Consider the following 72,089-nt stretch of genomic DNA (forward strand, 5'->3'; position numbering starts at 1 on the left):
CCTGTGATATGTTTGGTGTAGAGTAGAGCACTTTAGAGTGGGCACCTTGACCACCCACATACAGTGTGGGTGTACTGTGACACTCTTTATCTGCTAGGCGGTTGTGTTTAGTCTAAGGTGATAATGCTTCGAATCATTGTTATACCAGCATAGTATAATACTGATAATACATGTATATGGATTACAGATGTCATTTTTCACTATTTTAGTACACCCCCAAACAATCTAAACAAAACATTGTCATACTGCTTTGCTGGCTTCTGATACCTCATCTGGACTGCTGCCAAAGCATATATCTATTAATCTTTGTAATCTATGTAACATGGCTTCTTTAAGTATTGGGTATCACCTGGCCAGCATTAAGCAGTGGCATGCAGCAGCAATCTTTGTGATATAAGGAGTTTGTGCTTTGTACCTACTTCTGTTGGCAAGGACAATGTGAGCTTACAAGCAAGACTAGACTTGAATGTTTTATTGCAGTCAGTTGATTGTGCCAGCACCCCACTCCCCAGAATGCCAATCCCACATGCCAAAATATCGATTATCATAATCTATTATTATTTAAAATGCAGTATGATCTGCAGGTCTTAATTTCATATGCAAAACATTGTCATGCTGCTTTGCTGGTTTCTGATACCTCATCTGGACTGTCTAGCAGTGTCTAGCAGAGGCAAGATGTGCTAGCCATGAGCAGAGCTAGGAGGTACTGTAGTTTGGCTCTTCAGTATCTACCAGTATCAGAATAAAAATAATTCTGAATTGTGCCAAAATAATTAAATTGAATCAAATTGTATTGAAATGTAAGATTTCATGATGCAATAAACTAAAAGAATCATAACTAAGCTAAACTAAAACTGGGTCACACATATACTGAAGCTCTGATAAATGTCTTCCTGCTTCTGGGCTCACGGATGCCCTGCTATCAGTTATTCAGTACTACTTCATTGTGCTGCCATTACATGAATTGTAGCAAGATGCATATGAGAAGTTGCCGTTCTCGGTCCATCTTGCTTGAATCATATTTCAGTGGCACTTTCAGATAAAGAAACATATGCAACGTAGTACTAAGGCACTGAGAAATGTTATGGTGAGGTAATTTCTGTTAATGTCCTTATTCGCCCATGCAGGTGAAGTTGGCTCCAGCAGGTTTTCCAAACTGCCTGTGCTCACTTCACGCACGAGAGTGACCAGGTCAGGACTGATGAGGCCTTCTCCGCCCACCATCACAATGTTGCCTCCACTCACCAAACCTGCTGGCCGAGAGCCACTCCGTGCCTTCAGGCCTGCCAAAGGTGAGCTCACTCTTTTGCTCTCCTGGAAATGGCATCCAAACCATTTGTTGCAGCAACTACAACAAAAAAAGTTAAATAAAAAAAGTATTAAAAAAGCAAAAACTGCTTTGAAAGCCCTATAGGGGAGACCGGGTATGGTTGTAACATGGGGAGAGTTGTAACACCATCAGTTCCACTGATCACGGATAAGATAGGAGTCATATGATCATTTCAGTATTTACCCAATTCCTCCCTGATCCCACATGGTGAATATCAAGGCTGTAAACAGGCACATGCCGATTCCATCGAGAAAAAACTGAATGTATTTCATGTTCCATTCTTTACTTTAGCTGTGATATGTTTGGTGTAGAGTAGAGCACTTTAGAGTGGGCACCTTGACAGCCCACATACAGTGTGGGTGTACTGTGACACTCGTTATCTGCTAGGCGGTTGTGTTTAGTCTAAGGCAGGGATGGGCAACTGGCGGGCCGCGGGCCGCACAAGGCCCTCATCCTCACTCAGTGCGGCCTGCAAATAGATCAATAATAATTTATTAATTAAAAGAAAAAAACGATAGAGCAGGACTTTTTTGTTCTTGTCACGTAGGGCTACGCCCCCCTCTCCCGTGTCGGTGTTGTTCCTTGCCCGGTTATCCCACCCTGCATGTCTGTTGCACTGGTTTCCCTCTGTCTGCCACGCACGTCATTGTGTTCAGTTGTGTCTAGTTTAGTCTTGTGTACTTGTATCTCTGTGTTTCGCCCGTTGTCGGTTATTTGTGGTTTGTTCGGTTTTGTGGATTATCTCTGTCATCGCTGTTCTGGTATTTTCCATCTCCGTTGTGTTTCTGTTACGACTCCTGCCTGTCCTGTTGACCTCTTGGACGGCTCTCCTGTTTTGACCTGTGCCTGTACAAACGACTTCGCCTATGGAATTCCCCTTATTAAATCTCGCTCTTCTCAGCGTTTGTGTTCGCCTCCTAGCTCCGCAGCGCGCTACGCGTTACACTTCTTTGATATGAAGTTCAAATTCAGTTCAAATTCCTTTTTGCACTTTTTTATTAAGCAAATGTTTTGTCTTTGTTGCTTATTAAGGACATGTTAATGCATTTATATGCAGAAAATAGATGTATGTTGGTGCAATAAACATACAGATCTGAATTCATTTAAAATGTGTTCTTATTGAGAATAATTTGTAGTGTCTTTCATATCCAATTATTTGAAGTGCGTGGTCATGTGGCCCTCCAATAATAGTGCTGAAAAAATTTTGGCCCTCTTTGTCATGGAAGTTGCCCATCCCTGGTCCAAGGTTATAATGCTTCGAATCATTGTTATACCAGCATAGTATAATACTGATAATACATGTATATGGATTACAGATGTCATTTATCACTATTTTAGTACACCCCCAAACAATATAAACAAAACATTGTCATGCTGCTTTGCTGGCTTCTGATACCTCATCTGGACTGCTGCCAAAGCATATATCTATTAATCTTTGTAATCTATGTAACATGGCTTCTTTAAGTATTGGGTATCACCTGGCCAGCGTTAAGCAGTGGTATGCAGCAGCAGTCTGTGTGATATAAGGAGTTTGTGCTTTGTACCTACTTCTGTTGGAAAGGACAATGTGAGCTTACGAGCAAGACTAGACTTGAATGTTTTATTGCAGTCAGTTGATTGTGCCAGCACCCCACTCCCCAGAATGCCAATCCCACATGCCAAAATATCGATTATCATAATCTATTATTATTTAAAATGCAGTATGATCTGCGGGTCTTAATTTCATATGCTGGTCTGAAGATTGAACGTGTCCTCTACAGTTCTGTCTGTGTTTCATGTCCAGGTTCAGTGGAGCCTCCCCAGCTCCACTCTCCAGGGTGGAGGAGAGAGAGAGTGGGGAGACTTCACCGGAGCGGCAGACATCTTCAACCCTTGCTCCCAGACATCTTCGAAGCAGCTAACCCCAGTGATGCTGGTAGAGGTGACTTATTGATGTTGGCTTTACTTTATATGTCATTGAAATACCTGTACAAAATGTAGAATTTATAATGTTGCATCATTTGTTTTGTGTTAAAATATTGCTAAATACGATATTTGGGAACAAGGAGATCAGTTAGTCAGAAACTTCACTCAGGTGTCAAGTGAGCGGAGCTAAACTCATGAGCATGGATGCCCTTTCCCACGCAGGTTTGCCCAAATCCAGCCGCTTGCTACCTGGGAACCCCCCCGGGTATTTCCTACTGCCCTCCTACCCTCTGGCCACTCTTCCGGGAGTGCAGCGAGACACAAGCCCTCGGCGCAGAGACCCGGGCCCGTGGAGGGACAGTACTGGTGAGTGCATGGCTACGTTGCTAAGAACGTGCTAGGCACACACAGTGAGGCATGGCTGGTTATTTGGGTGCCCGCTTAAGTTAAGTTGGTCTTGCACTAAGCTTGTCTTGCACTTGTTCCCACGTCAGTGGTAAATTGATGAGCAGATCTAATTTTGTGGTCATATATTCTATATGAATTTAATTTTAACCAACAAATGTGCATATACGTAGATCATTTATAGTCACCACTTGTCAAATGTACAAAATACTTAAATTCAAATTTGATGATCTTCATCTGACATGGTTTCACTCAGTAATGGAACAGTGTCTAGCAGAGGCGAGATGTGCTAGCCATTAGCAGAGCTAGGCTAATGTATCTACCAGTATCAGAATTAAAATAATTCGGAATTGTGCCAAAATAATTAAATTGAATCAAATTGTATTGAAATGTAAGATTTCATGATGCAGTAAACTAAAAGAATCACAACTAAGCTAAACTAAAACTGGGTCACACATACTGAAGCTCTGATAAATGTCTTCCTGCTTCTGGGCTCACGGATGCCCTGCTTTCAGTTATTCAGTACTACTTCATTGTGCTGCCATTACATGAATTGTAGCAAGATGCATATGAGAAGTTGCCGTTCTCGGTCCATCTTGCTTGAATCATATTTCAGTGGCACTTTCAGATAAAGAAACATATGCAACGTAGTACTAAGGCACTGAGAAATGTTATGGTGAGGTAATTTCTGCTAATGGCCTTATTCGCCCATGCAGGTGAAGTTGGCTCCAGCAGGTGTTCCAAACTGCCTGTGCTCACTTCACGCACGAGAGGGACCTTGTCAGGACTGATGAGACCTTCTCCGCCCACCTCCCCAGTGGAAGCCCTGCAGGAGGAGAAGCCTGGCAGGAACCTCCACCTGGACCTCGCCCTCATACATGACCCAGATGAGGAGCCAGTGGACAAGGAGGAGGTCAGTAGGAACATATATCATGTTGTACATAGTTGGAGTATCTCAGTCTCAGATGCATTAGTTTAACTAGTAAGTAAGTAAGTTTATTTATAAAGCACATTTTTTATGACGGAGTCAACCAAAGTGCTGTATAGAGGCTAAAAAGTACAATATATGCCCAACTCATAAAAAAAAAACATGTAGAATTTTACATAGCATAAAACATTTAAAATACATACAAATACACCAACTGATTACACCAACTGATACAACATAACTGATAGATTTCTTTGGTTGCTGCCTGCAAATGTTACTCAAGTGTTGTACTTTCTGGATTTTAATGCATAAACACAGCATTGGTCCTAATATAAGCTGACAAACCTAACGTCTGTGTCTACATAATAAAGGCCCTGTAGCATCCCAGTATTAAATCTGACCATGCATGCGATATGCTTTGCTTAGGTGTCCAAATATGATGAGATGATGTTTCCTTCTGCTGATGCTACATTTGCGTTTATCTCAGTTGTTAAGGATATCAACATAGTCCTAGCACTATGAGAGGGAGCATTGTCTGGTTGAGAGTATCCATCTCCCTTTGGGTATATGGTGGCTGTGAATAAATAAATGAACCTAGTTAAGATATGAAGAGTTTGGTTCCAAAATGCTATATCCATTTTGATCAATTTGAGTAAAAATGTGTTTTCTTTAAGTGGTAGGCTGAAAACCACAGTTTTTTGTTTCAAACTATCAAATACCATACTAAGGTTAAAAAAACTCAAACGAATTAAATCAAGATTTTAATATTTAAAGATTTATTTTTAAAAAACAATTCATTTTTTCACAAAACGCAATAAATCCATGGCATGTTTTTTTCAAAATGTCTTATATATCCTTTGTCATTAATAGAAATTTTTTTGACTGAAAATGTGCAAAATACAATAATAAATAACTGTAAATTATACATCTTAATATAATAGTTTGACCATTGGGCCTAAAAACACAAATTCATATAATATATAAATTTATATTATTATAATAACCCCGCTCCTAGCTTGGTTATGAACAACCCCCAGCAAACAGTGTTTGTACATGAGTCACAGAGCTAAATCTTTTCCACGTTTGATAATTTTGCGAGCTAAATGTGCGCACTTTAGCCAGTGCATTTCGCGGCGATGTAACGATTCTCGGTTAGGGGCTGGATAGTCTGCCGCTGATTGATATCCAGCCGACAGTGGGACTGGTCAGAATCTGGGCATTGATAAAATAAAATAAATATATCTCTTTTTTCAATAACTGCTATAAGAACAGGCTCCTCTATATCATCAAAACCGTTCATTTTTGCGGACTTTGAGAGTGAAAAACGAGACATATTTTAACAAAGTAAGCTACATGAAATGCCGGGCGGCTCAACAGGTCGCGTGCTATGATGTTTACATTCCGTATCTGGTGGTGCACTGTGATTGGATGAGTGGAGATGTGGCGTACTGCGGGAAATCAGGATTGGCGATTGTTGCATTTTGGAAGGAAAGAGAGAAAGCAGGGCAGTATTACACGGCGGATGTGGCGTTTTGATAAAAATTGAATATTGGCTTTTCAAGAGTGGTCACATACCATTCTGATTCTAACTCATTTTTTTTAAACTGCATTTATCGCGTTTCGGAACCAAACTCTTCATATATTCTGGCATCAAGGCATTGATATGTAGTTAATAATAATAGACCCAGTAAATGTCATTTACCTAACATACAGGGAGGATCCAGCTTTAAACTGGGCAAAATTTGTGTTTTTTTGGTCATTCAATACTTGTATAGTATTGTTGTATGTACTTGTACTTGACGGATATAGTGGGTATGGGCAGTTGCACTTGGGCTGACAGACTCTTTATTTTTCAGATGATGAACTCCCTACGCCTCTTGCGTAAAAGAGTGGCTAAGAAGCGGGCTAAGGTGAATGCGAGTGGCAGAGAAGCAATGTTGCCTCCACTCACCAAACCTGCTGGCCAAGAGCCACTCCGTGCCTTCAGGCCTGCCAAAGGTGAGCTCACTCTTTTGCTCTCCTGGAAATGGCATCCAAACCATTTGTTGCAGCAACAACAACAAAAAAAGTAAAAGAAAAAAGTATTAAAAAAGTAAAAACTGCTTTGAAAGCCCTATACTACAAACAAAAAGCCCCTGCTGATCCTCTTGTACATTGCTATACCTGCACCCATTAACATTGTTTTTCTGCACCATGAAGAAACCACTATGAAACCAGAAGTTATATTTGAGATTTTTGATAGAGTATGTGTTAATATGTATTGTGCTTTTCAGGATCTCAAGTGCAAAGCACCAGGGCGTCCCCTGCTGACGACATGTCTGAAGGAGTAATTGGCAGAGGTTGGAATTGGTTTGCTGTTAACACTGCATTACACAACACAATGTTTTAAATCTAGTTCTCCATGTTGAATAATGTTTTGCTGTCTTCAGGCTGATTTGAACCAAAGTTGAGCTGATAGCCCTAAAAGTCCTAGTCAGTTTGTTTGGGTTCTGGTAAAGTGTGAGTGTGAGTGTCTTTTGTTTTATGGTGTCTGGTAGTTGAGTGCCTGTCATGCATTTATAGCAGTTAACACTTATTGGGACACTTGTAAAGCTGCATGGGGCAACAACTGTTGTAAAAAGCGCTATATAAATACATTTTTATTGATTGATTGATTGGTATTCCTCTCTAGATGAACTCAAACCAGGAACTCCCCGGAAGGATCCCTACTCGCAGCAGACTTTACGGCCCTTCTCCAAACCAGACCTCGCTCTCGCTCAGAGCTTCAGTCTGCTTAGCTCTGATGACTGGTAAGTCACACCTGCAAAATTCTGAAGCATTTGGCTAGGGCAGGTTAAACAGCAAGTCATTTATGGTGTTCTGCATATATGGTAAGTATGCATGTATTTAGTGAAGTTTTTTCCTCTTTGTCCCTTTTCTTGTAGCATTTTTTCTTGCAGTAGCCGATGGTTACAGTGTGTGTCTATGTCCAATATCTTTATACAGGGAGAAGAAAATTGAAGGGTTGATGTTAATCCGTAGATTGGCTCAGCATCACTCTGATGTGCTTGGCAGCAGGCTTCATGAGGTCTGCATTGTTCTTATTCAAGAGGTAAGCCACTAGATTTGCTGACTGTGTATCGGTCTGAATTCTAAAATTGGCAGACACCATCAGCATGTACATATTACAGGTGATGTTGCTGACAAAGTCAAGTCAGAGTTAGCATAGCACTTTGAAATTCCTTTTTTATAAAAACATTTCTCATCTAATTGAAATTCAGATGGCATAGCTAACTGTAATTAGTGATTAAGGTATTTCCGCCTACATAACACATTGCAGTGGTGGATTATACTTATTACGATGGCGGTGGCAGTGTTGGATGTGGCTGAAACGAGCTGGAACGTTGTCTTTCCTGCAGGTGCTGCACCTGCGCTCTGCCGTGTCCCGCATGGCGGTGGTGTCCTTGAGGGAGTTGTACTCCAGCCTGCAGAAAGGGATGGACCAGGAAGTGGAGGCTACAGCTAAGGTCCTCCTCCACAAAGCAGCGGAGTCCAATGCCTTCATCAGGCAGGACGTGGACACAGCTCTGGACAGCATGGTGCAGAACTGCACCCCCATTCGGAGCATGAACGCCCTTCTCGCTGGAGGACTCTGGTCAGTTAGCCTGCAGTGAGCTTTAAACTGAGGCTTTCAGATAATTTTTACTTCTCCATTGTTCTTTCAAAATATTGCCCTGGCCTATATCAATCAGGGTGGCCGCGGGTCCTTAAAAAGTCTTAAATGGTATTAAGTTTAATTTTTGTCAAATAAGGCCTTGAAAAGTCTTATTTTGTCTTAAATTTTCAACCAAAATATCTTAAATTTGCGGAGCTAAATTTAGGGAGGAATAATTCCGTCAGCCATGTGTTGAAATTCGGGGGCGGATATCGGTAGATTCCAAATAAAATTAAATAAAATTCCAAATAAAATTAAAGCCAACTCGCAAGATCATACACGTTAAAATAAAGCACAAAAACTAATAATCAGTTAGTTTTTGTGCTTTATTTTAACGTGTATGTTCTTGCGAGTTGGTTTTAATTTTATTTGGAAAACAGTATTAAAAAGTCTTAAAATGTCTAAATTTTCACTTGGTCAAACCTGTAGACACCCTGTCAATATTTTTAGTTATTTATCCTCTTGTTTATTCTTTTTATTGTGTTCCATCTCCGCTCTGCTGATCCAAACTGCCCTTCACACCACTTAAAGAATAGGCTAGTTAGCTAGCTCACAGAGGACATGCAAACATTTTCTGTTTAAAAATTACAGATGTACAATAACTGGTGCAAACTAAGCCATCAAATAGAATATGATCATTTGGTTGTGCACTTAGATCATACATAAGGGTATTAAGTTTCTTTTTAGAAGCTAAAAGTTGTACTGTATACATTGATTGGATGGATTAATAGTTATTACCTTCTTTTTTTGAATGCCCTAATTGTTTTCCTTCTGTTTTCCTCAAAAGTCATCTGAATGCTGCAGTAAGAAAGTGTACTGCTCGGCACTTGGCTACTTTGGTAGAGAAGATTGGTGCAGAGCGAATTATTCCTGCAGTCTCCAAGTTGGCACAGGACTCTTCCCAAGAAACCAGGTTAGTACTGGGATCAGAACGAGGATTCTACAAGGCTTATTCAGTTTCCCAGATAGTAATAAATGGTCGGTATGCTGTGAGTCACGGGTCTCTCACTCACGGTTCTCTCCTGTTTTGGGGTCTGTTCTTCGTCTCAGGCGCTTGGGCCGGCGTATGCTGCTGTTCCTGTCCTCCCACCATGATTTTGATAAGATGGTGGAAAAGTACATCCCTGCCAAAGACCTGGCAACCATCAGGGACACTGTCCACACTCTGAAATCCAAGGTAGCGATTCATGTTTGGATACATGATGAGGATTTTTTATCCCATTCAGCCACTATGCCCCATGTTTACTCACTAAACAAAGCTTATTCACAAAACTTTTAGGTGAAACAGACTGCAATAAAAAAAAACCATCTAAACTGTGATGGTAGACATATATTGTAAACAAATAATAAAGTACAGGGCAGTGCGTGGCACCACACATTGTATTTACAGTAAGGCATGCACAGTGTAGTCCCAGACCCAGTAGTTAAAGGACAGAGCATAGTTCAAAATGAACCGGCTTGAAACCTTTGGGATAGAATCAAAGTATGAAGCAATATGTGGACTTCAATATCATCACTCCATGTTTTGTGGTGATTTGTACGTGTGTATTCCCAGGAGAGGACAAAGTTGTCTAGGATTCCAAGATACAAGATGTGTCTCCCTCGTCTGGAGCAGCAAGAAGCTCCAGCCGCACAGGTGGAGCATCAGAACACGCAGCGAATGAAGCGCAGTCTTAGACACACGGTGAGGGACGTGAGCCCAGACGACGCGGCACCTCTGAAAGGTAACGGCTGACTTCGGCGAATGCTCCCCTCCTGTTTCTTGAGAACCTTACATTACCGCTTACCCGTGAACCTCTTTCCCATCAGACCTGCAGCTGAACAGTAGTCTTCCAGCACAGACTAAGACCGGTGTCATCCTGGATGATTTGCCCTCAAGCTCCAGAAACGCACGCACCCCCAGAAGTCCCGTCAAAAGTTTGAGTCCTCCGCTTCATCCCAGCCCCCCCACGGCTGTCCCTACTAAAAACATGCTGCCACGACGCAGACGAGGTACCAGACTGATCAGAGCATGTCCGTCCCTTTCAAACAGTTCTGATGAGTGTTGCCTGCTCTTCAGCACTTCATGTGTGATCACTGCACTTGCATGTAAATTGCTTTGCTGTTAACACTGCATTACACAACAATGTTTTAAATCTAGTTCACCACATTGAATAATGTTTTGCTGTCAGCCTTCAAGCTGATTTGACCAAAGTTGAGCTGGTAGCCCTAAAAGTCCTAGTCAGTTTGTTTGGGTTCTGGTATTCTTCTCTAGATGAACTCAAACCAGGACCTCCCAGGAAGGATCCCCACGAGCAGCAGACTTTACGGACCTTCTCCGATCCAGACCTCGCTCTCGCTCAGAGCTTCAGTCTGCTTAGCTCTGATGACTGGTAAGTCACACCTGCAAAATTCTGAAGCATTTGGCTAGGGCAGGTTAAACAGCAAGTCATTTATGGTGTTCTGCATATATGGTAAGTATGCATGTATTTAGTGAAGTTTTTTCCTCTTTGTCCATTTTCTTGTAGCATTTTTTTCTTTCAGTATCCGATGGTTACAGTGTGTGTCTATGTTCAATATCTTCATACAGGGAGAAGAAAATTGAAGGGTTGCTGTTCATCCGTAGATTGGCTCAGCATCACTCTGATGTGCTTGGCAGCAGGCGTCATGATGTCTGCATTGTTCTTATTCAAGAGGTAAGCCACTAGATTTGCTGACTGTGTATCGGTCTGAATTCTAAAATTGGCAGACACCATCAGCATGTACATATTACAGGTGATGTTGCTGACAAAGTCAAGTCAGCGTTAGCAAAGTACTTTGAAATTCATTTTTTATAAAAACATTTCTCATCTAATTGAAATTCAGATGGCATATCTAACTGTAATTAGTGATTAAGGTATTTCCGCCTACATAACACATTGCAGTGGTGGATTATACTTATTACGATGGCGGTGGCAGTGTTGGATGTGACTGAAACGAGCTGGAACGTCGTCTTTCCTGCAGGTGCAGAACCTGCGCTCTGCCGTGTCCCGCATGGCGGTGGTGTCCTTGAGGGAGTTGTACTCCAGCCTGCAGAAAGGGATGGACCAGGAAGTGGAGGCTACAGCTAAGGTCCTCCTTCACAAAGCAGCGGAGTCCAATGCCTTCATCAGGCAGGACGTGGACACAGCTCTGGACAGCATGGTGCAGAACTGCACCCCCATTCGGAGCATGAACGCCCTTCTCGCTGGAGGACTCTGGTCAGTTAGCCTGCAGTGAGCTTTAAACTGTGGCTTTCAGATAGCAACAACAGTCACAAGAAGCTAACAAAGCACTGATTTTGGCTGCTGTTTTTACTTTTCCATTGTTATTTCAAAATATTGCCCTGGCCTATATCAATATTTTTAGTTATTTATCCTGTTAAATATTATTTTTATTGCATTCCACCTCCTCTCTTCTGATCCAAACTGCCCTTCACACCGCTTAAAGAATAGGCTAGTTAGCTAGCTTACAGAGGACATGCAAACATTTTCTGTTTAAAAAATACAGATGTACACTCACTGGTGCAAACTAAGCCATCGAATAGAATATGATAATTTGATTGTGCACTTAGATCATACATATGGGTATTAAGTTTCTTTATAGAAGCTAAAAGTTGTAGGCCTACTGTATTCATTGATTGGATGGATTAATAGTTATTACCTTCTTTTTTTGAATGCCCTAATTTTTTTCCTTCTGTTTTCCTCAAAAGTCATCTGAATGCTGCAGTAAGAAAGTGTACTGCTCTGCACTTGGCTACTTTGGTAGAGAAGATTGGCGCTGGCCGCTTATTGTCTGGGGCGAAAGACGTCATAGCGAGAATTATCCCTGCAGTCTCCAAGTTGGCACAGGACGCTTCCCAAGAAACCAGGTTAGTACTGGGATCAGAACGAGAATTCTACAAAGCTTATTCAGTTTCCCAGATACTAATCTTTTGCTGATTCTTTTAGTCTCCTAGTCTGATACTCTGAAGTCAGCAAATGCTGCTAAATTGTAGAGTAATAGAAGCACTATCATGTTTTCTACACACAGACGGCCTTGTAAAATTGTGACCTGGTAAGATAAATGGTCGGTGTGCTGTGAGTTACGGGTCTCTCACTCACGGTTCTCTCCTGTTTTGGGGTCTGTTCTTTGTCTCAGGCGCTTGGGCCGGCGTATGCTGCTGTTCCTGTCCTCCCACCATGACTTTGATAAGATGGTGGAAAAGTGCATCCCTGCCAAAGACCTGGCAACCATCAGGAACACTGTCCTCACTCTGAAATCCAAGGTAGCGATTCATGTTTGGATACATGATGAGGATTTTTTTTTTATGCCATTCAGCCACTATGCCCCATGTTTACTCACTAAACAAAGCTTATTCACAAAACTTTTAGGTGAAACAGACTGCAATAAAAAAACCATCTAAACTGTGATGGTAGACATATATTGTAAACAAATAATAAAGTACAGGGCAGTGCGTGGCACCACACAGTGTATTTACAGTAAGGCATGCACAGTGTAGTCCCAGACCCAGTAGTTAAAGGACAGAGCATGGTTCAAAATGAACCGGCTTGAAACCTTTGGGATAGAATCAAAGTATGAAGCAATATGTGGACTTCAATATCATCACTCCATGTTTTGTGGTGATTCGTACGTGTGTATTCCCAGGAGAGGACAAAGGTGTCTAGGAATGCGAAGATATAAGATGCGTCAGCCTCGTCTGGAGCAGCAAGAAGCTCCAGCCGCACAGGTGGAGCGTCAGAACACGCAACGAATGAAGCGTAGCCTTAGGCACACGGTGAGGGACGTGAGCCCAGACGACGCGGCACCTCTGAAAGGTAACTGCTGATTTCGGCGAACGCTCCCCTCTTGTATCTTGAGAACCTTACCGTACCGCTTACCCGTGAACTCTATCCCAGCTGTGGAGTCATGCGTACCTCCTCCTCAGTTTGCCAGCAGGTGAATATTTAAACAGTTAATCAAAACAACAACAACAAAAAAGTGCATCCTGATTGGAACTGTTTGCAATTTTTGATGGTGTTGATGTTGGTTTAATTTGATTGCAGCCTTGTTCATTTTCTGTTTGGACACTATAACCCAATCCTTGTGTTTTCTCTCTTGTGTGTGTTCAGCAAAGACAGCAGCAGAGCACACATCCACAGCATTGCAGACAAGACAGAGTACGTCAAGCATCTCAAGGCCCTGCTGGGTTCAAAAGACTTCAGCGAGCCCATCAAGGGCATTGATCAGCTGGTGGCCCACTGCGAGGACAACCCATATATGGTCGTGGGCAACATGTTCCTGGTAACACATTTGAACTGAATTGATTTTTAATGTTTTCAGTAGCTTTCAGAAGTGATCTGTATGGGGGGTCATACGTTGGAGAACATTAAATGCTGGCACATCTGAAGAAATGTCAAAAGCTCAGATGCTTCAGAGTAGAAAATATTACAACAATCAGTTTTAACTATTACAGTGGAGGGCAGTCGTGTCCATTGTTAGTGTGAGCTTGTTTTACAATGTATGTGAAGATTTCACCCAAGCGTATCCTTGAAATTGCATTAAACCAAAGAATCCAAGTGAATGACTTATGAAAAAATCAGTCGGTTGAAATGAAAGGGCTTGAAATCAAATCAGCTCCAGGGCTTAACGGCACTGATATGGTGAGTGCCTGATGAATGCATGGGCGGCTTGCTCTATACCTCTCTTCCTCTGCTACAGGTATTTGATGCTTTCAAAGCACGACTGCAAGGTTAACCTCTATGCCTTGGAGGCCTTACAGAAGATAATCACACTGCTCAGAGACAACCTGGTCCAAGTGGTCTACATCTTAGTCCCAGCTATAGTGGACAATCACCTCAACTCCAAGAATAACGCCATCTAAATGGCAACAATAGTTGCCATTCAAGCTCTCATCAATAACCTTGGTGGGTTATTTTCTCTCTTTACAAAACATCTTGAAGGACACATGCCACTGGGCTTTAGAAAAACAACAACAATGATTGTGTTCTGTTTTACCTTTGTATCTTTTGATGAAAGGTTGCTAGGTTGGGGAAAAGGTTCACACAAATCAGTAAAAGAATGTTCTTGCTCTTTGGCTAGATGTTTGTGGTGCAGATCAAATGGAAATCTCCTTTCATATTAAGGCACAGTCCAATATAAAGAAAAAAATATTTCTGTAAGACTGACAGGAGATCTTGCATTATCTGACAGCAGATAGTTAAATAATGGAGTTTACAGTGGATGTGCTTAGGCTCTTTTGTTCAATATACAGTGTCTAATCTTTTGTGGTTGTGTATACAGAAATATTCTACAAATTCAAATACATTATCAAAAAACAATTCTTTCAGAAAGTAATTCCACTGATATGCTAAGAGATGCCAGAGATAAAAAAAAGATAAAAGATATTTACCAGAAATACTATAATTCCTATATTAATTAATAATATTTATAATATTGATAATAATCATTCCAGAGAGTTACCATAGTTACCAAATACTGTCACTTTAGTTGAATTAAATCTTTCTAGGTTAAAAAAATGCTTCTGTAATAACCCAGTGCTGTCCAGGGTTGATTTATTTATCTTTGTTCCTTTTAAATATTCTTTTTATAGAGCTGGTTAGGGAACTCCTACCCCTGCAAGCCACAACTGGTTGAGCAGAAGGTGCTTCCTCTGCTCTGGTACCTCCTGGGGACCTCCAGCAACACTGGTACGGTCCACGGGAGGGGTAGAAGCGTGAGAGGGGCCACTGTCCACCTATGCCAAGCCCTTCATGCCCACATGGGTCCGGCGCTGCTGGACTGCGCTGCTTCCCAACCTTCCAATATCCGCAAGAGCCTAAGAGAGTTTGTGAAGAACCTCCCGATCAACTGAGAGCTGCAAGCCAGACCTCCAGACCAAAATAAAGCCCAACATGGATTCTACTTGAAGATGGAGATGTTTGTGTATTTCTTACTGTGCCTGCACTTTAAATGAAAGAGAGAGGAAGAAAGTCAAACGTTTTTAACATTTTGAATTAGCAGAAAGCTAAATCCTTAAACTCAGAATTCCTTTTAAATAAGGAGCACAGATTTTAGCGAATCACATCAGGTTTAACATGCCTAGGAGCTCTGCTCTTTTTGCACTTTGAAATACTAACACTTATCATGATAACTGTTGTCATGGTGACTATAGATATATATTGTTCTATGATTGTTATTTTCTGTTGACATATCCTGAGGTAACTGTGCAGAATGTAATTTATCACATGCACAAGGAACAAGGATCTATAGTCTTTTTGTTGTTTGGTATGTGTAATGTGACTTTTCAATGAGGAGTCTTAAAAAATGAAAAAGCTACGACTCACAAAATTACTTTTGTATTCTATAGCCAGGGCTTAATTTGAGCCGGATCCTGCCGGAACAGGATCCAGGAACTCTCATTTTGAAGGGTGTGTTCCGGGAACTGTCTGCCTCGATCCAGTAACTTTCAAGCCTACTAATTATAAGTTATGAAGAAATCTGTATGCACTTCTGCACTTAAACACTTATAAAACACATGTAAATAATTTAAAAGTAATTTATATATACAAATTGGCTTGTTATTTTAACATTTGTGTGCCTAAGCGTTTTGTGATCCGGTGACATTGTGATTTTGTTTTGCGATCCGGTGACATTGTTGGCCTCTGACCCCTTGTCTCATGCCGCTGTTTGCGTTCTGGCATCGTTTGATTTTCAAAGTAAGCACTGTGTATAGCTAATAAGTGTAATGGCACAGTATTAACTTAACTCATTCTGTCAATAAAAGCTTGTTACTCCTATGATTGCAATTATATTTTTGTATGTGATAAAAACAATTGACAAACACATATAAAAACCAGAGGGCAGCAGATCATGTGAAAATATAATATTTGTGTAATTCTCAACTTTTGGCCATGACTGTAGACCAGGATAATGACACTACAGAATTTCTTCACAGAGCCTCAGCCAGGTGGAGTCAAGTTTCAGGTGGAGTCAAGAGCACACCACCTGAAACAAAATTCAAGACAAAATGAGTCCCGCCTGTATATTTACAAAGTACGGTGATAAAGCTATTGAATCAGTTTCTTTAACATCCCCCCCCCCCCCCCATCAGACTCCACCATGTCAAGAGTAGAGGTGCACTTTTCTCGCCACAGACATTCAGAGCCCAGTGCAAAATCATCACAGGAGGAAACCTTCAGACTCCAGATTCAAGACTTAGTCAATCACGTACCTCATCCCCAGGATGCATGGACGATGTCCCCTGAAAGAGAAAACAATTGTCTTAGATTAACAGTCATGGCCTTTTATTCTGAATTGGTCTTATGCTTGTTTCCCGTGTTAGACATCTGTGACCACTGAATTCTGTAACCAGAGACCACCATGCATGTGTCGTCAAGAAATAAGGTAGGGTCAAATCCTGTTAACTGCACATGGGTACTCAATCGTTGATTGTAGTTTATAAGGAAATTAAAGCTCATTTCAAAATGAATTATTTATTTAGTGTGTATTTCTTGATTAAGATATGTGCTTGTATATACTTAGATATTTGTTAATGACATATTTGGCATTCTTAGCGAGGAGCAAAGTAAAATTTTCATTGTATCTAAGGAAACCTGTTCCCTCTGTGCATGACAAACTCTGAATTTGAAAAGATTAGGTAGGCCTAAATGACGTTTTCACGCATGCAGACAATTATGTTTTACGTTGCATGAAAAAAATCTGTTGATTCTAAAGCTTTTGGTTAAACGTCAGCTTATTCATTTCCTATTTTCTACTAACAAATGCCTAGGGTGGTTCGTACGATTGATAACATTTCTTTTCTGACAAGAAGCAGCACTATCCAACTCCAATATTTATGAGTCTCTTGAACAGAAGTTGATGGTCACCGATACCGGTGCATCACCAGTTAAGGATGCCCTCGCCGGAATACCGAAAGGGTTCGCCCTGAAATATTAATAATCCCCTCAGTCTCTGCCATGTCATTAGTAGAGACGCACTTTTGTCACAATGTACTTTTGGAGCCCAGTGCAAAACATCACGAGAAACTTTATTGGTATATGCACAGTAAAGAAACGTGTTGCTCTGTACAACGAAATAGTAATAAAGGATAAAATAAGCATGCAACATTATGATAAGTATTCATAAATGGAAATGTAAACTAAACAGAAATATAAACTGCTAAGAAGTTTATGTACATACAGTCATTGTGCAGTAGCGAGCTACATTGCTTGTTGTCAGACTGGTATGAAAACCCAATAGACTCAGCACACTTACAAATTGTCTAAACACACTTGGCACTGCCACATAATCTCCTTTCTGCATTTGCCACATGTGAACCTTTTACAAAAACCACAACGCTTAGTGGCACGGTTACTCTTGCAGCCACACTTAACCTGGCACAATGCCCTTTTCCCTGTGTCAGGTGTGGGTTGTTGCTGCTGAAACTCTACCTTGGACACCTCCTTGGCTTCCATATGAGACTGTGCAAGTTCTGTTGCAAGCTTCACCAAGAACTCGGACCGTCTCTCTTTTACCCCAGTGCATGCTTGAAAAAGCACATGTGCATTCAGGCATGAAATGTCAATCATGTTATAAAACACAGCGACTGGCCAACGCCGTGTTCCTGAACGTACACTGTACTTTCGCACCATTTGGTCCATGACATCCACACCACATTTTAGGCTGTTGTAGTCTGTGATTGTGTTTGGCTTTTTTTTTCGGGTGTCTCCAATCTCCACCGTACTGTGCATGCTACTGAGGATGCAGACAGTCTTTTTCCGTCTGGGCGCGTAAACGGTCAGCGTGGCACCAGAGGTTGAAAACACCTGTGTACTAAATTCCTCACGGCCCAAATTCTTTTTGACAGAGTCTGGAAGCTCACGACGAATCTTGTTTACTGTGCCAAGGAGGGTGGTCTTCCGGCCCAGCAACTGCCTTGCTAGTGACAGTGAGGTGAAAAAATTGTCTGTGGTAACAGTTCTTCCTTGGTCCATAAATGGTTCCATAAGCTTCATCACCACATTTTCCGATAGTCTTTCCCCCACGGGACGACTGGAGTCTTTGCCAAGATATGGAATGATGTTGCATACATACTTGGATTTCAGGTCACATGCCACCCAGAACTTTATCCCAAACTTGTCGGGTTTTGTTGCAATGTACTGAAGAAAAGAGCAACGGGTCTTAGTTGGAAAAAGTTGCTCATCTATGGTGATATGCCTTCCTGGGTTGTAACAAGTGATGCAATTGGCAGCGAAAGACCCCCAAACATTAGAGATTGCAGCAAACCGGTCAGTTGCAGCTCGTTCACTGCGTGTGTACTTGTCGTCAAAGTGAAGGTGCTGCATGATGTTCTGGAAGCGGTTTCGCGACATAATCTTGGTGATTAAGGGCACTCCCAGTGTTGTAGACCATGAGTCATGCACCGCTGGAAGGCGCACAACACCTCGCAGGATGAGGATTGCAATGAACGCCTTTAGCTCAGCGAGGGACATGAACCAGTTTTCTTGCTGTGTCTGGCGTGCATGCTGGACAGTCCACCCCTGTATGATCCGAAGCATTTCAATAGAAATGAAACAGAGGAAACTCTCTAAGCGACTCGATACTTTCCGTAGGGCAAAAGCAGTTGGCTCTCCATTCGTGGTATTGCATTTACTTGGGCTTGGATGCACTCAGTCATGTCTTCCGATCTGTTCTTCATGCCACACTGTGCCGCCTTTTGCAGTCTCTGTCAGCCGCCCGTGTGTCTCCACGCGACCCCTCTTTACTGGTGATGAAGTCTCCTCATCTACAGGACCATATGTTTGAGATTTGATTAGTGAAAGGTTGAAATAATGTGAAATTGACAAACATAATATTTGAAACGTAGCCGGCGATTGGCGGGTTCACACACAAATAGGTATTTTGGCCTTAATGGGGGGGGGGGGGGGGGGGGGTGTGCATAAATAAATTAATGTGCACAAAAAGATTCAATTGAGGCACTAAAGGCCCAAAACGATCAAAATGTGTATTGGGAAATTGAGTCAGATCAAAGAACTAAATCACATGCTGAGATCAGCAGTGTGTGTGTGTGTGTGTGTGGGGTCTTATGTATGTACTATTCAGTCAGTTCCAGTATTTGGCCAGTAAATGGAGCCCATGTAATACCATACTGATATTACAGTAATGAAATAAGACATTTTAGTGAAATAAAAGGTTCATTTCTGGTCAAGCAGTGCACCTTTTGTTATGAGATCTAATTGCAAAGTTATTTATCTCATTGATCTGACTCATACAAGACCCTTTATTTGTCTGTATTCTGCATAACCGGATTGCAGCATGAGTTTTTATGATTTCTTAGGTTTTTGGACAATGCAGCGACAGGCCAATTTGAACCAAACTTGGCATACCTGAAGGACCTGTCTATAAAAGGCTTTGAAATTGGGAGTTGATCAACATGTTTATATGAATTATAGCAATATAGGTCATATATGGCCTCAATGATATAATGGGAAAATGGACCCACCTGAAAATAAAAAAAATCCAACAATTTTTAAAAATAGTTTACCTACAGTGTCTACAGATTATGCCCATGCCACTCTTGCCATCATTGGTTCAAATTCCTAGGACTAGTTCGAAAAGTGCTATTTTCAAACAATTGATGAATGTGACAAAACTACGCCTTTTTTAATAGGACTTGTAATTGCAAAGTTGTCAGGTGGACTGCAAGGAATCAAAAGAATCAAGTTTCATTTTCCTAAGCAAAGATTTGGAAAAGTTATGCATGATTCACAAATAGTGCCACCTAGTGGCCAAATGTTTCAAAACTGCACAGTGTGACAGTCCTGAGATGTGTGTGAACCCTAAATTGCAAAAATAGGTTTCCCCACACTACGTGTGTGAACCCCAATTATAATTCCAAAACATCTCAAGTATGCCACCTTGGAAGTAATGTAGGATTGTTTTCACACAGCAATACGTGGCATATATATATATATATTTAAATAGTTTATCTTTTGAAAAAATGTCAATAGGTAAAGATATTTCTACATAAATTTATACAATAAACCCTCAACTACTTGAAATAGAATAATATTCGAGTAATTTTAACTTATCCAGATGGTACTTTTTGCAGTGTCTCTTCCAAAAACACAACACCCATAACTGACAAACAAAAATAGGAAATCTTACCAGAAGAGATTTCAGAGTCACTACTCGGATCAAGAGTTATTTCTCCTCCATCAGAGTCACAAGGGTCGACATGGTTGAGGACCACGTCCAAAGCCTGCTGTGTTCTGCAAACCTTTGCCATCTTTGCTTCTAAGTCGAGAGTAAGTGAAATATAGCAACATGGATTTTTATCCACATGTAGGTGGATACATACATAATAGTCATAATAGTTCACACTACCACCCATCACACCCATACCTGTTCACTGTTACCTGGTACCGGCATATTTCGATCTAATGGCTGCAACAACATTAAAAAAATATATAGAACCCATCTCAGTTACCTCCATTCTGTACATTTATAATATTGTAATATAGTACTAGAGTGAGAAACCTTTATTCTATTTTATTTCACCATTTCTTCTCCATCGGAGTCAATGGATCAACACAGTTCATACAATCACCCATCCCCCCCCCCCGTTTAGCATTACCTAGTAGTGGCTGCATGTACATAAAGGATGGCTTTTATTAGACCTTTATTCTATTTTATTTCACTTAGCATGTAGCCAGATAGGCCATTTACTTTGGTGCAGTTTATTAAAGTCTATGCACTTTATTAACAAGTTTCCTATGTCTGCAGTCATCTCTCTCCATTATTAAACTGACAACGACATTATTTGAACTATAATTCTAAAACATCTCAAGTCTGCCTCCTTTGTACTAATTTTGGATTGTTCTCACTGCAAAAGGAGACATGCTGATTGGTCAAAAATAGCTAAAGTTCTGATTTTTTCTTAAAGGGTTTTTTTCTTCTCCATCTGAGTCAATGTATCAACATAGTTCACACAATCACCCATCCCCCCGTTTAGCATTACCAAGTAGTGGCTGCATGTACATAACAAAGGATGGCCTAAACATTTGGCCTGCGGGCCAGAGTTTGGACACCTCTGCATTAGGCCATCATGTCCATTAGTGCAGTTTTCATTAGCCTGCAGCAAATTCTGAAAATACTAATGAATATGGCCTGCAGCAAATTCTGAAAATACTATTGAATATGGCCTGCAGCAAATTCTGAAAATACTATTGAATATGGCCTGCATAAGGAGCATGAGCTCAACTCTGCCTGGCCTAATGGGATGCAAATGACCCCAGCACTGCCATTTGGCACTCTCTGCTAGAAGGAGTCGTATGAAAATGCTGGTAGTTGCAGTGTTAAAAGATTACAGTACCTTTAACAGTCACTACTACGACAAATTAACAGAATTGTTGTGCATTTGTCAACGTACCAGAGGTGTCACACGTCGAAAAGGCTCTGACAATACGGCTTTTAGCAACGGCAAACATCAACTACGGAATAGAATAGAAAAACCGGTAACGTCTAAACAAATGCTTACCAATTGCTGCAGCGCTTCAACAGCTACTTGCAAGGAGCCCCTTTCCTGCTCAGAAGAAAGATTGAAATGTGGCCAAGACAGGCCAAGATGGTGGTTTTATATTGTGAGTTCTCGAGGACCCTTAGGTATCCTGATGAGGCGCCTATTCAAAACATCAACGAGTGTATCAAAATAAGAGTTCACTGTCACGTCAAACGTTTGTTTGTTTTTGTTTCTGTTGCATGTTTTATGTGTTGTAGTGTGATCACTGTTTTCAGAGTGTTTGTCTGTATATCTTACCTTGTAGGGACTTCTGCAAGTAAGGGCCAGAATAAATGGCATGTAGACATTTGTAATTAAACATTACATGCATCATACAAGTGATTCAAATAAAATAAGTATATATTATATACATATAATATATACATATACAAATGATATATACTATATAATATATATTATATACATATATACAAGGCAAGGCAAAGTTTTTGCAGATGTTGGATGGGAGGACTTGGCAGTTTGGAAGGGTAAGTCCAGTGTGGATTAATACATATTTAGGTGTTCTTTAGGACTTTTAATTTTAACTTATTAAATTGTAACCTTGCTAATTGGGAAGATACATGGAGACATGTTCCAGAGAAGCTCCATGGAGTACTCATTGTGCAAGTTTCAGTGTGACAAAACTTCACATGCTTCACTCTGCTTGTACCCCGAACATGACTGCCGTTTGTGCAGATGGCAACAGAAAACTCTATAGGTTTTGACAGTCAGCAGGGTAAAACTGCTTTATGCATAATAAATGTATGTAAAATGTATGCAACTGTAGGTATCGGGGGCGGACTGGCATACATTACTACCGGGGATTTCCCCGGTGGGCCAAGGGGAAGTATTGTTTCCATTCTAATGGGAGGTAAAAGTTAATATGCTTTACAAAACCCCTTAACCTGGGGGGTATTCCACGAAGCGAGCTAACTCAGTAAGCCGGGCTTTTTAAGACAAGCCTGGCTCATTTTGCTCAAATTCGGTTCCACGAAAGAGGCTAGACTTGAGCCTCGCTCAGTTACTACAGCAACATATACGTTTGAACTAACCTGCTCCGTACCAGGCTAGAGTTGAAGCTTAGCTTAGCGGGACCGCTTCTATTGGCTCAGCAGCGTGATGTCAGTCTCGCCATCCGGGAAACAAAATTGAGGAACAAGGTTCCGCTGCAATTCTATCCATTAAATTGCTGTGGATGTAGCATATCATATCATATATTTTTATACATTTAATGGAGTACTGTAATTATTAGTTTGGAATGATTGCAGGTCATTATTATCAAAATTTAATAATTATATTTCCAAATGCAATTTATATTTCGATCTTCAGAGTACATATTCATTGTTAATCAGCGAGGTTTTTGCACATTTTAATGTATTGGTTTAATCTTAACAAATTCAGGTCAGTGTAAAATGGAATACAGTGTCTAATCGCAGTTATGGTCAACAAACATACATTAGCATAAACACTATATCACAAAAATACAATTCTTTGTACCTGAGTATTAATAATAACTGAGTAATTTAGGTGAAGATACTTTTAGGTATATATTTATCCCCACACTTCCTCTTTTGTGTTCAAATTACAAGCAAATCATATCACTCCGCAATTCACATATGTTCAGTATAAATAATGTAAATGTGTGGTTAACTTAATGGTGCAAAAAGGAAATTGATACAGACAACTACCTTACCAAGATTTTCATACAGGTGATACAAATAATCCAAAATGTATGCTATAAAAGAACAGCTAACAGTGAAGGCTGAAGGCTGATTGACCATGGCATGCCCATTTGTAGAAAATCCAGTAGATGAGGGAGCGTGTATAGTGCACAGAGCATTCATGCTACCAGCTCCAAGGTCATTCCAGGACAGGACAGATCCACTGGGCTTTCCGGATGACTACTTATTTGAGCACTACAGGTTCAGAAGACACAGTATTATATATCTTTGTAAATTACTGGGGCCATATATTGAGAAGAACACTAGACGTAGTAGAGCTCTTACCAAACCCCAAACAGTCTGTATCGCTTTGCACTTCTTTGCCAGCGGCGCATTTCTGTACAGCGTTGGGTATGCAGAACATCTTAGTAAGGTGACGGTCTGCTGCGAAATTCGATAGGTTTGTCTTGCGCTTAAGCGTTTCCTTAATATATTCATTAAATTCCCTGGTCACAGAGGCATCCTTCCCATAAAAGAAGCTTTTTCAGAACAGCAGTAACTTGGAGTTAAATTTATATGACTTTAAAAGAGACTCTTATCCAGAGCACTTACCGAAGTGCTCTGTATTCATCTTGATCAACTATTTCATGCTAAAATTCATTCAATTCAAAACAAATTGAATTCTCCAGGATTTCCAAATGTCATTGGTGCTATAGACTGCACTCACATCAGGATAAAGGCTCCATCTGGACCCATGGAGGCAGACTATGTGAACTGAAAATCATTTCACAGCATCAATGTACAGGTACATGCAAGTTTTGCCCACCCAACAGAAATTGTAAAGCATGTCGCTCCATGGGTTTGAACAACTTTCACCCTTTGTCACTTTTGCCATTGTTCTAGATGGTTTGCACCAGCCAATTTCTATTCTCCAACATTGAAGCAAAATGGCCCGGCTCGGTGCACAATATTTCGTGCCTCCTCACTGGCACAGAGGTTTGCCGAAGGTAAGAATACTCCAACCACACAAAATAGTGCAGATTTGGCCTCAGTGTTTAACTCTACTCCTTATAATTTTAGGTGCTTTTCCTGGCTTACTGCTTGGGGATAGGGGTTACCCCTGCCAACCTTTTCTCCTTACCCCATATGCAGACTCTACAACAGATGCCGAGAGGAGGTTCAATCGTGCACATTCAAAGACAAGGGCATGCATTGAGATGGCATTTGGACAGTTAAAGAGCAGATTTAACTGCTTGCGCCATCTCAGAGTGACCCCTGAGAGAGCCTGTGACATTAAAGCAGCCTGTGCAGTTTTGCACAAGGTGGCAATACTGCAAAAAGGAGTAATGCCAAGAGTGCAGTTGGACTCTCCTGTCTGACCCCTGGATACCTCCCGGACTCTGCCCTCGCCTCTCGACCCTGGACCGCACTGACCACCGCTCCCACGCTACTGCTCTGCACCTGCCATACGTCACTGTGCTCATCGTGTGGCTAGTTACACAGAGTTATCCTAATAAAGATCGTGTTATTCCGCATCAGGATCCCTCTCAGCGTGTTCTATACGTTACAAAGACAGAAGTGTTACCGCCCGGTCTAGGTCAGACGGTAACAGCGAATTAATGTTGGAGTGATTGAGGAGTGAAATATAAAGGGGAACCGACAACACGTTCAATAACATGTATTTGGACCACATGAAAATGCAGAAAATGCAAGATGTAACAAGCATTGGCTTAGCACCACTGACTTCAGGTAGGCCACGCTGAAAACGGGAAAAGAAAACTACCTGGTGCTAAGCGACTTCTTTTAAACTTACACAACAACAACCAAGAAAATAAAAGAGAACACTACATAACAAACACAACTACGCAAAAACAGAAACACAGTCCACCACACACACACACAAGAACAAGGGGCAGTCTAACAAGTCTCGATTACGGTTAGCAGATGTGTATATATATCCAAAGTCATCCCCAAAACAGGGAGATCAAACGAGGAGAGCCTGCCACTCTCTCCTGCCGTCTTCACCCCCAGGAAGCCTTTTGTAGCTGTGGACTGGGACTGACTTGTCAGGCACCACCCAGAACCATGTGACCCCATCATCCCGGGCGCACCTGAAAGAGATTACAACACAACACACATTCCACAGCACATCACGCTCCCTCGGGAGAACAGCACAATCACACAGCAACAACTCATCACGCTCCCGTAAGAGAATAGTACAATGTGTACAGTAATAACTCATCTCGCTCCTGCAAGAGAATAGTACATATCAGGGTACATATCAGGACCTAACAGAAGTATAGTCAAGATTGAGAAGTATTTATTCATGTTGAACTGCATAACTACTACTCACTTGTTCTCTTGTAGAGGTGTGAGCTCTGGACATGGAGGTCTGAGGGTCTTCTCTCTGTTCTTCCATTTCCTTTAAACACAACACAAATCATGAGATCACACAGCACATTAACAGACAGATACATAGACACACACGACTTACAGCTGGCCTTTCTGAACAGGCAGAAATTTCTTTCTGGTTGCTAAAATATTTTATACAGTTATTTAAAATGGTGTTTTACCTTTTCCTGCATATTGGACTAATCAACTGTACTTACCATTCTGGAGTATATTTTTATATTTCACCTTGACCTGCTGCCACGTTCTCTTAACCCCGCTCATGTTACTTCTAAATCAGGAAATTATTAAATAACATTATTAATTTACTATAACACTTTTAAAATGCCAATGAATGGATTAAATTATATGCTCACGCATTTAGTCTGTCTGCAATATTTTGCCAGACAGCTTCTCTGACTTTATGAAAACAGGACGTGTTGCCATTCTTCGTAATAATGTATTTATATTCCTCATACAGACGTATAAGTAGCTCATGTTCAGCAGAAGAAGCAAAAAAGCTGCTCGTTCCTTCAGCTCTTTCGACATTTTCTTGCCTTTTCGAATATCGATTAGTGAGGCTGTGTAAATACTGTGTGCACGCGCATGATCGCCGATTACAAAAGCCTGGCTTGAATTAGCGGGAACAGGTTGCGTCTGGATTTCGTTAGTGGAACGGAACTAGACGGAAGTGAACTGTTTGGTTAACTCAAGCGAGGCTCACTCTAATAAGCGCCGCTTTCATAAGCTCGCTTCGTGGAACAGCCCCCTGTTCTTTGACCATCATGTGTGTTTATTTTTTCTGGTGAGGGAATGTGGGATTTACTGTTGAGGTTCAAAGATACCTGACTGACCCAATAGTTCCACGGTTTATCTCCACCTCTATCAGCTTGCACTGGAATTTTTATGTACACCAGTCTCCTCAGTGCTGTGTGAGGCTTGAAAAATTGTGTCCCAGCACAGTGGAACAAATCCTCTTTTTGAATAAAAACTGAAAACAAAGATGCTAATGTCCACAATCACTAAAATCACTAATAAATCAAACTTGTTTTTCCACAAGCACTTTTGTTATTTTTACATCCATACATAAACATTCACGATATACGTATACATATTAAAAAATGTGATTAATTTTAAAAAGTGTAAAAATAAGAACCCAAACCAGCTAGATATATAAGAAACAACAAATCACAACAAACCAAACAGATTTCCTTTATTGACTTATTGACAAAACGTGAAAAACTTTAATGAAACAATATGGAGTTAAAGGCTAAAAATGAATAAATAAAAGACGTTGCTTTCACTGTCCACCAGATGGCGATAATGTCCACTGCTTCATGAAGTTAACCTTTTTCCGGTACAATGGCCTAGGTGCACGCACCACTTCCTCGTTGGTGTCAGGATGCTACCGTATTTCCGGTTGGTATGCGGAAGTGTCGATGTCATGGCCGAGTCTAAATTCACAAGGTGCCTGTTGGAGTTCCCGAAATTTACCATCAACGATGTGCGTCGTATTGTCAGAGCATCAAGTACAACGACACAGAGTCAACTTGAAAAGGGTTTCAAGTTCTACGTTTCATCCTACCTCTGCAATTTTGAAGGTAAGTGGCCGACGCTAGTTAGCTAGCTAGCCTGAGGTGGCAGTCTAATGAAGTGATGTTGTTTTTAGTAACGAACCAACCTGTCCTAGTACTAGAAATGCCTTTTTAAAACATGTTTGTATTTCTGATGGAAGTATCAGGCAAAAGTAAGGCTAACGAGATAACAGTGAGGGCTCACTGCTACAGATCTATGAAGAAAACAGATACGCCACACCAGCTGAGAGTAGGACTGGTTAAAATGACACGAGTTCTGTTCAGTGTCACGTTCAAAGTTCTGTTGAACAAGTTCAAAAGTGAGTTCAACACAAGTTCAATCTTTTATCCTTGCTCTTACTTCACGTAAGCTGTGATAACCATAGGCATTGGTTTTCAAAGCTTACAATGGTAGCCAAATGCAGAGTAGCTGAGTGGGAATCATTAGCAGTCTATTTTGCCTATAGTAAACAAATGGGAGTTTATTTTACAGTTCGAGCTATTGTTATCTACCTCTATGACTCAAAAGCAGAATATAGTCCACCTCAGCTATTCTTCAAACTGCATTTTCTAAAATCTGTCAATCTGTCTTTCAAATCTTTCATCTTAACTTCTTTATTAACATATGGCTGCAACACTTACACCTATTAACATATTCTGATAACACTCTTCAAGAAGCAGTTGAAGTAAAACCTGCACTGTTCTGTTGTTGGTGGTGGAAACAACAAAATAATATAAATATAAGTAGGCCTGTTTCACTCCTATGTGTAAGCATTTCATCTGGAGTGAAAATGAAGTTTAAATCTAAAATATATTTAGTTTATAGTTGCTCACTGAACTAGTAGATTGAAACATGCACAACACTGTAGAATAGAAAGACAGTATAGCCAAGTGTTTTAAGAGTGATGCAAAACAGCACAAACATTACATGAGACAATAGACAAGTGACATTCACCACTAACAACATGATGGGACAGATATTGCGCCTATTGACATTGCTGTCTTCTTTTCAAGATACTAAATTTTGCCTCTTGTGTATTTCAGATGACATTACGTGATTCAATGCCAGTTGTGCTCATTAACAGGGGAATCTGCAACCACTTGGTTGCATTGCTTTTCCAGACTGCTCATTATTCTGAATCTGGCATGTCTGTCGTCCCTCCTGTCCTTTCATGCACACAGACAGAACAGAAGTGGCATAAACCACCAACAATGGTTTGTCTTATTTCATTATTTAATGTTAGTTAATGTATCACAGTCACTTTACTAACACCATCTTTTAAATTAATAGGGGGTGAAGCCTGGACCCGTGGATGCCATGGTTGTCCTAAAGCCAAAACCGGGTGCTACTACAGCCAGTGGAGTTAGGTATGTAGTACCAAATTTAATAGGCAGATTACAGTGTGTGGTTAAAAATATATATGCTTTTGATCATCTGATAAGACGATCTGATCTGTTCTCTTCAAAATTTAATTTAGCTTTGTTGTACTTCAGATTAGTGTTGTCAAAAAAATTGATATATCGATACGTATCGATACTGAACATTCTGAAACGGTACAATACTCGTTTCCCTTAAGTATCGATTCTTTTTACATAAAATGCGCTTTCGTTTGACCCACCCAAGCTGCCGTAATGCACAGGACAGTTTGTAATGCTAATATGGCAGCTTAAGCAAACGCAGTGCTGTTGGATTCGAAGCAGATACAGATGGAAAACTGAAGGACTTGAACAAGCCCGTTTGCAAGCGGTGCTTTTGGAACATTTCAACGAAGGGCGCTAAAGCCTGGTTGAGTGACCATAGCGCTCGACTCCGCGCGCACCTCGTGCGAACCTCCGCGAGCGGTGGAGGCTTTATACTTTCCGCTTTGCAGTGTTGTCCGAAACTATATGTGGTAGTATAAAAGAAACACCCCTCAAAACAGGGGAATGAACACTTACCTGACGAATTTTAATGCTGCTTTGTGTTTCAGGTTTGAAAAGTGCTGCAATTTAGGCTAAAGTACTTGAAAATGTTGAAATTGTAACTACTTCATTTCACAACAAATATCTGTCTGACTGAACAGTTTTCATGTATTACATTAACAAATACGAGCCTCTTGTAATTCCAGGATGAAACATGAGAGAACGTGAAGACGTTAAGATTGGGCATTTTGAAAATAAACAACCATTAAATAATGTGATTAAAAGCGCAATATTTCGAATCATTTCGAGTATATGTATAAATATTTAACTTAATTAAGTTTAACGTGCTGGGAAATATTGGTACAAGCGCTTGAATTGAACCCTGCAAACATGACTTTGTTCATTGCGCTGAGGCGCGGCGCGTGCGAAGTTACAAAATTCGAGAGGTGCACGACCTCGCGTGCGCCGCGCTTCAGCGCGATGAACAAAGTCATGTTTGCAGGGTTCATACACCTTGTGGAATACAAACACTTGTATGTCACTTTCAAGGTCCATTTCAATATTTCCCAGCACGAGCAAAGACACTTTGTCAGATGTTCAAAAGACGTCCACTGAAAAGCCAGAATGAAAGTTTTAGCGACGTCTTTTTTAAACGTCTATTACTGCCGTTCAGTTGCAGTTTTTGCACGTCCTGACATCCAATAAAGGTCCTAGTCAAACGTTCAGATAGAAAACTCGTCATAGACGTTCATGTTAAGTTAAAAGGTTAAGGTCCTAGTCACACTGTCAGATTTTGAACGTCCACCAGACATGCAAAAAAGGGTCTGGACTGACCGACGTGATACAGACTTGATTTTAACGTCTTTCTGACGTCGCATGTTTGTTGGGATAAGTTAAATATTTATACATGTACTTGAAATTATTCGCTTTATCATCACATTATTTAATGGTTGTTTATTTTCAAAACACCCAATCGTAACGTCTTCACGTTCTCTCATGTTTCATCCTGGAATTGCAAGATGCTCGTATTTGTTATCACAAAATAACTGTTCAGTCAGACAGATATTTGTTGTGAAATGAAGTTACAATTTCAAGCATTTTCCAACACCTTTTGTGGCCTTGTCACAGTCACACCTTATTGAAGAGGCACCAAGATCCAAAAGTGCTACACCTGAGTGGCATTCACTTAGGAGAGAAAGAGTAACTGCCTCACATTTCAGAGAGGTGAGCCACGTTAGAGGTCCAGGTGCTGCAGAAAGGATAATCCGAGGGACACGACAAACAGCACATGTGAAGAGGGGACTTGAAATGGAAACAGAGGCCTTAAAGGACTGTGCAGTTCTGAAAAACTTGAACTTAACCAAGTGTGGGCTAGTGATTCATCCAGATGCCTCTTGGCTGGGTGCATCACCTGATGGACTTGTATATGACCCACTTGAGCGTCCATCATTTGGGCTTGTTGAAATCAAGTGCCCAAATGCACAAAGCTATGTAGACTGCAAATTCCTCAAAGTGGCACAAGGCCTACACAAAATGAAGGAGAGCCATTGTTATTATTGGCAAATCCAGTTCCAGTTATTGATTACTGGTATGCAGTGGTGTGATTTAGTTATCTGTGCCCATGATGATATCTTTGTGCAGCGAGTTTACAGAGATAGCAGTGTATTAGAAGAGGTGAAAAGGAGGTGTGACATGTTTTTCTTTAACACTTACATGCCAAAATACCTCTCTATGCCCAAGCAATAGAAAATCATAATGAAGACATGAACTCATGAACAATTAAAACAATTTCAATTTATTCTGTCAATTGTATTACTATTGTATTTGTTTCATTTTTTACAAATACAGTAAAAGTTAAGAAATACATAATGTTGTATTGTGTTGTCAATTTTACATATAAAAGGGAAAGCATTTTATACAATTAATCATATTGCACTGTACCTTAACATTGCAGCCAATATTTACAGACTAGCATGACCTAAAGCAGGGGTCGGCAACCTTTTTGACTCGGAGCCACAAAAGCAAAAATAATTGGAAATTTATTTCAGTGACGATGACATGTCACTCAAGCGAACCGAAACTAAATACCGGACATTTGTGAAATTCCACCCGAACATTTTTTAAGTCTCAAAAATAATATACGGTAATTAAATACTCATTAATTTTATTCAAAAGCTGAGCCGCATCAGAGGGATCAAAGAGCTGCATGCGGCTCCGGAGCCGCGGGTTGCCGACCCCTGACCTTAAAGGGATCATTTTAAGGTTAGAGAAAAAAATAAATAAATAAATCGCCGTAATTCACATTACATCATCTGTCTAATTCTGGATTGAGATTAGCCATTGTTTGCCCAGGCTTTTACCAAGGGGCCATTTTGATAATTCACCAAAAGACAGGCAACAGTAAAAATTTGGTTTATGCTCCCTGTGATTGAAAGGGGGATCACTGTGCTGAATATTTTATGTTCTTTGACTCTGCGAATCACACGCTCAACATGGACTCTCAGTCTTGCAATGGACTGTGACGTTCTGATCTCTGACCTAGACAGTTGAGCTCTCTTTGACAGAAACGTGGTTATGTGGACTTTGCATGGAACGCAGTCTTCAACAAGGAAACCCTTGTCCACCATGATGGCCATAGATGGGTCAAGGAGGGCCACAATGCCAGACTGCTTTAAGATCTCTTTATCACTGATAGCACCTTGATAAAGAGAAGACACAAAGGTCACTGCGCCATGAGGGGCTATCCCAAGCAACCATTTGAATGTACAGTGTGATTTATAAGTGGAAAACACTTCACTCTGAAGGAGAAGGGAATTTGGAGTTTGACATCTCAGTTCTGTGGAATCTAAAATTATTTGAGTGTCAGCGTAGTCCTGAAACACATCTGGGAGGTGAGTTTTCACAGTGTCCACATCTAACCAAACATAAACAGCTCCCAATACAGTATAAAGGAAGTTGGCCCAGGTGTTAATACGACTAACAGTTGACCGATGGATTCTAAATCTATGGGCCAAATCCTTTTGCATCAGTCCCAATGACGTGTAGTACATGAAGAGAAAAATCTCATCAATTGCTTGAAGAACCTGGGGAAAAAATACATTATCCTATTGTCATATTACATTATGACTATCAAAACTTCTTTTGATGTAAAGATTAATTTGAAAATGATGACATAACATGCTTTGTATGGACAACAGGAAAACATTTACCGTTGTACTGGCAGAGTGAGGGACCTGATCAGTCTTCTCAACAGTCCGTGCGCTTGTAACCCGTATGATGATGTGGGTGGCTGGCTCTATTTGCTTCCAAAAGCCCATCAGGTGGGCATGGTTTGCAAATCTGTGGAATATAAAAGTTATATATAAAGTTATATAATCGCTATTTCATTCACAATGTATTTCAGACACCAGAGAAGGCCCATCCGTATACTGTGTCCTGCCATATTTTGTATTTACCTGGTAAAGAATCGTATGTCGTCATCAGAGGCAGAAAACCGCTCCAAACAGAACTTGCTGCGGACAGTTAAGTCTTCGATTTGTTTTCGGAGCCTTGATATCTCCTCGCGTAGCTCTTCATTTTCATTGAGGGAGAGATCAAGCGCAGCAGGCTCATTACTGACGCAGTAGTCATGTTCATGACACGGTAAGGGGTCATCATCATCATGGTCAGTCTGCATCTCTGTTAGATCAGTGTTGGGTGGACGCTCTGTTCTTTCCCATACTCCAGATCATGGAGTTGGAATAGTATAGTTATTCCATTGAAATAGCACAGGAAAAGCTCCAGGTCGCAGTCGTCGTCGTCCAGCAGGAGTGGGAGGTTCGAGCAGATCAGCAGCGATAAAATGTCGCAAACACACTCGGGAAGTACTCGTGACGATAAAATGATCTCTCCTGATCTTAACCACCCATTGTTTCTGCAGTTCTGAGTCCTTTGGAAAGGTGTGGAAGCTCAGGTAGGAATTACACCTTGTCGATGCTGTGCAGAATGGCACACAGCAGTGGTGGTTGGACCTGCTGTCTGTACGTTGTTGAAACGATACTTTTTTTTGTTTACCCGTCATGTTTAGGACACATAAACGGACAGGAGATGAAGCAAACATCATCATCAAGGTTGGCAAGCTATCAAAACATACCAACTCAAAGGGTTAACATGATATCAGGCTCATGGGACAAAAATGATGGGAAACAAACACAAGTTGTAATATCCACAACATTAACATTTTCTTAATCCAAAATCGGCGCTCTGAACCAAACCTCGTCTTTATCAAGTCTAAACTAAACTTATAAAGGAGCAGCAGCAATAACTAAGCATTATATACCAGCCAAAGATAGAAGCTGTAGGTGGTTAGCGCCTAAGGCCAAGAAGCTACAGGGGCTAGCTAAGCAAACTAAAAGGCACAGGTGGTTAGAGAGCAAAGCTAAAGGTTGCACTCCAGTTATGTAGCTTAACTAAATCCCCAACCCATAAAACTCCGTATACAAGTGAAACATACCTGCTTTAACCCCGTCAAAACTACTAATGGCTCAGTTCTGCTCCCACAATAGTACTGCACCAGGAGGCGCCTCGTCTGGGCCTCTCCCTCGATATAAGAGCAGGACTAAACACTTAGTACTGGACACTAGTCTCACATTTAAAAGCAGAATACATGAGTAAAAATGCACCGTACCTATGGAAGAAAAATAGTTCCATCGGATTTTGAATTCGTATTTGAAGCACTGAATTTGTTTGCCCTTGAATTTGAAGCTCTGAATTTTTTTTGCACTGAAATTATGCATCTGAATTTTGTTGCCTTTGAATTTAATGCTTATTAAAATACAATGAAAAAAAATTCGAGCGTTAAAAAATTCAAAAGATTTTTTTTCAAGTTGCTCGAATTCGATTGGTCAAATTTGGCTCACAAAATACGCGTGCAAAATTTCGCGTGCTAAAATACGAGTTCAAAGATATTTAGAGTAAACATCCGGGACACAAAGGATGAGCAATCGATTCAAGACTCCAATCGAACCAAATCCAACCAATCACGCTCCACTGGTCACGGCGCTGTTTGAAGCCACAGGCGGAGAGAGAAAGTGAGTTATGTCGGCGCACGGGATCGGCTCCTCTTCGGTGAGTGTATTTACTCCTTTATTTGTCTATTGTGGTGTTTTTAAGATTCAGTAAGATACAGTAAACGACGTGTTGCACATCAGAGGTTTGCGCTGGACTGATCTTTTTTTAACTCGCTCTGAACTCGCTATGTAGTCAACGTAGCTGAGTATGTGTGTGTCCGTCAGTCCACACTGTGCTTTATGATATTATATTTATCATAAAATCATTACATTCGTTTATTACTTCCTTACCAGTCGAGTAGTTTACAGCTGTTTTCAACTGTCTCCGTGGGGTAATGGTTAGTGACGAGAGCTTCGGACAAAACGGGCCTGACGAGCGATTTGTTTTTTAAAATTATTATTATATGTATAAAATCTTTCTCTCTGAGTTTACTTTTGGATAAGGAATTTATTTTTTCATTTTCTCTTCTGTTTATTACTCTAAACAGGTAGTTGGACGTGTCACAAGACAGATCAAGCAGTTAATGCCCGGTTCACACTACACGATTTTAGGCTGGTTTTTCAGTCGCCGACTGATCGGCGACAGAAACTGTGGTCGGAGGCAAATCGGCATCACTCGTGTGAACTGCTGAAAGACGCTCGCCGAGCCGTCGCCGACGACCGGCAGGTATCTAGCATGTTTAATATCTAGCAGTCGGCGACTGAGAGTCGGCAGCAGCGTCTAGCTACAGCCAATGGGAACGCGGAGAGAGAACCGCGGCACCGCTGAAGATATCTCTGAAGAATGTAAAAAACTTTCAAGAATGCTTTCAAAACAGTAACCCAGTAAACACACAAACTCCTCACCTTTCTTACAACTTTACTACAACACTGTGTTTAAGTTATTGTGACAGCACTGGAGAAATAGTGCGATTGATTATATCTATGTTCACTGCAACGGAGAGATGAAATAATTCTGGCAACTTGGGACTATGGAGTGTTTAAACGGTAAAAATAATAATAATAATAACGAAAATGTGGAGTACATGTGTAGCCCAGGGTTAAACCAGTAACCCTAGTCTAACGTTTCTAGAGTAAACATTTATTGAAATATGTTTTGTTAAAATATGTTCTAATTTGTGAGACTTTTAAGCTGATAGGGTGTAGCTAACTAACTCAGTTATTATGCCAGTGTAGAGTGAAGTGTAGAGGAATCCCATTTGCTCGCAATACTAACTTTACTGCCAGAGCTATGAACAGTAATTGGGAAAGAGACCATCTATCAACCCTTTTCTCTAATCAGAGTGGGGGAGGGGCCAGGGCACTCACACTGAAGCGCGAGCGGAGTCCGTTAGTCGGAGTCAGAGTGAGATTGAGGAAAGAGAGACACACTGAGATTTTACATGGTTTTTTCGTGACCCAAATATAATTTTGTGTCCGAGTTTTAATTATTTGTATGTTTAAACGAGTTAACTGCTACCCGTTAGGTTTTGAGGAGCAGTAGAGTCACCCTGCCGTGTTTATACGGTTAATTGAAGTTTCAGCAATATTAGCATTCTGCTAACCGTTAGCGCTAGCTATTTCGCCGTTCATCGGCGAGTGTGTTGAACGGTAGACTGCACGTTTGTCAGCCGAGTGAGACAAGCCGCTAGCTGATAGCGCCCTGGGTTACCGGAACACCCAGAGTTCCTCAGTCTAGCCTCCGCGGGACGAAAACACCACCCGATAGCGCTCCGAGTTACCGGAATGCTCGGAGTTCCTCAGCCACCATTACAATCTCCACTGCATTCAAAGATGGCGGGAGCCCGAGTTTGTGAGCGCACTACACCTAAGCACTGATTCGTGTACCGTCCGAATATAAAGCCAAGGATTCGTTACATACTGCACTTCAACAGGCCTGCACCATTTTATTATTTTATTATTTTTATGCCAGCTTTTACAAAAGCGTTAAGAGTTATTGAAGGGTGACCGGTCACACTAAATTTATAGATAAGTACTAGACTTAGATTATGTTGTGTTGTATTTTCTATACACTGTTATATTTAAGTGAAACCATCAATCTGGTTAGAGCTGGTTCTACACTGTAAAAAAAAACAGTTTTTTTACAGGTTTTTCCCAATAAATTTTACAGTTTTTTCCTGTATTTTAAAATGACAGGGAAAGTGTATTACAATTACCAGAACAAACTGTTTATTTAAAAATGTCATGTGATTTAACAAGAAAAATCTGTATAAATTAAATACATTATAAATCTGTTTTTTAACAATTCTTAGATAATAATTTTAACTAAACAAACTGTAAAAAGAAAGTAATATTGATTAATCTTAATGAGACAAAGTAATAGAATCTTCTGGAATTAATTTCAAGGAAATATTACAAGACAACATTGATGCATGTTTTAATTTAAGTTTTGACATGTTAAATATGTGATTTTCATGTTATAAAAGTGAGTAAAAAGTAAAATGTTCTTGACTGTGATTTATTTTTATATTTATAACATACATAAAGAGTTAAGGCGTTCCAGATCCATCTCATTTTCAATCCACTATTAAATATGCACTGTATCTGTATCACTGTATCTACACTGTAAACCCGGATTAGGTTTTAATAAATTATTTTAGTAATCATTAATTATTATTTCATGTTTCATAAAAAATATTGCCATTACTAAATAAAACTAGTTGTTATCATTATTGAGCTGAAATAGGCATTGCAATGATCATGTTAAGTAAAGATAACTGAATATGTTAAGTTTATGATTGGTAGGGGTGGGGCCTGTTTGAATCGGACCACTGCACAGTGTGCATGAAGAGTTGTTCTGGTTGTGCATATTGTTTGAAGAACCTTTCGTTATCACCCCGCTGCAGCCCAAATGCATGAGTTTTGAAATCAGTGTTTCTTCAAATGAGTATTTGCAACGTCAGCTTTCAGTGCATGTAACTTATTTAGTTAACGCGTAATATATTCTTATTGGTTCATATAGTGCTAGAACATGTGTCTGGCATTCCTGTCCGATCATAGTTTAACTATAACCGTAGCGTTGAAATGTGTGTTCTGACGGTTCGGAGTTTATGGCTCATTTTAACTATTAATGTTATATATATTTTTATATTGAAGCGTCGGTCCAATGGGGGACGGCTGTAACGGGGCTCGCGCCACGGAGCGAGGAGACGGACACAATCGCTGAGAAGAGCGAGATTTATTGCAGGGCATTCCACAATCGTCATCGTAGTGGCAGGCAGGGGTCATAACAGGAGAGCCATCAAGGTTGGACAGGTACAGGGGCATAACGACACGGAAAGCAACAAACGACAGCAGGGCAACACGAAACTGAGAAACACATAAACGGTCAGACATCCAAAACAACCGACAACCAGACTGGGGAAATACAGGGACTATATGAACACTGAACTAAACTAGGAACAGGTGGGGACGATTATGACAGGGGCGTGGCGGACAATCAGGGAATCTCAGAGACAACGAGCGGGGCAGGGTAAACAGGCACGGAACACAGACACGAGGGAACCCAGAGTGGCAGCCACGAGAGGGGGCGTTGCCCTACGTGACAACGGCGCTACTTCCCATGAGTCTCTGCGACTCCGGTATCGTTATCTGTTAATGTGATATCTATGCATGTGTTGATTAATTGTGTACTTGATTATGTGCATTACTTGGTTTAAGTCCCCCTTCATCAATTTATGTAGTTGTACTGTGTGAATTATTCTATGCCATGTTTGTGTAGTGTTGTCGTGTTATTGCCGTTCTCTCATGTTTTGTGTCTAAATTAAGTCTCTTCTGCGTGATCGTGGGGTCTGGCGTGATTATGTTGTTGAGGCAGTTTGAATTTAAAAAGCCTTGTGCTGCGGTGGATCTGTTTGCTACCTCTCCTTCCTACACCACACTGCAATATTGTTATAATTGAATGTGAACTAGAGTAAAGACCACATTCAATTTTAGGAATATTTCCTTTAAAATGACAGTGTTGCATGTTAAGTGTTATAATCACCGTTTTTTTACAGTTTATGTATGTTTTTAAATTTACAGTACTTATCTGTTTTTTTACATAAACTGTAAAAAAACGGTAATTTTCTGGAAACGGGGGCGCCAGAAAATTGCCGTTTTTTTACAGTTTATGTATGTTTTTAAATTTACAGTACTTATCTGTTTTTTTACAGTAATTTTCTGGCGCCCCCATTTCCAGAAAATTACTGTTTTTTTACACTTTTTTTTTTTACAGTGTAGAAGTCTTACAGATTTTAAACTGCATCGCAGTTATCTAACTATAGCAGAATATTTTGTTATTCACAGAATTTGAGTACTATAACAGATTCTAAAGCTAAATCATTTTGTTAATTTAATATCTACATTTGGGATTGTGTTTTGGTATTTATTTTCCTTTATAGCTAAAATATATTTATATAATTAATATTAATATATAATTAAAATACATTCTGCTAGTAAAACTGTCTGTGTCCACTCTATGGGTATATGGTTGGTATGAGTCAGAGTTAGATCGGGCAAAGTTAAGTTAAATAGTAACAACTGGAGCTTAGCAGGTGAGAACCACACCCACGAACTCAGTATAATCACAAACACCACCCCCTCTGCGGCAACAGAGGGCTACACATGTACATTGTTTTTTTCTTCTATGTGGTGTTGCTGGTTCTGGCGAGAGTTTCGTTTTCGTGTTCTCGTGTTTTTGGACGGCAGCCAGATGAGTCGGCGATTCCCCAGTCGTGTAATTCGTGAGCCCGTGTCACCGATCAGTCATGTAGTGTGAAAGCCACAACAACTGACAGACTCGCGATTACAGCACGACCAGTCGTGTAGTGCGAACGGCACAAAAACCTGGCGACTGAAAGTCGTGTAGTGTGAACCGGGCATTAGACGAGGGATTAAAGAATCCCCAATGTGGACAGTGCTCACTCGACGACCTGACAGTGGCCTTGCTTTTTCCAAAAGAGGCAGAAGGGAATTTGACTAACTCTGTTATGTTTGATATCATTTTTGAAAACTTCAACTCTTAATAAAATGAAAGTGAGTCAAGCATGAGTTTTAATTAGTTTTATTTTCTGTGGTGTATAATTTTTACCTTTATGTCAAACATCAGAATAACAAAATTGGGCAATCAAACAACTTTTGATTGTATCCATTTACTGCAATGTCTCCTACTCTGTAAATAATTAAAAAAAGTAATGAAGCTGCATCTCAGTTTTTTATTGTTTTTTTTATTACTCAAACTAAAACTGATGACAAAATTTGCCATTAATTTTTCATTCATATGGTCTTAACTTTGTAAAGATGTTATTTTATTCCAATTCTCAGACCAGTTGTTTCAAATAGACAGGAAATTCTCACAAAACTGGACAGCAGAAATGTAAAGATCACAGCCAGAGGACTGGGATGCAGCTCCTGGGTTAACTGCATCTCTCAAAGCTGTCATCTGTTCATCTGTCAGTGGGCATTCTGTGTGTGGGACAATGATATTTGAGTGGTCATCAATGGGAAGTCCAGTGTTGTCCCACTCAATATTGGGAATCTCCATTCCCTACAAATAAGTTGTATACACTTATGTGGATAAAATAGCCACTTCCAAACTTTATACATAAACCACACTATTTGTTAAAATCATATTACACTTGCATGTACCTCTGTGCTATCTGCTGCAGGAACTGGGTGATGTGAATGACCCAGCACCCACAGTTGATTGAGGGTCTGGTTATTATTGGATGATTGTCCCAACCACTACAAAAGTATCTAGGTCTTCCTGCAGTCGTGGTAAGAACACATAGTGGCAACAGAAGATGTGTGTGATGTTGGAAATGCTGAGCCCTCTCCTTCAAGGTAATGGAGAACATCATAGTAGATGCTTGTTACAGCTACCCATAGATCTCACAACAGCCTTTTAATCCTGGAATATGATCAAACTGAAATACCTTGTATTAAGTTCTGAAACTTCTACTTCAAAAAAGGGCGTCGTCCCCTCAGGCGAGGTGTCCCGCCCCCTCAATTTAAATGATAAGACCCATTTATTTTACTATTGCTACCGCCCCCTCGCCCGCTCAACAATCGTCACACGCCGCCACCCCCACTGTATATGTCCTGGCACCGGTCCAGTATATATATAAATGAATAAAAAATATTAATTATAACAAATCGCTCATCAGTCGCGGGTATCGAACCCAGGCTCGTTTTGTCCGAAGCTCTCGTCACTAACCATTACCCCACGGAAAGTTAAAAACAGTTGTAAACTACTCGACTGGTAAGGAAGTAATAAACGAATGTAATGATTTTATGATAAATATAATATCATAAAGCACAGTGTGGACTGACGGACACACACATACGCAGCTATGTTGACTACATAGCGAGTTAAAAAAAAAAGATCAGTCCAGCGCAAACCTCTGATGTGCAACACGTCGTTTACTGTATCTTAAACACCACAATAGACAAATAAAGGAGTAAATACACTCACCGAAGAGGAGCCGATCCCGTGCGCCGACATAACTCACTTTCTCTCTCCGCCTGTGGCTTCAAACAGTGCCGTGACCAGTGGAGCGTGATTGGTTGGATTTGGTTCGATTGGAGTCTTGAATCGATTGCTCATCCTTTGTGTCCCGGATGTTTACTCTAAATATCTTTGAACTCGTATTTTAGCACGCGAAATTTTGCACGCGTATTTTGTGAGCCAAATTTGACCAATCGAATTCGAGCAACTTGAAAAAAAATATTTTGAATTTTTTAACGCTCGAATTTTTTTTCATTGTATTTTAATAAGCATTAAATTCAAAGGCAACAAAATTCAGATGCATAATTTCAGTGCAAAAAAAATTCAGAGCTTCAAATTCAAGGGCAAACAAATTCAGTGCTTCAAATACGAATTCAAAATCCGATGGAACTATTTTTCTTCCATACGTACCTTACAACAGCGAACACTCCGTAAAGTCGAGCTCACGCTCCAACCCTGTCGTCCCGTTGTGCTGCTTAGCTTAGCCACGCTATTGCTGCAAGGACCCCATGGTGCCCTTATCACATGCCTGATTACAGGCACACTGCAGCCTGTAACTACTCACTCCTCCCATACCAACAAATCTGTGGAGGGAGCTAAAGATCAGGGTGATGGCAAGGAGACCCTCCAACCTCCAAAGAGTTGGAGCTCATCACTAAAGATGAATGGACAAAAATACCAGTGGAGACATGCAAAAAGCTGGTCAGCAATTACAGGAAGCGTTTGATTGCTGTAAATAAAGGCTTTTCTATTAATTATTGAGAAGGGTCTGAATAATTTTGGACATGCTACTTTTTGTTCAAATGTGAATAAAAGCTGAGAATTTTTTTTCCCCACAATGATGCCTCTTGTACATCATCGTATTATCTCCTGGGAGATTTCCAGTCAAAAATATAATTTCTGGTTAAATAAAAGTAAATTTAAGTCAAAATTTGACAGGGGTATGACTGTATATATATATATATATATATATATATATATATATATATATATATATATATATATATATATACACACACACACACACACACACGCGCGCGCACACACACACATCATGAAAGCACGTATTTGTAATGCACTTAGATGTATTTATGATACATATGTGAAACAAAAGTTAATATCATACTTTGCTAAAAGGTAAAAACATGTTTTTACTTTTTGTTCTTTCTGCATGTTTAGGGGTTAGTGATGTATTCTGTATTACAATACAATGTGGTATACTAATTCAAATGTTTTATGGAAGTTGTTTTAAGTTTCTTATATTTTAGCCTGTAGCAACAAGGAACACAAAAAATTCCAAGTCCAGCATTATGTCTGCACATACCGCTTCAGTCAGGATCACTTGGAACTTTTGTTCCATTCTGTCAGGGCATCAGGTAGAAATTTCACATTATAATTAGTCTTTTCAGTCCGTGAGCCAGAGCGGATATTGGTACCATCTGGGTGGGCATTCTAGTAGAGAATATACATCACTTGTTTACAATATTATAGACCTCTTCAGACACCTATGCATTTGTTTTTATAGCCTACCTGTGGAAGAAACATGGTTATACAGTTATTACCATACTTACATTTCATAGCCTGTGAGGAAACATGGTTATACATTTTCCATACTTACCCTCAGAAGATGTGTCTTTGATGACTATGAGTGTCCTCATTAAATATCTCTGTAATCTAAGTGTGCAAATGTTTTAGATTTTTTTAGGAGGCTGGAATAACAGTCCCACTGCAGGGCAGTTCCAGGGCATTTTCCATCGTCTGATGGTGCGCTGTGGTGTCTCACCAAGTACGTCGGGCAACGTGGCAGCACAAGATGAGACTGTATCACTATCGGCTGCAGACATGCACTCTGCTTTAATGGTAGAAGAAGAGCTCCCGTCCCCATCTGCAAACATTTCTGCAGTCATATGTGACCACAGTTACCTGCCCACCTGCTTTGGTGGTCTTGTGGACAATGCCCTGGTCTACATTTCAGGGTTTGTTGTCCGAAAAATTCTGAAAAAACTGTCCTGTGAGGTGTGCCGTGCAAGCCTTGTCAAAGGTGCTGTACCCTCATCCTTTGACCAGATCTACCACCTGCTTCAACTTAAAAACAATGGTGGTCTGATGATCCCCTCAGATGGAACAGTGAAGGTGGTCAGAGCAGCAGAGCGTGTGATACGCCAAAAATCAACAGGTGTCAGTGTGTCCTTTGTCAACCAGTTCGTTCGGGCTGAGATTGGTTCTGAAGATGTGTTTTTACTCGGGGAGCACATTGCAGAAACATGTTCCTGTCATTTGTTGTCTCTGTATTTCACAATTTAAGGCTGCACCACATCGCAAAATTAACTACCCTGGAGATAATGAGTGCCAGCACATGCAAGAAATTGTGCAAAAACAGTTATTTTTTCAAATAATGTATGATGAATGGAATGTTCTTGGGGAGGGGCTTATAGAATATAATGGGGTGTAACTAGGCAGAGGGGGGACGAGCCTGGGAGAGCAGGCTCGTAATGTATGTGATGACGGGATCTATGTGACTTTGCAGTCACCGATCTTTAAACTCTGATTAAGAGGACTCAATTTAAGACTGTTTTATTTCTTTCCATGAACGCGCGTTGTAAATATGTATATAGCTGTAGGTGTCTCAAATAAATGTGCAAAGGAAAATTGCACAGTAGGGGGCGAGAACGAGTCCAGAGATAGTTTGTGAGGTATAAATCAGCTCAGCTGTTCCAGAGTCTGATGCACAGTCTATCAGAGCTACAATCCCGGCAGCAGACTCATCTGGATTCTCCATGAAATCAAACATTTTGTTGGTGATCCCACATTCTGGACTGAAATATTGAACAGCGAGGGGAAACATCTTCCTGTTGCTTTTATTTGATGCATCTGTGTGTAATGAGAATGGTCAGGATTTATCTGATGTTAGGGCCTTCACAACGTCACTCACTGCCTTTGGAGCAAGGACATCTTTAACCACTGCCTCTGCCTTTGTTCTCCCTAAATTTTGAATCTGAAAGAATATTTTGAAAGAATATTTTGATGCAGTTTATGTGCACAGTCAGCACTGTTGTAACTGAGGTTGTGACTGTGTGGTGCTGCGGTAACCTGGAGAGAATGAGTGAGATGACAAATTCTTAATTAAATTGAATCAGACCATTCAAACAGTTAAACAGAGGTTTAGATTTAATCTATTGACATGATTTGTTCTTTCAATAGTAGTTTCAATAGGAAACTGAATCAGTAATAACAATGTTCTGTACCATATCATTGTCAATATTTTACAAACCTTTCAATTTGCCTTAAATTCATCTTAATTTGCCTTAAATGATGCTATTCAGTCATCAATGTGCCTCTTCCCACTCACATTTGCATCTCTACATAAGCTTTCGTTTCTGGGGACGTGGTGGAGTGTGGAGCAGAAGACATTTTTTTGTGGGACGGGTGTGTGGCGTGACGTCTGTTGCTAGGAAACGGTGATGGCAGCGCCAGCAGGTCCGTAGCAGGCCGGGGGTCCTAAGAGGATCCACCACCATTTTGCTGGCCTTAGTATTTCCTGTTTTTTTATTTCATGCTGAATTGTTACATTTATTGGTGATGTGTGTGTGACAGAGATGAGTATTGGACACTTGAAAATACTCCTCTGGGCCGACGCCGGTCACCATGCCAATGACAACAATTTACACAGAAGAACAATTTAGACCTGTAAGGGATAATGTCCATTTTGGTGTAGGCATATCCGGTTAGGCAGGAGGTGGCTGGCCCAGGATGGATCTCTGGAAAAGGCTTGTCTCTCCTCATCTGTGTTCCTCGAGAAAATAAAACAGGGAAAATTAGCTCTGTATAAGGACATACACAGGACAGATGAGATTATAAACATTTCTGGAGTGTGGCAGCAACTCCGGCATTAAATCAGGTATTCATCAGTGGCCCTGTGCCTGCAGGGGGCTGCAATACGTTCTCAAGGCTACTGGCATTAAATGTTTGGCTGCAGAAAACCTGCAGGTCAAATGGACTGAACTTCATTGACAACTTCAATCTGTTTTTTGGGAAGAGAGAATTCTTCAATCGGACTGCAAACTAACAAGAGGGGTGTCAATCTCCTGTCAGAAAACTTTATTTTATCTCTGTGTAACTTCTCTGTTTCAACTGGTGAAGAAACGTCAGCGTTAACACCCAAGGACACCGTCGCCACTACAGAGACACAACATCCTCCCCCCACAGAGGATGCGGAGTAATTAGATGGGAGCCATGTGCTGTATCAGCTGCCAGAAACACCACAACCGAATAGACAATCCACACCATCCTCCACCTCATCATCACCTCACCTGAACTTCCCAGAAACCATGGAGAAGCTTGTATCTGTAGGGACAAGACTGACACTTTCACTGTCAGCGAGTCCTCAGGTACAGCGGCAAATCACCTCAACTTCTCCCCCACAGTCCTTAATAAACAAATCTCCCCCACAACCTCAAAGTAAAAAAACAAGCTCATAATCCACCAAATAGACAGCTCCGCTCGCGAGCTCATCACCAGCAGGAGCTCCACCCACCCTCCACCACCGTAAAGGAAAATTAACATCTTTTGGGTCCGTGCTGCTACAGTGTTGATATCAGCGGTACATATTTTCAAAACAAGCATGGACCCTGTGTCCCAATTATCTCTCCCATTCCAGTTCTGATCAGAAGCAGAAAGAACAAGGAGTTTAGGTCAGATACTGTGAATACATCCAACCTACAGTATGTTGGAAGTATCTCAGTCTCTGAACCAAAATGTACAGGTTATTAAGTTAGCTCTACTAAATGTCAGATCTATTACAAACAAGTCTTATCTAATTAATGATTTAACTACATCTTATGGGCTTGATTTCATGCTTTTAACAGAGACATGGTTAAATTCATATAGTGCTGATATTGTGCTAACTGAGTCGGCTCCACCAAACTTTAACTTTTTAAATGTTTCTCACAATGGCAAGAAAGGGGGAGGTGTAGCAATGCTGTTTAATGATACTTTCCAATGCAAGCAGTTACCACTTGGCGATTTCACATCTTTTGAATATTTGAGTGCAATTTTAAAAGGGGTACAAAGAATATTACTAGTAACTGTCTACAGGCCTCCTGGGTACAATGCTAATTTTATTGATGATTTCACAGATATGTTATCTTTTATTTCTACTGAATTTGATCATTTTGTTATTGCTGGTGATTTTAACATTCATATTGATAATCCCAATAATAGTTATGCCAAAGAATTCTATGATGTACTTGAATCTTTTGAACTTTCTCAGCATGTGTCTGGAAGCACGCACTGCCATGGTCACACTTTGGATGTGGTTATCTCAAAGGGTCTTAACATTTCAGGCTGTATTAAGGATGTTGCATTGTCTGATCACTACTGTGTATTTTTTGAAATGTGGATTTCAATCCATAGCAATGCCAGGTAGGTTAGGTTAAAGAAAAGACAGATAAATGAAAGGACAGCTGCACTTTTTGTTACCAAAGTGTGCTCTGCACCTTGCCAACTATCAGGCTCTGTTGATACTCTGCTGGATAGTTTCAACTCAAAAACTGCCAGTATTTTGGATCAGATTGCACCAGTTAGAGTTAAAACCATGCAATGTAAGCAGAAAGCTCCATGGAGAAATGATCCTGCAGTTCAGCACCAAAAAAGAGAATGCAGAAAGGCTGAGCTCAGATGGCGTAAAACCAACCTTCACGTACAAAGATTTTCAAAGATAGGCTGCGTGATTACAATAAAATAATGTGCAAAGCTCGACAATCCTTCTTCTCTAGCATTATTAACAATAGCAAAGTGCTTTTCACTATGGTTGACAGACTAACAAACCCACCTACATATATGACCCCTGAGCTAGTTTCAATTGAGAGATGTAATGAGTTTGCAAAATTCTTTAATACTAAAATCCATAATATCAGACAAGCCATCTGTACGCCTACATCCACCAATGAGCCAATTTTCTCTCCAAAACCGGAGTTGTATAATCCAGGTTCAGAAAGTAAAAGTCCTCACCAGGATTTTGCTCAGGCTTCCTGGATTGTGTTGATTCCACTAATTTTACATGGATTGCACTAATTAAAAAAATCTATCAAGCTTGAGCAAAATCCTGGTGAGGATTTTTACTTTCTGAACCTGGATTATACAACTCTGTCCAAAACCACGCAAAATGTTCAACATGTCCCAGTTTAGTACTATTAACGAAGAAGGTTTAATTGATACAGTGAGTCATCTCAAATCATCCACTTGCAGCCTTGATAATGGTAATGACCAACCAAGTTTTTAAAGAATGTCTTTTCCGCAATATCAATGAACATTCTTCAAATAGTGTGACAGAAATTATTGATTATTGACTAATCATCATTGATTAGATCATGTTTAGTTATTATAAGAGATCATTATGAACTTTATGATTTAGGACATGTCCATTCTGACTAAGCAGAAGGACTACAATAATGAAGTAGTGTGTTTCAGTGTAATCATGTACTTATGTTCAGTTCATATTATGCATGTGTGCTATACTGTGACCCAGGTCAGGGAGAGTGCTGAGCGTAAGAGCACTCTGTTAACTGGTAGTCACTAGGCTACTAGTCTTGGGTCATTTAGCTTTCTCTGTGTTCAACTGATACATCAGTTGCTTCCGCTAACTCTAGGGAAGTCCATATTAGGAGATACACACATGTGAGACAAAGTAGCCTGCTGGACGCTTATGTTTTGGAACATGCTGTGCTAAAGATAACCTGCTGTTAGAACTGCTGAATTGTGTTTAAGATTGTATATAAGCAGGGGGACTGCCCCCCTGCCTTCAGAGTTGTCATGCTTGAATGAGACTCTCGTGTCTGTGTCTGTCTTTGTCCTATTTATATATATTTATATTTTTGTAATAAATTAATCATTTAACCACGTCTGAGTCCTCATCCATTTCCAGAAAATTTCTACGACAATAGTAAATTCTTCACTCATGTCAGGTGTATTTCCGAGTGCATTAAAAACTGCAGTTGTGAAGCCTATCTTGAAAAAGAAAACTCTAGATGCAAACTTGTTGAATAATTATAGACCAATTTTTAATCTACCCTTCAAGGTAATTATGCACTTTCTGTCCACAAATAGCTGTTTAGACCAATTTCAGTCTGGCTTCCGACCTAATCATAGTACTGAGACTGCACTCATTAGGGTTATCAATGACATTCGGCTAAATACAGACTCAGGAAACATGTCTGTTCTACTACTGCTCGATCTCAGCGCTGCCTTTGACACCATTGACCACAAAATTCTCATAGATAGACTTGAGAACTGGGTTGGACTCTCAGGAACTGTCCTAAAATGGTTCATACCTTATGGGGTAGTCTGCGAGATTAAGCACTAGATCTGGAATTTTCTGTCTTGAGGCCTTAGGGCCCAGGAGGAGAACTTCTGTCTTGTTCTCATTAAGTTGGAGGAAGTTTAGAGACATCCAGCTTTTAATATCTCTTACACAGGCCTCAATTTTTCCTAAATTGAGCTTGTCGTCATGTGGGAGTAGCGTTTCAGGCAAGCCTGCTGGTTCTCGTTTCCGAGAGTAAATATGCACTATTTACTGAAATTCGTACTATTTTATTATTTAGAACATTCCTTTATTGTTAGAATTAATATTAATTATACATTTTTATATATTAGATATTATATTTTTATATATTATATATAAATTAGACTTGCCTTTATTTATAAATTCTGTATATTTACATATTTCAGTATAAGAATGTCTAGAAATCCAGTTTGCAATCTGCAATCTAGAAATAAACTGTACCAAAATCATACCATTGCAAGCACTGTTTTTATTATACAATAAAAAAAGAACAATAATAAAAAGACAATTCTGGCGTCCACATCTGAAGCTGTGGAATTGATGTGGACGGTGCTCACGGCTTGAGAGCGGGCAGTTTGAGGGCGGGCAGTTTGGTGCTAGGCGACAGGGCCGGGAGGGGCGGAGAAAGGCCTTGGCCACGAAGCTTCAGCCTCTCGATCTTGGGTCGCCGTAACTGGATCTTCTGCTCGGTCTTGTCCTCCGAGGTCAGCTGCGTAACTGCCCTCTCTGCCATTGCTGTGGTCACAGGGTGACAACGAATCAAAAAGTAAGATACTGGAAGGGGGGAGTTTTTATATAAGCAGCCTTTGACTGTTACGCTGCTAATAATACAGCCATATAAATAGCACCTTCCAGTGTTGAAAAGACATCCTTGAATTATGCCGCTAATACAAAGTATGAGAAAGTCTTAGTATGTGTAGGATGAGAGAAATGTTAGTTGTAAGAACTACATTGGTCATAACAAAGCAGCTGTCTGCCCCCATTTTTTTCCACTTACTCTTGCGTATAGAAGGTGAAGTCACTCCTGGAGTTACTGATTCCTGGTCTTTAGGCCCATGCGGTTCATGAAGCCCATTAAAGACCAGTCATCTCTGGTAGGGGAGGTGTTGTGCTGCAGGCTCTTAAGGGGGACCCCGTTGGCTTCATTCTGCTGCAATGTGGTCAACCTCGTGGTCTCTGTCTCCTCCACCTTCTGCTGCAGTGTGATGGACATTGTGGTCTCTTTCTCCTCCACCTTCTGCTGCAGTGTGGTGGACTTTGTGGTGTCTTTCTCTTCTCCCTGATTGGGAACAACAATGATGGAGCAGTCAGTGGCTGAAGTGGTCTTGCTGTGTGACTTTGGAAAGGGCCGCGTCCTGATGCGTCGGACCAACTGATTCTGGAGATTTTTTCTCAGTCTGTTCTTCAATTTTCTTGTGAAGGCCACGATCTTGGAAATATTTGGCCTACCCCGAACAGCTCGGTTTGAGAGATGCAGTTGCTTCGAGCATATTGGAAGCTCTCCTGCCGGAGAGGGTGTAGCTCTCTCCTGTGCTGTGTTTTTTTGAGTGCTCTCCTCATGCATGCCTCCCAGTCCAGGTGAGTCCTTTACCGCACAAGTTCTCCATGATGTTGGTGTCTGCAGGTTCTTGCCTTTTTTGTCACCTGAGTCACCTTTACTTGGTTTGGGTCCAAGCTCATGGAAAACCTGGATGGACTGCGCCAATTGTTGAACAAGTTTCTTTCTACTTGTCTGGCTCACCTCAGTGGGCCCAGCGTTTGTGGCAGCGGATGTTCCTGAGGTGACCTGTTTCCTTTACTCTCTGTTTTTTACTCTCATTCTTATTATTGGCACCTTTCTCTTTCTTTCTCTTACTAATCTGCCTCTTCCCTGCATCTTTCCTCTCATGTTCTACTGGACTCTTACTCTCACATCTCAAATCTTCTCTGTTGTTCTCTTGGCTGCTGGCCTTCCTCTTCCTCTTGCTGTGTGCATGTGATGATTCAGGGTCTCCCACCATCACTGACGTCTTAGGGACTCCGAGTTCTGTGACGTCCTTTCCTGTGGTCCAGTCATTGTCTTTATGACCTAATCTCTTATGTTGAGGTGAATTGCAGGACCCTTCTTCCTCTATCATCTTTCTGAGTCTGGCTTCAAAGTTCCCAGGATCATACACATCAAAACTTATTTTACGCTTTGCCTGGTCTGTCCTGCTCTCCTCCTGTTTCCTGAGTGGGACAAAAGTGCTCTGTGGGCTGGGCATGGTCTGGAGCTGCTGACTCTGGCCAAAGGCTGAGTGGGGGAGTCCTCCTAGAACCATCAGGTTTGGTTGTGGGTAATTCCCATAATACGTCCACGGAGACACCAGTGGGGGAACCACACCTCCAAATGTTGGGATGTGTCCTATCCAACAGAAATACTGGCATTGTAATATTGTGTTTTCACAAATTTAAGGTGGATGCATTGTTGAATACAAACGTATATACTTTAAAACATTTACATTGAAAGTTAGCATCTTAGGATATGTGTTTCTTAGTCAGTTTTGATCTTTGTAATGTTATTATTAAGGCTTCGTAAGAAATGTTAACCTACCAGCAGCTCTGACAGGATGGACTGGAATGTTCTGGACAGGGTTACCCATGAATAGTCCATTTCCTGTTCACAAATTATATTGATTCTTAAATTATATCCAGTCATCTTACAACAGTTCTCAGGACACTTATTTTTTTTAATAGATAAGAATTACTATTTGCAGGGTTGCCAACTCTCACGCATTGAGCGTGAGACACACGCATTTAACCGTCTTCACACGCTCTCACGCCACACATCCGATTTCTCACGCTGAAAAAAAATCTAGTTTATTTACCTCTGAACAGTCCTGCACGGATCCGTTTTTTGAGACCCGCACCCACCCATATCCGCAGAGTACAGCACCCACCCACCCGCGAACCCGTGGTTCAAAGTTAAATCTGTACCCGCCCGGACCCGTTAATATTTTACCCATTACCCACCCGTACCCGTGAAAAATCACACAAATCGAAAGTATTGCTATAGAGCACTTTATTTTACAATGCGCCTCTGAAAAAACGTCAGTACAACACAAAATAAAATCTAATGTTGCGGTGCAGGAACAGTAGGCTATTCCTATCTAAAAGTAGCAACTGGTAAAACGCAAGAAAATGTATGTAGCCAACCGGTGCCATAACACAATGCAAAACGAGAGGGAACAAATGCCAGTATAACAACTAAATAAAATCGCATAGGTTCACAGTGGTAGTAGTTTCCTATCTGCTGTGGTGGGAGCAGCACGCTAAGTTCTCTCTCCTCATTTTTCTTTGTTCTAGCACGGCCACCCATTTAGCTTTGAAACCACCAAGCAAGCTACAATAAATGCCCGGTACTGCGTTATAACCAGCCTCTGCTCATGTTTCCGCTGGAAAAGAACCGAAGTTTGGGTATTACCCCAGAACGGGTGAAGAGTAAAGTTCAGCCCGCTCTGGCCAACGGAGCTACGGTATAAGTAAGCTCCCCTGAGCTTCGCCACCACCATCGGGAGGCGCTAATCAGGCAAAAGGTAACACTATGTTCATTACGTAGCAAATAAAAGCCTACTAAAAATGACCACATATTCATGTGCTACCCACCCGTATTTAACTTACCCGCCCGCATACCCACCCGTAAAATTGCGGTATGTGTAAAACCCACCCGTTTCAGCATATTACCCGACCCGGTGCAGGACTCTACCTCTGATCCATATGATTCAATGAGTTACTAGTTCGCTCTGGCGCCAACCACTGGCGATCGATCGATCGCGATATAATACTTAATTTGTATCCGTTTTACACCCCGCCCGGTGACAATTTAACCCGCCACCCGTCAACAACTTACGTTCGCAACCCCGTCAATAATTTACACTCGACCCCCCCTCCAAGTTCAAATCTCACTCCAAGTGAAGTTCAGAAGTTGGCAACCCTGTATTTGTCATTTTACAAAAGAAGAATACGTGAAATGGAGTCTCACTATACCTGTGTACAAAAGGTGGTTGTCATCAAAACTCATATCGAAAACACAATCTTAATCAAAAGTACAAACTTTTGAGGTGAGAAAGTTCTGTTTGTAGATATACACGTGTGAATAACATTTATATGGCGCGTTTTTGACGCAACAATTGATTTCGAACTAAACCCAGATAGCAAATTTTTGTCGGGCCAGATATGGCCCACATACGCCACATTCTTCTGGCCCGGTTGCGGTTTGGAATGACGGGCCAATTCTGGCCCAACTAACATCCGCCATTATCTAGCCAAAGGTCACCCAGAATATGGCCAAAATAAGCCCTAAATTCAGCCAACATTACCAGAACTCAGCCGGATTAGAACCATTTGGCTCATTAATGGCCCAGATGAAAAATATTTGCATTAGTATAATAAATACACTTAAATAACATTTAAGCTGTAACTTAATTTAAGTGCAGTTCATTTTAAGTACTTCACTGTGTAAATAACAGATGTACTGAATCATTAAAAATAACTGAAAAACAAGAATTTTTATTTCATATTTTTATTCTAATGTGTACACATTTAAATGCAAATGAAGAACTGTCAAATATTAAATAAGACTTATAATATAAAATGATAATGAAAATAAAAATAAATGCAATTGTTTTATTCCTATATTGCATCTGTATTCAGTTAAACTTGCTAATGTTAAAAACTAGATTGATAAGAGTATATTAATTTCTTAGGCTAGTGCTTATTTGTTCATTAAACTATATACAAATCATAAGTATGTGTTGATTTATAGTGTATTTTTAAAACATTTTAAACATTCATAAACAACAACATAACTCCTAACTAGTGGGTTTGCCGGTGTTGCTCATGTCCTCTCACTGGTTCTTTCACTGGATCTAAAAACAAACAAAAATGAAAAATTTATTCAACAAAGAAGCATAGAACATGGTTCATTAGACACACCTAAGAAGAAAATAACAATTTCGGGGGTCCTTATCCATAATATGCAACCTAACAACACTTAACTTTACAGTCACATTGAGTATGATGTGATAGTAATCAATTTAAATTGTAACTTCTGTTTCATGGACTTTTGTTCTTGCCTGACAAGATACACTGGAAGTAATGCACAACTGAAATCCGTGTACCTCATTCGAGCTCGTCTTCCTCCTTCACGGTCCCCTGCAAGTTGAAGCCACCGCTTCATACACCGTTCAACATCCATATCAGTTGCTTTGGCTGTGATAGGATTCCTCCGTACAGCATCTAAAAAATTCAATATCACAAATCAAACAAAGACCACGTTAAATTAAAAAATACAAATTTTTAATGTTCACTGCTTTGCCCTCAGACACAAATCTCATTCTCCCTTTTCAGACTAAGGCATATTAAAATGTACAAACACAAATCCAAAAAAATGCAAATAAAACTAAAATGCAGTTTACTTACATTTACTTTATTTTATGTAAGTAAAATAATTTGTGGCAGATGCCGATATTTTATGATGATGATTATAAACATTAATTCAGCACTGTCTTTGGCTGCAGAGTGATCACACTAATCAATCAAACAAACTGGACATTGATAATCAAAAATGCTCGATCATGGTACAGATTGCCTAGTGTGAGTACACGCTTAAAAATTCAGAAATTAATTCTTACCAATCAGTACTGATTTCAGATGCAGTCTCTGAAGTGCCATTTTCCCATTTACTCCTCGCCAGTTGATCCTTTTGGCCACACTGTTTGAAAATGTTCGCTTCATTACAGCCCAAACAGTCTCCCTGATGTCACCTCCACCAGCAAGACCCAAGGTGCAAATCTGAAAGTACAATGTATAATATACATTTTCATAGTTTTCATTTTCAAAATACCTACCAGACAAATTGTCAGTGCACATCTTGCTGGTGCATCAGTGACCAAAACAGCAAGTCTTTGTGATGTATCACAAGCCACTTTGGGGTGTTTTGGAAGAGCGAGTCAGGAAATGTTTTCCATGTAGTGATCTGGCCACTATCATGCAAGAATGGCTTAAAATCCCTCTGACCACTGTGCAGGACTTCTATATGTCACTCCCAAGACAAATTGACAGTGTATTGGCCGCAAAAGGAGGCCCTACACCAGGTATCACCAAATGGCGGACCGCGGTCCGGATCCGGACCCGAACGCCGTCCTGTCCGGACCCAATTACATTCCTGATTAACTGGATACGGACCCAAATGCCAAAAAAAATTTAACGGGAGACTATATTTTAAACCGGAGACGAGTGTTACGTTCACCACCCATTTGAGTGTTACGTTCAGCCACCCCCCCCCCCCCCCCCCCCCCACTCAACAACTATCGTTCGCCATCGCAGACCCGGACCTAAGGACTGCGCAATCTGCCAAAAATGGACCGCGGAAAGATTTAATTGATTACCCCTGCCCTACACCATACTAATAAATTTAATTATTACCCTAAAACCAAGTGTTTGTTTCATTGTCCAACCCCTGTGTGTGTGTGTTTTTTACAGGACTTACAATTTTGCTTTTGATGTCTGGAACAGACACTAGTTTTCTTTCCAAACTCTGAAGCGCTTCAAGGTCTTGAACAGGAAGTAATCCCTCCTCTATATCTGCTGTTGTGGATTCTGGGTTCAGATGCTGAATAATCCTGATGATGTTCTTCTGTTGCTCTATTATAATTTGTTGCTTTGTAAGCAATTCATGCAACAATGCTAGAAAGAAATAAAATAATAAAATTTAAAAATATATAGGACATCTGTAACACATATCCACAATTTAAAAATTAGTCTTCAACTACAATCAGTAAAATACAAAGAAAATCCTATGTAGCCACCTTTTTGACAGTTTTGCATGATTTTGATGCAACCTCAGAAACTTGAGTATTTAAAGTGTATTTAAACAGCTGTTATTAGAGCTCACAGAGAGATTGAATTTTTCCACAGTCTAGAGCTCATTCAGAGTCCTGTTAGACTGACGTGAAAGTGAATTTATAATTTCAAATCTTATGAAAGTGGCCAAAATCCAACAAAAAATGTCAGATTCAATTTGTTTTTTTCCCCATCCACATAGACAACACGTGTCACAAACAATAAAAAATATTGAATTTGGGTCCCACTTACCAGCTGTGTGAACATAGCCTAAACATAATGTTGAACAAATCATTTAAAACCAGTTTCCAAAACAGCTTAACACTAGAATTTACAATGTTAAGATACTTACGTCCATGAACACTTTCACATCTACAAGAACCAGTGCATGAGGTACTGGGGGCTGAAAAGCTATGTGGCCTTTCAATAAGAGACGCCTGTGACCATGAGGGGACTGAAGAGTTGTTAAATCCATTATCTGCCTGGAATGATGTGGAGGGCCTCTGAGGAGCGTTGCTCCAAGTACGAGCTCCCTGACTGCATGAAATGTCCAGCAAATTATTAAACTCTAAATTAGAAGTTTGCTTCCAAGAAGGATGAATATTTTGTTGCCCATAAGGCCCAGCACTGGGTTGTTTCCACATGTACTCCTCAGTAGTTTTATTCGCTGGTGTCTCTTCTAAGCCTCTGCACAGTGGAGGCTGTATGCGGGGGGGAATGGGTAAATCTATGCTCCTCTGCCCAGGATCTTCATCAGCGCTCTCATTCAAATAGAGCTTCCTGGTTGGTCTATAAAGACAGAAAAAAAACAAATATAATATTACCAAATAATATATACACTTTGCATAGTGCACGTAGCTTAGAGGGAAAGATCATTGATCCTCTTTTTGACTTCAATGCTCGAGACCATGACATAATTTCGATCGAATATACACACACTGGTTGGACAATGAAACTGAAACACCTGGTTTTAGACCACATTACTGTGACCACATTACTGCAGTAATAACTGTCCCGACGGAGAGTACTGGTGGAAACAGGAGAGTTGAGGTGCACATTTATTTCTGACGTGATTTGGGCAGCCGTGGTTTTAGGTTTTTTGGATACAATACGGGTTAGTACCCGGACATCCCTTTCAGCCAGCTTCCTCTTGAGTCCACAGTTAATCCTGTTGGATGTGATTCGTCCTTCTTGGTGGTATGCGGACATTACCCTGGATACTGTGGCTCTTGATACATCACAAAGACTTGTTGTCTTGGTCACAGATGCACCAGCAAGAAATTCACCGACAATTTGTCCTCTTTTGAACTCTGGTATGTCACCCATAATGTTGTGTGCATTGCAATATATTGAACAAATCTGTGCTCTTACCCTGCTAATTGAACCTTCACACTCTGTTCTTATTGGTGCAATGTGCAATTAATGAAGATTGGCCACCAGGCTGCTCCAATTTAGCCAAGAAACCTCCCACACTAAAATGACAGTTTCATTTCATTTACCCCTGTATATATACCCCCTTCAATTTGAATGTAAGACAATGGAACCCTTCTTTTTTCCAATCTATTTTTGACCACTTCTATTGGTCCATTCATCATGAAATTGTACAAACATGACTATCACATGATGCAAAAAAGTCAAAATCCCCAAAAGTGGAGATACACATTTTGATGCTGGTCACCTCTTGAAACCAACCACGGGTCACTTACCTTCTCCTTCTTTTGGGTCTAGGTTGGTCTTCTTCCTCAGATTGTATATCTGTGTGCTCCACAGCTTCAGGTAGTTTTCTTCTAGCAGCACTGTAATCACCTAATAATTAAAAGACAACTTCAGCCACTATAAACTGTGAGGCTGTATTGTTCTGTAAAGCAGGCTTGCACTTAATGTCTAAGGCACTATCCACATGTACCCAGACATTTTAAAATATATAGGAATTCCTTTAACTATGAAACACTTGCATGAGCACTCCAGCATAGCATAGCTTAAGTGAAGTTTAATCATAAATGTTTCAATAAATATATTGATACTGGATTAATAACATATGACAAATGTTATGTTGCACCATTGTTACTTAAAATCATGAGGACACGATTAATCAAAACACGCTGTATACTTACTTGCTGTGTAGATAACACGAATGCTGTATGGGATCCATGAGTCTTGTGGTTGCTCTTGAGATTTGACTGCTCTCAGTATCATTTCTTTTTTATAAGGAGGCCAGTAGCAAATGCCATCTTTCACCCAAGCAGCTGGAACAACTTCTACCTCATCTGTGTCTTTGAACCCAACTATGTTGTACATTTTGTTTCTGCTGTAGACGTGGTACTAGACAAGTAAAAAAAAGAACAGACTTTACAAGAAACATTTGAACTCAAAACAACCAAGCTCTTACAGGGAAAAGGCCACTACAATTTATTTCAAATGCAAAAGTGGCACAACCACAAACTTGTCCTGAAATGGCATTCTAAAGTATTTTTTAATATTTCCATCTACTTTAATACTTTTGAGTGTGTGTGAAATGTTAGAAACGACAAAAATACCCAGGCTTGTGGAATCTAGTGGATAGTCAAAAAATATTTCTTTGTATTTAAATTCTTTATAGACAATGTACTCACTGTTTTCAAACAAAAAGATATTCTGAACTAAAGCAATATTGTTGTTGATAGACACACAACTGTCTTTTTGTGTACTACTGATAACTGTGCCATTCTCAATCAGTTCTTTAAACTGAGAGACTGGTTCGTTACACCACTGAGGTAAAGGTCCATCATTGTGTTCTGTTTTCAAAGTCCTCTTTGCATGCACTTCGGATTCAATATTGCAACTAGAATTATTTATTTCTGAGAGACGGCGGATCACTTGTGCAAGAGGATTGAAGGGCTTTCTAACCATCTTCTTTAATTTTCTCATGAAATTTTCAAATGGAAACCCAGAAATGTTTTCTAAACTACCATGCCGTTTAACATCATCACAAAGGTGAGTAAGACCGTGAGTGTTGTACACCACAAACTCTGGGCCATACAACTGACTGAAATGTTCAACAAATGATATTAATAAATTCTTAGCAAAGTCATTCATATAAAAACACAATGCTGGACTTGCTAGAATATGTACAGATACAGATAAAAGCATAAAGTTCTGATACACTTGGGAGCACAGCACATCTCTGAGGACCACAGGACCAGTATAAAGCAGAAATTGTCTAAACTCAGTTGCTTTCCATCTATGCCTTTCAGCCAGAGTCCGTGGTTTCCTTGCAAACTCAACTGGTACATAATCTTTTAAGGAAATTAGCCTGGCTGTTACAAAATTACTTTGAGTAGCAGAAATGCGGCTTCTCAAGGGACCGTCACTACCCAACCAAAGATCCAACAGACGTCGTGTTACACCTAAACATATCAAATGCATGTAATCATGAGGGAAGTCTGCAACCATGTCAATATTTAGATCCATTAGTGGTGAATGCCCTATGTTATGCTCCTCATCAGTTCTCTTCCTAAAGGACTCATTAGTTCTGCATGGTGCATTGCATTGTGGAAAAGTCATTCTGTGTTTAATGTAGACACCTGTTTGAATGCATTTATCACACCCATGATAGCCAGTATGTGATTTAACAGCTTTGATAAAGCTTCTTGCTGGGGCATCACATACAACAGAGCACACAGTGAGGAAATATGTTTTATTACGAATCACAAACCCATTGGCTAATCTATGTAATTCATCAACTAGTTTACCTAAATATTCAGTCAGTGAGCTTGGTTTGGAAGTTCCAGAAAAAAGTGCAATAACAACTGGATCTCTGATGGCAGTCCCCTTTAGCAGCCCAAGTACAGGCCAGAACTGTATAGCAGAACTCTTAAAAAGAGGAAGTCCATCAAAATTTAACTGCAGCCTAAATGTATGTCTGTCTGGAAAATAAGAACACAATTTCTCCAGAGTTCTGCCAAATCCATTTAAAATTCCAAAATAGTAGAATGATCCCCCTGCAATTCTTTCAATGTTATATTGAGTATTAGTTTTAAGAAGTGATCTTGCATCTTTTGGAAGGAAAGGAAAGTGGATTCTAAGAATCGAAAGCAATGTTGTGATTGCCAGCAATGAGACTCCATAGTGTACTGCCCAATTTGACAAGGAATTCATTAAATTGTCAGCTGAAGAGTGCTCTTCATCACTGCAAGAATCTTCATCACTACTATCATGCTCACTTTCTGAAGTCCCAGGCTGGTATTCAGCAACATCACCTGAAACAGGTTCCTCTAGATTTGTTTGTGGGATAATATCATCACTAGTTTGAGAGGCGGTTGTCCTTTTCATTTGTTTAACCGCCTTCTTTCGAAGATTTGACTGAGCGCTATATGGCCATTTATATTTATCCATTTCAACAAGTACTTTTAAAGTATATTCTAAATGCCTGTAAACTAAAAGCTTCAGAATTGATTAAGGCCTTTAGTAAATTGCTTGGCTGAAATGAGTAAAAGTGTTAAATGTGCAGTTCAAGTAGTCAAGGACAACTGGCAACCATCCACCTACAGGAAAACACAATCACAATGGCATTTTATTAATATTTCTTAGAAATAATTATTCTAGTTACTGTTTAACATTCATCAGTTAAAAGAAAATGGTGCAAAGATAGCTGGCAACAGAGATCATGCTCTCCCTGACCAAGTTATATTGTAAATTAGATGATCAAATAAGTGAGGAATATTTTATCAATTTTATCATAGTTCAGAGATTATGTGGCTTAATGGCTACTGCTCACATTTAGCCCAAATACTTTTTTTCTGAGCTAATTACCATACAAATACGTAACTTGCAATAATAATAATAATAAGTTTAATTTATATAGCGTCTTTCACAAACTCAAGGTCGCTTTACAATGTTAAAAACAATATCTCCATAGTATATTGTAATACGCACACGAGCCGCATCTTGTAAAAAAAATCTGCCAAGCACAGCAATAGCCAGCTAGCCATTCAAATGTTCCTTTCCTATGTAAATTATATGGTGCCTTGTTAGAAGAAAAAATTACATTACGCGTTGTTCATCGGACAGGGAAAATATAAAAGTGGAAAATATCGGATAACTTTGCTAATGTTAGCTAGTTCTGAATACGCTAACGTTAGCTAGCACCTTCTGACGCTTTTTACCAACTATTAGTCACATCAACTCAAAGGCACATACAAATATATTTAACCTAAACAAAAAAAAAGAAGCACATATGTTTTTATAAGAAAAAAAACTTTACTTACCATATGAGGTTGGCTTGACTTGGTTTTCCCGCGTTGATGCCTGCTCTCCTCAGGGTGAAACAGGTTCAGACCGGTTCACTCCGTCCCGCTCCACCCCTCCCCCACCCCATATATGCCACGCCCCCATGTTGCTTCTTTGAGAACCACAAGACAGCTTCACTACTGTATTACTATAATACAGAGTAAAAATGGGCAACTTTCGGAAACATAAATTATACATATATAAACTATGCATCTTACAATGTGATTACATACCTATTATTTATTTACTATTGCAGTAATAATATCTAATGAGTGTCAGAGTGACATTAATGAGCAGGGAGGACTAAATAGTTGTAATTAGGAACTGGACTGGAATATTTAATTTAATATTTGATTCAGTACAATATTTAATTCAGTATTTAATTCAGAATATTTAATTCAGTACATTAATAAACTAACATTAACAAAATGTGAACATTTCTGAGCTGGTACATGGAGATCAATGTCTAAATAGTTCCACAAGGATTTAACCTAGTCCCTATTTATGTGTTTGATTCCCACAGGAATAATTTTAGCTTTTTGACAAACTAGTGGATGTAAATAGCAACCATTTGGTTCATAACAATGAATTAAAACACTGAAAATACACTTTCTCTATAAACAGTAACACTTAATGAACAGTACCCAAGACAACACAAGGTAAATTATTATATTAGGGAACCGTTAAGCAATTTTGCCATTCATTATTTGTCTTAATGTAAGATATTTACATAAATGTACCTAATTTGGTCATAGATACAGATGGGTCTTGCCAATAAATTTATATATATATATATATAAGTAAGTGTCTACTGCAAGCAACAGATTCATTTATGCAGATCTGCTTGCTTAATGTCAGACTGAAACAGCACAACTGAAAAATTCCGGTAGACCGGCAGTGGGCCAGAAGTAGCCCAACTGTGGTGCAGTTGCTGACGTTTATGCAGATCTGCCAGCTTAATGCCGTAACTGGGCCAAAATAAAACTGCACTTCTGAAAAATTCCGGTAGACCAGCAGTGGGCCACAAATGGCCCAATACCGTGTTGCCTTTGCTGACATTCAGCCAGATCTGCCGGCATACTGCCACATTTGGCCCAGAATCGTATGCTATCTGGGAATGTAGGCTTACTGTTGTCATAGTAATTTATCAACAGAACAGTGCTCAAGTGTTCTATTGATTAATTACCATGGCAACAGTAAGCCTACATTTAGTTCGAAATCATTTTTTGTTACAAAATAAATGAAGAAAATTCAAGACATTCATAATGAATATGCTTTAATACGGACTGTGTCTTCCGCCAAAAAGTAGTTCCACAACAAGTGAACTGAACAGTTCCCTGGCCTACCTAAAAAATAAAATAATGATTAACTACAAGACAGCTGCTGATACTGTAAAGCTCACCCTTTGTAGTGCAGATAGAGCCATATAACTGCCTAAGTATTAAGTTTAAGCTCAGCCTTTTCAAATGTTCCCAAATTGACCTTAAAGTCATTTTGTAAGAGCCAGTCCATGAAACACTTTGTAGCCCACTTTGTCAAATTCTATTTTGTTCATTTCGAGCCAGTTCCAGTGCGTTCAGTTGTTCTCACAAACGCTAGAACACTTAGAACACTTCTAAACCAATCAGATTGTGAGGTCGGAACTAATTTGTATAAAATCCCTATAGCGCACGGCCTCGAGTGGATTATTCTTTTTATAAAATACAAAATACAATATAACAAAATGCTCCAATGTTTAATGATATGAAGTTGATTTGTGTGTGCAGTAAATAATTCTTATAGTTCTTCTGTGAAGTAGTTAGGGTAGTTTGGTTATGGTTTCCATCTCACGACATTTAAAGAGTAAACAATTAACATTTCTACTGCGCGTGATTTAGAGACTCTGGTGCTCAACCGGTGTGACGCTCTTCTTTGCTGGTACGGCAGTGGTGCTTGACTCTGGGAACCTTATTCTGAGGGGGCGTTTCACTGGCCAATTCCCTATTAAACAAACTAAATAAATTATTCTATAAGAGGAACAGTGAGTAAGTGCACGAGTGAATTGTAAATAGTTTAATATTTGCCCATGTAGCTGGTGATTTTAGTAGACATGGCTGTGTCATTTCTGTTAGCTTGTAGCATCAATATTTTGATAGCTAGCTAACTAGCAAAAATAATTTCAAAGTTACCAACATTGTCAGCTCAAACTGAAAAATGTTTGTAAATTGTTCTTAGACAATATATTAAAACATTGCTTAGCATAATACAATTTTTTTAGCACCCCGTTTAACAAAAATATCCCCTCAATTGTATTTTCATGTTTCACTATGCTTTCGACAAGGACTTACAACCAGAAATTGCAATGCTTTGTTTCAGTGTGTTAGTGTATTAGACTGGAGAGACTACCATTAACTTCTGTTGTGACTTCATCATTCCATCTGTAACTAGGAGTTACGTTTATTCTGGCAGCACTTCACGCCACATGTCCCTGCTGTCCATGGTGCTGAAACCTCAATCTCCACAAACAATCTGGCTCTAGTCAGTCATCTTACATCTTACAGTCATCACCACACATTGCACTTCTCCCTGAGATTCTTCTCTCAATACAGCTTGCTTTTGTCCATATCACAGTATGACAATAACACAATCCCTCTCAGGACTTCTCACACCCTCAGGTGTTCTTGAGTCTTTGCATTCTGCCTTTAATGCCCAAGGCTCACAGACATTGGAAAACTACATTTTACATCACATCACAGATGTAATTAACAGCATTTACATGATCACCTTTAGGTTGACTCTCTGTTGAGGGCCTATATACCAACAAATTTTTATCTTCGAGAGGGACCTCAGCAGTTAGTCTTACTGATCAATGTTGTCAAAACATCACAAAATGTAGCAATTGCTGAATGTACAATGTGTAGAATCATTTTATTCTTGTTATATGAACACGTAGGCTAAACGATTGCATCAGATCAAAGACATACATACCCAGAGATCTTGTCATTATCAACCTCTTCTCCAAATTATGAATATAAAAACATTTATGTTTTAAGTTGAATCAGTCAGCTGATCTAAGGCTGGCTTAATTGGGTAGTGTATGGGGCCTAGGATGTGGTTGTTATGAAAATATTTTTTTCTTCATTATAGCTCTGAACTCTGGAATATTGGTGTGCTGCAGGAAGTAATTCAAGGCTGGTGTCCCTTGTTTTGGAATGTGGTTTTCCTTCTGCAAGTGGTTCGTCATCTGTTCAGGAATTCATGCAGCAAACTGTGGTTGTAGTGGACTGATGCATGTGTGCATTTTCCTGGTGCTTGAAAACAGAACAAATCACACCACCACCACTCCAGACCCAATCAGGGAGGGGTTCAACTCATATATGGGTTTAGCTCATTCAACACATAGATGTTAACATGACAACACTCTGACAACAATATTAGAGAATTAGAGACATACATAAAAGAAGAAGTGATGTGAATGATAAATAATTCTAATCTTATTCTTAAGAGCCCTACACTTCTTGATGGTCAATAATAGTAGTCCAGGACTGTGGAAATACAGCCATAGCAGGGGGGAATTCGGGGTGGTGAGAGGAGCCAGGGCAGTGGGTTGATCCTTCCTCATAACTGGGTAGGCAGGAGGTGGCTGGCTTAGGGGGGATAGCAGGAAAGGCTTGTCTCTCCGCGTCTCAATATTTCTCAAGGGCAGCCAATTGGAAAAGAAACAGGGGCGATTAGCTGTGCATGGGACTATATGTGGGACAGAGGACATTTAAACATTTCTAGAGTGTGACAGCAACTCCAGCATTAAATTATTACAGCCCAGCTAAAAGGGCAGAACCAGAAATTAACACAGACGTGGGAGCATCCTGAGACATTGGCATCCATCCACTACACTGTCAACCAACTGCTAAACTAAATAAGTAAATGTTAAACCTAGACTTAAAGATTGAGACTGTGTCACAGTCCAGTTAGTTGGGGGATCTTATTAGAAAAGGCTCTTCTACTTGCTGTTACCTTATTAATTATTGGAACTAATAAGAAGCCAGCATGTGATCATAGTAGATGTGGGGGTTCATAGTCCAGTAGGATGCCAAGATTTTGGGCTACTGAGCCAGGTGTAATGGGGTAGTCTGCCAGATTTAGCATTAGATCTGGTATTTTCTGTCTTGCGGCCTTTGGGCTCAGAAGGAGAACCTCAGTTTTGTCACTATTAAGTTGGAGGAAGTTTAGCGACATCCAGCAGTTAACATCTCTTACGCAGGCCTCAATTTTTCCTAATGTGGATTTGTCCTCATGTTTGGCTGAAATGCAAAGTTGGGTGTCATCTGCATAGCATTGAAAATTGACACCATGTTTGCTTATAACTATGCCCAATGGTAGCATATATAACGTAAATAATAGTGGATAATAGAGATGTGAGTTGCCAGGTTATTTTTTTTACTTGAGTTGAAGGTTGCTTTTTTTCTAATTTTTTCAGAGTGAGGTTATGCTTTTGGAAATAATAAAATAATAATTTAAAGGCTTTTAACATATTTTACCCAGGGGTGCCAATATTTCTGGAGGGCGATGTATCAAATATGGGATATTGTCACAATTTGTGACAAAATCATCCTTCAAAAGTTATTCATGTAGATTATTTTCAAAAACCTTTGCTTATGCACATTACATGACTGACTGGTTGGCCCATGAATAATTGTTTACAAGGAAAATAGTGAATCCCTCAAATTATATACTGGATACATTCAACCTAAGACATGTTAACCTGTAACTCACTAATAATGGTTACATGAGTAACACTGAAAGTAAACCAGAAGACAATATGACTCCCTTGCAATTAAAAAACAAAACGATGTTCCTGATTCACTTCTTGTTAAGGCTCCTTATTCTGTCCAGCTGTCTGTGGTCTCTACTCCAGGGAGAAGCACTGGAGACCTACATGATGGAGAGTAAGAAAGAGGCAGAAAAGCAAAATAAAGACCAAACACGGTTCAGTGTTTTTCTGAGAAATGAGTGATGTGTTAGGGTTACACAAATCTCAAAAGATGAAACATCAGATGACCTGAAAACGCCATCCGTATTGATGGAAATACCCTTAAACTCTCTGCTTACCCCTGTTTGCTGCAAAACACACACAGAGTAAAAATAAGTAAAAATGCCTTTAGAATTAATTTTACAAAAAACTCACGAATAAGTCTAAATGCAATCAGGCAGGAGGAAGCACTAATATATAATAATAAGCACTAATATAATAATAAGAGGAAGCAAAAATATTCTGTACTGATGACGCTGTGCTGAATTACCAGAGGACATGATGATGAGTCTGATTAATGAGACAAGCTAGTTAAAACCATTTATAGTCCAGACTCTTAGTTACCTTAATGGCATTTGATATAGAAGAGATGATGTTGCACCACGTGACCAGCGTGAATGGTCCATGTAAGGTTCTCTTTATGTCAAGGAACTTGAAGGTGCAGATCTTCTCTACTGAGAACCCCACAGGTTCATCAGGTCCCTCGTCACACAGCAATATTTCCCTGAGGCATATTAAGTAGCAGTTCTTCATCTTACATCTCATGAGACCTGCCTCATCATTTTATGAAGTTTGTTGTCTAAAGAGGTACATTCACAAGCACTACACTGGCTAGTGGGGAGCAGTGGATGCACCATTTTTTTCTTGCGTGAGACACAGTAACATTTTGTCAAAGCTACGAGCTAAACAGAAGAACTGCTTTGCTGTTGGCTGGTCAGAGGTCCAACATGCTACTGCACTGGTGTCTTTATACTTTGTTTTCCAAATAGTTGTAAGTAAGTGTGTCATACAGTGGGGAAAATAAGTATTTAGTCAGTCACCAATTGTGCAAGTTCTCCCACTTAAAAAGATGAGAGAGGCCTGTAATTGACATCATAGGTAGACCTCAACTATGAGAGACAAAATGTGAAAAAAAATTGAGAAAATCATTTTGTCTGACTTTTAAAGAATTTATTTGCAAATATATTTGCAAACTGTATTTATTGTGTATGTAATGTGTAACAGTGTCCTGTGTCATAACTACATCTCTGCTGTTTGTAACAAACCAAACTGTGAAAATCGGGTAAAGATTCGCAGAGTTGTGATTATTATAGTTATATTATACTCAGGGCTCTCAAGTTTTGAATTCTTTTCAGAGTGTGAGAGTGGGTGGCGAACGTAAGTTGTTGAGCGGGGCGGGGGGGGGGGGGGTGGTGAACATTGTTGTTGTATTTCGCGATCGATCGCCAGTGGAGGGCGACATATATATATGGATCAGAGGTAAATAAACTAGATTTTTTTTTTCGCCGTGTGAAATCTGAAGTGTGGCGTGAGAGCGTGTGAAGACGGTAAGATGCGTATGTCACACGCTCAATGCGTGAGACTTGAGAACACTGTTATACTCCTTTTTCAGTACAAATATATGTACTTGGAGCGCAAGGGAGACCCATCCAATATGGCGGCCACCTGTTACGTCAGCGCCAATAGGCGGTGTCAGTCCGTGAAGCGTCTATGTATATTATGTCTATGGCACCATCCACCACTGGACATACAAGCACACACACATTCATGCACACACACTCACACAACTCTTTTTTTGAACATCAAGAGACACACACAGTCACACATGTACAAATGTATTGGCCTTCAAATGTACTTAAGTACTGAAAGTAAAAGTAAAGGCTCTAATATTTAGCACTATGAACTGCATGAAAAACGATGGTAAAACTAATCAGCTCTTAGGGCGCACTCACACGGGTCATTCACAGTAAAAAAAAAAGTGTCTCTTGGTCTCTGATGGGTTGGCCACCCCTTTTCATCATTTACCTCTTGCCCCTTGGCAATATATTTGGCTCATATAATATTGATTTACACTGCTACGCAGATGATACCAGCTCTACTTATCTGGTAAACCAGGCACCTGTTCCCACGCTCATCCCTTTCAAACTGTCTATCTGAAATAAAAACCTGTTTTGCATCTAATTTCCTAAAACTTATATAGTGATAAAACTGAAATGTTGCTCTGTGGTTCAAAATCTACAATATCTAAAGTTCACAGTTTCTCCATGCCAATTGAGTCTGGGTGTCATCCTAGATAGCACTTTATACTTTCACTCGCACATCAGTAATATAACCCAGTCTGCATATTTTCATCTGTGTAACATCAACCGTCTATGCCCCTCCCTCACCCCCCATACTGCATCTATACTTGTTCATAACCTTGTTACCTCCCGTATTGACTACTGCAATTCTCTCCTGTTTGGCCTTCTGTATAAGTCCCTCCATAAGATTCAGCTGGTTCAGAATACAGCTGCTCGTATTATTTCTAAAACTCCTTCATTCCAACACATTACAACAACTCCACTTCAACAACTCCACTGGCTTCCTGTTAAATATAGAATACATTTCAAAATCTGTCTCTTTACATTCAAGGCCATCCATAATCTTGTCCCCCCATATCTGTCAAATCTTCTCAATATTGCATCTTCCTCCCTCTCGCTCAGATCCTCCTCTTCCACTCATCTCTCTGTGCCTCCTGCTCGTATGAGTACCATGGGAAGCAGCTTTCAGTCGCTCTGCTCCCAAACCCTGGAACTCCCTCCCACCTGACATCCATAAAAATTGATTCTCTTCCTCTTTTTAAATCTAGACTCAAAACTCACCTGTTCAAAATAGCCTATTCCCTGTGATTTACTTTATTGTCTATTGAGTGTTGTGAAAGGCGCTTTTAAATAAAATGTATTATTATTATTATGATGTATACAATGCTAATATCGGAATTATTTTAATATACACAAAGAAGCGGTTTGCTGCGAGATATTGTTAGGTTTCTCATTAAATGGCTTCAATAATATCTAAGTATAATCATGCTCTGGAGCTCTGTTCACTGAATTCCAAACACATGTTCCCATGAAGCTCAGCCAATCAGAATGAGCGCTCCAGGTCCTTCACTAACTCCGCCCCTCACTGTCTCTGCTCTTTGCAGGAGCTGGAGGAGAGCTTCCACATTAGCAGGATGGAGCAGATCGCCTTTGAATTCAATGTGCTGGTGTCTCTAGAGATGGTCCTCTACCTGCCCGAGAGCAGGTCACAACGCACTACCACCTGAGCCTTCCAGTCCCAGCCAGCCCAGCCAGAACTGACGCCCCCTTTGAGTGGGTGTGGTTTTGCAGACCGGCCTCAGGGAGGACTTCAGCACAACACTAAGTGCTTGTGGGTTAAATTGAACATTTGTTCTTGCTTTTTGTGTTTGTTTTTGGGTCTTATGCGAGGGTAATTAAATGACAGTAATATTAGCTAAAGCACTTAAATCAACTCCAAACACTCAAATAATAAGAGAGATTTCCTTAAACCTCTCTTTAAACATTATCTGTAGAACCAGCCTGCGCACCACGGACTTGTGCTAACGGGCCACCCAATGGAGGATGGGTTCCCTTTTGAGTCTTGGTCCTCCCAAGGTTTCTTCCTAATCCCCACCACCATAGGGAGTTTTTCCTTGCCACTGTCGCCTTGGCTTGCTCATTAGGGATCTGGACCCATACGATTGTAAAGCTGCTTTGTGACGTGTTGTGAAAGCTATATAAATAAATTTGACTTTGACTATACAACAAAAATAACTTCTATGTTTAATTTACAGTAGAACTATAATCCACACACTGAAACAGCATATATAATTTACTATAGCTATAAATTATTATACATCTAAGCATTCCTGCTTTTAACCTATTAATGGTGATTATGTGTATAATTTTATGCAATGTATGTTTTTTTTTTTAATAGTTTGTCACTTGTACTACATCACTGTCCCACTAGTGGGCAGTATTTGACAGGGAGCTGTGTTGAGACCAGAGACCGTATGTATATATATATATATATATATATATACATATACTCTCAGAGGGCCTAAAAATATTCTTAAAACATAAATATATATAATATAATTTATCCAATTTTATTTAATCCACTTACAGTTTGACAATCGACATCTAAACAATTAGAAAAATATAAGCAAATACATTATTCACCCGTGTCAATCCAGAATTAGACAGATGATGTAATGTGAATTATGGTGATTTATTTATTTATTTTTTCTCTAACCTTAAAATGATCCCTTTAAGGTCACGGGTCGGCAACCCGCGGCTCCGGAGCCGCATGCAGCTCTTTATCCCTCTGATGCGGCTCAGCTTTTGAATAGAATTAATGAGTATTTAATTAACGTATATTATTTTTGAGACTTAAAAAATGTTCGGGTGGAATTTCACAAATGTCCGGTATTTACTTTCGCTTTGCTTGAGTGACATGTCATCGTCACTGAAATAAATTTCCAATTATTTTGCTTTTGTGGCTCAGAGTCAAAAAGGTTGCCGACCCCTGCTTTAGGTCATGCTAGTCTGTAAATATTGGCTGCAATGTTAAGGTACAGTGCAATATGATTAATTGTATAAAATGCTTTCACTTTTATATGTAAAATTGACACAACACAATACAACATTATGTATTTCTTAACTTTTACTGTATTTGTAAAAAAAATTAATGAATACAATAGTAATACAATTGACAGAATAAATTGAAATTGTTTTAATTGTTCATGAGTTCATGTCTTCATTATGATTTTCTATTGCTTGGTCATAGAGAGGTATTTTGGCATGTAAGTGTTAAAGAAAAACATGTCACACCTCCTTTTCACCTCTTCTAATACACTGCTATCTCTCTAAACTCACTGCACAAAGATATCATCATGGGCACAGATAACTAAATCACACCACTGCATACCAGTAATCAATAACTGGAATTGGATTTGCCAATAATAACAATGGCTCTCCTTCAATTTGTGTAGGCCTTGTGCCACTTTGAGGAATTTGCAGTCTACATAGCTTTGTGCATTTGGGCACTTAATTTCAACAAGCCCAAATGATGGACGCTCAAGTGTGTCATATACAAGTCCATCAGGTGATGCACCCAGCCAAGATGCATCTGGATGAATCACTAGCCCACACTTGGTCAAGTTCAAGTTTTTCAGAACTGCATAGTCCTTTAAGGCCCGTTTCCATTTCAAGTCCTCTCTTCATGTGTGCTGTTTGTCGTGTCCCTCGGATTATCCTTTCTGCCAGGCTTTCTGCAGCACCTGGACCTCTAACGTGGCTCACCTCTCTGAAATGTGAGGCAGTCACTCTTTCTCTCCTAAGTGAATTCCACTCAGGTGTAGCACTTTGGGATCTTGTTGCCTCCTCAATAAGGTGTGACTGTGACAAGGTCACAGAAAGTGAGCTTAGGTGTAGCTGTTCTTGGTGTGTTGGCACAAATGAATATTCAGGTGGGCTTAGATGGTAACATTCTAGTGGCAGACTCGGGAATGGGGGTGCATCCTCATGTATGACAACACTGTCAGATGGAGGTGGTGGTTGTTGATAGGACAGTACACTGCCAACTTGTACCTTCCCAAAGATGGAGTCCACAAGTGGCTTGTCAGGCGAGATGTTCATTGTGCAGATGAGTGGAAGAGAATCTGCTTTCATTCCAGCGTAGACTGGTCCAGGATTGAGGGTGGCCGGGTGTGGGAGCTCACCGCTGTAGCCCTTGAAAAGTGTACTTCTGAAATAAAAGAAGAGTGAATAACATTTATTTTTACACATTGTAATCTGTTCACCAGCACAACTGATTGTGAATCACATATCACATGTCATCTGAAGTACAACGAGGCTAAATTAAATCTTGAAGAGAACAGGGTCTTATCAGATGATCAAAAGCATTCATTTTTTTTACCACACACTGTAATCTGCCTATTAAATTTGGTACTACATACCTAACTCCACTGGCTGTAGTAGCACCTGGTTTTGGCTTTAGGACAACCATGGCATCCACGGGTCCAGGCTTCACCCCCTATTAATTTAAAAGATGGTGTTAGTAAAGTGACTGTGATACATTAACTAACATTAAATAATGAAATAAGACAAACCATTGTTGGTGGTTTATGCCACTTCTGTTCTGTCTGTGTGCATGAAAGGACAGGAGGGATCGACAGACATGCCAGATTCAGAATAATGAGCAGTCTGGAAAAGCAATGCAACCAAGTGTTTGCAGATTCCGCAACTAGCAACACAAGAGCAGTTGCTCTTAATGAGCACAACTGGCATTGAATCACGTAATGTCATCTGAAATACACAAGAGGCAAAATTTAATATCTTGAAAAGAAGACTTCAGCAATGTCAATAGGCGCAATATCTGTCCCATCATGTTGGTAGTGGTGAATGTCACTTGTCTATTGTCTCATGTAACATTTGTGCTGTTTTGCATCACTCTTAAAACACTTGGCTATACTGTCTTTCTATTCTACAGTGTTGTGCATGGTTCAATTTACTAGTTCACTGAGCAACTATAAACTAAATATATTTTAGATTTAAACTTCATTTTCACTCCAGATGAAATGCTTACACATAGGAGTGAAACAGGCCTACTTATATTTATATTATTTTGTTGTTTCCACCACCAACAACAGAACAGTGCAGGTTTTACTTCAACTGCTTCTTGAAGAGTGTTATCAGAATATGTTAATAGGTGTAAGTGTTGCAGCCATATGTTAATAAAGAAGTTAAGATGAAAGATTTGAAAGACAGATTGACAGATTTTAGAAAATGCAGTTTGAAGAATAGCTGAGGTGGACTATATTCTGCTTTTGAGTCATAGAGGTAGATAACAATAGCTCGAACTGTAAAATAAACTCCCATTTGTTTACTATAGGCAAAATAGACTGCTAATGATTCCCACTCAGCTACTC

General features: G+C 40.0%; 2 protein-coding genes, 1 long non-coding RNA gene and 1 other non-coding gene across 6 annotated transcripts; all 4 read right to left on the reverse strand.

Moving 5' to 3' along the window:
* Nucleotides 1-16,340: 16,340 nt before the first annotated feature.
* LOC143523680 (small nucleolar RNA SNORD88) lies at nt 16,341-16,431 on the reverse strand. The gene has a single exon (XR_013133427.1). It is a non-coding gene; the product is annotated as a small nucleolar RNA SNORD88 (small nucleolar RNA).
* An 8,691-nt stretch (nt 16,432-25,122) lies between these two features.
* Nucleotides 25,123-27,127, reverse strand: LOC143523315 (uncharacterized). The gene is made up of 2 exons (XR_013133292.1): nt 25,814-27,127; nt 25,123-25,571 (listed from the first exon to the last, which is right to left on the reverse strand). It is a non-coding gene; the product is annotated as an uncharacterized LOC143523315 (long non-coding RNA).
* A 22,813-nt stretch (nt 27,128-49,940) lies between these two features.
* LOC143522521 (uncharacterized) lies at nt 49,941-52,309 on the reverse strand. The gene is made up of 3 exons (XM_077016231.1): nt 52,204-52,309; nt 50,771-50,833; nt 49,941-50,581 (listed from the first exon to the last, which is right to left on the reverse strand). The coding sequence occupies exons 1-3, from the start codon at nt 52,235-52,237 to the stop codon at nt 49,941-49,943; spliced, it is 738 nt and encodes a 245-aa protein (XP_076872346.1). The 5' UTR covers nt 52,238-52,309.
* Nucleotides 52,310-52,784: 475 nt separating this feature from the next.
* On the reverse strand, nt 52,785-60,394 carry LOC143523316 (uncharacterized). 3 transcript variants are annotated; one of them, XM_077017702.1, is made up of 9 exons: nt 60,306-60,374; nt 58,791-59,582; nt 57,174-57,381; nt 56,766-56,865; nt 55,412-55,848; nt 54,707-54,903; nt 53,850-54,009; nt 53,337-53,454; nt 52,785-53,084 (listed from the first exon to the last, which is right to left on the reverse strand). In XM_077017702.1, the coding sequence occupies exons 3-9, from the start codon at nt 57,355-57,357 to the stop codon at nt 53,054-53,056; spliced, it is 1,227 nt and encodes a 408-aa protein (XP_076873817.1). In that variant the 5' UTR covers nt 57,358-57,381; nt 58,791-59,582; nt 60,306-60,374; the 3' UTR covers nt 52,785-53,053. The 3 variants fall into 3 exon arrangements, with proteins under 3 accessions (XP_076873817.1, XP_076873818.1, XP_076873816.1); XM_077017701.1 differs by lacking the exon at nt 58,791-59,582 and having other exon boundaries at nt 52,787-53,084; nt 60,306-60,394; XM_077017703.1 differs by lacking the exons at nt 58,791-59,582; nt 60,306-60,374 and having other exon boundaries at nt 52,786-53,084; nt 57,174-58,077.
* Nucleotides 60,395-72,089: the final 11,695 nt, after the last annotated feature.

This window comes from Brachyhypopomus gauderio, chromosome 9 (genome assembly GCF_052324685.1).
Source record: "Brachyhypopomus gauderio isolate BG-103 chromosome 9, BGAUD_0.2, whole genome shotgun sequence".
Taxonomy (NCBI): Eukaryota; Metazoa; Chordata; class Actinopteri; order Gymnotiformes; family Hypopomidae; genus Brachyhypopomus; species Brachyhypopomus gauderio.

What these genes read in the sequence shown, in the direction of transcription:
- LOC143523316 (XM_077017701.1), bottom strand. An exon ending in TCGTGTTATCTACACAGCAA is followed by an intron (nt 56,866 to 57,173) that starts GTAAGTATACAG and finishes TTTAATTATTAG; the next exon opens with GTGATTACAGTGCTGCTAGA. An exon ending in CAGACATCAAAAGCAAAATT is followed by an intron (nt 54,010 to 54,706) that starts GTAAGTCCTGTA and finishes TTGTACTTTCAG; the next exon opens with ATTTGCACCTTGGGTCTTGC.
- LOC143522521 (XM_077016231.1), bottom strand. Translation starts at nt 52,237, where the DNA reads ATGAGTTTTGATGACAACCACCTTTTGTACACAG. An exon ending in CAACCACCTTTTGTACACAG is followed by an intron (nt 50,834 to 52,203) that starts GTATAGTGAGAC and finishes ATTTGTGAACAG; the next exon opens with GAAATGGACTATTCATGGGT. An exon ending in CCATCCTGTCAGAGCTGCTG is followed by an intron (nt 50,582 to 50,770) that starts GTAGGTTAACAT and finishes TCTGTTGGATAG; the next exon opens with GACACATCCCAACATTTGGA.